The sequence below is a fragment of the Rattus rattus genome, chromosome 1 (assembly GCF_011064425.1).
Source record: "Rattus rattus isolate New Zealand chromosome 1, Rrattus_CSIRO_v1, whole genome shotgun sequence".
Classification (NCBI taxonomy): domain Eukaryota; kingdom Metazoa; phylum Chordata; class Mammalia; order Rodentia; family Muridae; genus Rattus; species Rattus rattus.
The window spans coordinates 212,585,945-212,655,879 of record NC_046154.1 but is presented as its reverse complement, the minus strand read 5'-3'; the positions used below and the strand labels follow the sequence as shown (position 1 = coordinate 212,655,879).

At 38.9% G+C, this 69,935-nt stretch overlaps 1 protein-coding gene across 1 annotated transcript; it reads left to right on the top strand.

Annotated features, from left to right (window-relative positions):
- The first annotated feature begins 9,575 nt into the window (after positions 1-9,575).
- On the top strand, positions 9,576-46,751 carry LOC116910883 (regulating synaptic membrane exocytosis protein 2-like). The gene is made up of 4 exons (XM_032914658.1): positions 9,576-9,882; positions 10,293-10,379; positions 24,916-25,126; positions 46,460-46,751. The coding sequence occupies exons 1-4, from the start codon at positions 9,764-9,766 to the stop codon at positions 46,535-46,537; spliced, it is 495 nt and encodes a 164-aa protein (XP_032770549.1). The 5' UTR covers positions 9,576-9,763; the 3' UTR covers positions 46,538-46,751.
- The last annotated feature ends 23,184 nt before the right edge of the window (positions 46,752-69,935 follow it).

The following is a 69,935-nucleotide window of genomic DNA, read 5'->3' as shown; positions in this document are numbered from 1 at the left end:
AGCTGGGAGTCTTCACTCTCTTCTATACCTATTATCCTTAGGTTTGATCTTCTCATTGAGTCCTGGATTTCCTGTATGTTTTGGACCAGTAGCTTTTTAGGAATCATTTTATTGTTATGTTCCTTTGGTCCCTGGTGTAGTCTCAGGTTCTTGGCTACCTAGCAACACCAGGTATGGGTTCTAGTTCATGAAATGGGCCTTAAATAAAGTCAGACTTGGTTGGTTACTCCCACAGTTTTGTGGCACTATTCTACCAGCATATGTTGTTGGGAAGGTCACCATTGTAGATCTAAGGATTTGAAGTTGGGCTGGCACTCATCTTTCTCCTTTGGTAGCATGCAGAGTACCTTTCAGTACCATGAACACTAGTTTATAGGAGGGAAGGCTGTAAGTAGGCACCAGTTCTACTTCTCTGTGTTCAGTGAGTTGTGTAAGCGTTAACTTCAGCGATGGGTCCTTACCGCTAGTTTGTGGAAAGCATTTGCAATAGCATAGGCTGTTTGGGAATTTCCATGGGGCCTCTTGGGCCAACAGTTCAACAATTTGTAACCCATTTTCTGGATCTGGAAGCTTCATTTGGCGATGAGAGATGTCCAGGTGGGACTCAGTCCCCCCCATTATTTAGTGATTTCCTTTAGACCGCCTTCATATTATAGGATGTGTTTACTGTATCAGGTTTCCATTCCCTCAATTGGCTCTCAGTTTTAGCTGTCCCTCTCTGTGTTTCCTCCCACCCCTCCTCCCTCCTCAGTCCAGTTTGCTCCTGCCCTGTCCATCATAGCTATCTATTCTATTGATCATTCCCTCTACTGCCTCACTCTAAACCTAACCTCTGTGGTTATACAGATTGTATCTTGCTTATTAATGACTAATATCTACATATAGGGGAATACATACTATAATTGTCATTCTGTGTCTGGATTACCTCACTCAGGATAATTTTTTTCCTGTTAATTTATTTATTAACTTAACATGCTGATTGCTTCCTCCCCTTTCACATCCCTACCCCCAATCTCCTATTCCCTTCCCTCTGACAGAGTGGAAGCCCTCCTGTGTATCCCTCTACCCTGGCACATCAAGTCTCTGTGGGGCTAGGTGCATCCTCTCCATCGAGGCCAGATAAAACAGCCCAGTTAGGGAAACATATTCCACAGACAAGCAACAGCTTTAGGGATAGCCCCCATTCCAGTTCTTGGGGGACCCACATAAAGACTGAATTGCATATCTGCTACATATATGCAGAGAGGCCTACGTCCAGACAGTGAATGCATTTTGGTTTGCGGTTCAGTTTCTGAGAGCCACCAAGGGTCTAGGTTAGTTGACTCTGCTGTTCTTCCTGTGGAGTTCTTGTCCCCTTTGGGGCCCTCCATCCTTCCCCTATTCTTCTTTAAGAGTTCCGAGCTCTGCCCAGTGTTTGGTTGTGGGTCTCTGCATTTGTCTGAGTCATTGGCTGGGGATGAAGGCTTCAGATGTCAGTGATGTGAGGCTCCAGTCTGCAAGCATAGCAGGGTATCAGTAGTAGTGTCAGAGATTGGGGATTGCCCATGGATGGGTCTTAAGTTGGGCCAGTTATTGTTTGTCTATTCCCTCAGTTTCTTTGTTCCTGTATTTCTTTTAGACAACAAATTTGGGGTCAAAGTTTTGTGGGTGGGTTGGTGTCCTTTTCCATCCACTGGGGGTTCTGCTTAGTTATAGGAGGTGGCCTCTTCAGATTCCATGTCCTCACTGCTATTCATCTAGGTACGTAACCCACATTGACTCCTGGGAGCCTTGCCCATCCAGGTCTCTGGCACTTCCTTGAGATTCCCCCATCCCTGGCAGCTGCAGATTTCTATTCATTCTCCTGGCCCTCTGGCCCTCTCTCCTGTCTCTCCCCATGCCTGATCCTTATCACTCTATCCCTCCCCTGTTTTCCTCCCCATCCTCTCTCCCATCCAGTTCCCTCTCTCCTATTTTCTATGACTACTAGATTATTCCCCACTTTAGGTGAGATCCAAGCATCCTTGCTTGGGCTTTTCTTTTTGTTTAGCTTCTTTGAGTCTGTGGAGGGTTTTGTGGTTATCCTGTACTTTCTGGATTATATCTAGTTATGAGTACAAACCATGCCTATCCTTTTGGTTCTAGGTTGCCTCACTCAGGATGATATTTTCTAGTTTCATAGTGTTCCATTGTTGTCAATGAACCACATTTTGTGTATCCACTCTTTGGTTGAGGGACATCTGGATTGCTTCCAGATTTTGATTAGTATAAATAAACTGTGAACATAGTGGAATACATTTCTTTGTGGTATGGTGGAGCATCTTTTGGGTATATGCCTAGAAGCTGTAAATTTTCTGAGAGACCAACAGATTGATTTTCAGAGTGGTTATACAAGTTTGCGATTCCACCAGCAATGAAAGAGTGTTTCCCTTTCTCCTCATCCTCACCAGCATGTGCTGTTGCTTGAGGATGATGAACATTTTTTTAAGTGCTCCTCGACCATTCAAAATTCCTCTGTTAAGAATTCTCTCTGCATTCCATTTTTCAATTGGGTTATTTGGTTTGTCAGTGTTTAACTTCTTGAGTTTTTTTTAATATATATTTTGGATATTAGCCCTCTGTTGGGTGGAGAGTAAAAATCTTTTCCCAATCTGTAGACTGCCATTTTGACACATTGACAGTGGAGAAAGGAACACTCCTCCATTGTTGGTGGGATTGAAAGCTGGTATAACCACTCTAGAAATCAGTCTGGCAGCTCCTCAGAAAATTGGACATAGCACTACCTGAGGACCTAGCTATACCACTCCTGGGGCATATACCCAAAAGATGCTCCAACAAGGACACATACTATGTTCATAGCAGCCTTATTTATAATAGCCAGAAGCTGGAAAGACCCCAGATGCCCTTCAATAGAGGAATGGATACAGAAAATGTGGTACATCTATACAATGGAGTACTTCTCAGCTATTAAAAACAACTTCATGAAATTTATAGGCAGATGGATGGAACTAGAAACTATCATCCTGGGTGAGGTAACCCAATCACAAAAAACACACATGGTATGCACTCATTGATAAGTGCATATTGGGCAAAAATCTCGGAATACCCATGCTACAACTCACAGTTCAAATGAAGCTCAAGAAGAAGGAGACCCAAAGTGTGGATGCTTCAGTCCTTTTTAGAAGGGGGAGCAAAATACTCACAGGAGGTAGAGGGTAAGAGGGACTTGGGAGAAAGAAAGGAGGAGGAGGAAGGGAAAAAGGGGGGCAGGAGCAGGAATGGGAAGAGAGATGGATGATATACAGAGGGTCAGGAAATTGAACAGAGGTGTATAGCAAATGGGGATGGGAACTGGGAGTAGCCACCAGCAAGTCCTAGATGCCAGGAAAGCAAGAGACTCCCAGGACCCAATGGGGATAGCATTAGCTGAAATATCCAACAAAGGTGGTCAGGGAGAACCTATAGAGACCATATCCAGAGGTTAGGCAAGGCCCCCAGTTGGGGGATGGGGCTACCCATTCATCTCCACATTTTTAACCCAGAATTGCTCCTGTCTAAAGGGAATATGGGTACAAAATGTGGAGCAGGACTGAAGGAAAGGCCATCCAGAGACTGCCCCACATGGGGATCCATCCCATATACAGACACCAAACCCAGTTACTATTGCTGATGCCAAGAAGTGCTTGCCTGATATAGCTGTCTCCTGAGAGACTCTGCTAGAGCTTGACCAATACAGATGCTGATGCTTGCAGCCAACCACTGGATTGAGAAATGGAGTCCCTGATGAGGAGTTAAAGAAAGGACTGAAGGAGCTGAAGGGGTTTGCAGCCTCATAGGAACAACAATACCAACCAACTAGACGATCCCCCCGCCCCCAGAGCTCCCAGGGACTCAACCACCAACCAAAAAGCACACATGGAGGGACTCATGGCTCTAGCTGCATATGTAGCAGAGGATGGCCTTATCTGGCATCAATGGGAGCAGAGGCCCTTGGTCCTGTGAAGGCTCAATGCCCCAGTGTAGGGGAATGTAAGGGCGGTAAGGTGGGAGTGGGTGGGTGGGTAGGGTACCCTCATAGAGGCAGAAGGAAGGGGGGATAGTATAGGGAGTTTCTGGAGGGGAAACTGGGAAAGGGGATAATATTTGAATTGTAAATAAATAAAATATCCAATTTAAAAAAAAGTGTGCCTTTCTGAACTTCATATTCCCTAAGACTTTTAACACCTGAGCCAGTAGTAAAATACCTCAACCTAGCTTTACTGACAATTACATTTTTTCCAAATGTTTTCTAAGGGTGGTAGTCGTTGCCTGCAATCTTCATCTCTTCAGTTCTTCTCTAGGATGTTGATAGAATCATAATCTGCTCCAGCAGCAATGCCTGAACATGATAAGCATTATTATTATTATGAGTTTCAGTGCTTTCACCCAGGGAAGGACTGGAAGCCCTCGAGTTTCACACAGTTCTTAGAATAAGAGGGCAGCAAGCAGAGAGAACTCAGAAGTCCTCAGGACACAGTTCTCAGGACCATGCCACACTGTGGCCCACCCACGTGGTTGTGGTAACCAGTGGGCTGCATTCCATTGAGTTAAAGCCATTTGTAGTTACTCTTGCATGGCTTTCAGCAACAGAGTAGGTTCCAGGACAGACAGGACTACAGAGAAACCCTGTCTTGAAAAATAAACAAACCATTGCCACCACCAACAACAAAAAGAATAGAGATGAAGTACAAAATAACAGATAATACTAGTATGTGTTTCACTTAGTCATATTTCATAGAATTTCATTGTAGTTATATGCATTTGTGCAAATTATGGCTGCGTATAAAATGTAATGCTTACTATGGGCCAAGTTTAAAAGAATAATACTACTATATACAGCAGAGTTATCTAACCTTTGGCTTCTGTAGCTCAATTTAGAAAGAAGAATCATCTTGGAGCTGGAACAATGGCTCAGAAGTTAAGAGCATGAGCTGCTTTTCTGCGTATGAGATTAAAAAACTCATACACATAAAATAAAATGCAAATAAAAATTTTGGCAAAAATAAAGATTAAATAATTGTTTTCGGCCACTCAGGAAATACACAAATGTTTACGAAAGCTGATGGACAAAATGTCTGTGTATATTTTTCATAATATTTTCTAGCACAGAAAAGCAAGAGTTCTCACAAAATAAGCCTAATTATATAGTGCTCTATTCAGAGTCTATGAAATAAAGTGGCTAGGTGTGGTAGCGCATGCCTATAATCCCAGCATTCTGGAGGGAGAGGTTTGTGGATCTGTGTGAGTTTGAGGTCAGCCTGGTCTACATAGTGTGTTTCAGGATGGCCATGGCTATGTAAAAATACCTTGTCTCAAAGAGCAAAAACAAACAAACAAACAAACAAACAAACAAATAAACAAAAATTTAAGACAATGTTTAATGTAGCCCAGGCTCCCCTGGAACTCACTCTGTAGGGACTCACTATGCAGGGACTCATTATGCAGGAAGACTTCTCATCCCCCTGCTGCTACCTCCCGAGTGCTGGGTTAAAAATCCTCACTATCATACTTGGTTTATATAGTGCACATCAAACCTTGAGTTGTACTTCTGTTAGAACCGAACTATGCTCCAAGTTCAGAGTGACTGTATGTGTAGGTGTGTGTGCAGGGCTGGACTCATCCTTGGGTCCTAAAGTGCATCAAACTTAATTTTTGAAGCAGAATTACTCATTGTAGACCTGGGTCTTGATGTCTTGACTAGGCTGTCTACCCAGTGAGTCCTGGGAATCCTCTTGTTTCTGCCTCTCAAGTGTTGGGAGTATAAGTAAGTATGCTTCAATGCCTGACCTTTTGGTCATGGTTACAGTGAACACTACACCAGCTGAGTGGTCTTTTCATCCCATCTGGAGAGTTGTTTAAAATCAAGTAGGTCCCAAGTTTAGCCACTAATAAATATAATGATCACATTTAAGTAATAAAGCACTGACTGATTTTGTCTTACCTATAAAAGAAAAAAAATACAAGGACAACATAAAACTAGTGGTGTTACATTTGCACCAGAATCTGGACCAGCCCTCAACGAGCTCTTAAGTTGCTCATCCTATATTTTGGTTCTAATTTTACTTTTTGTGTGCTTTGTTCTTGCAAATAGTTGTTCACAAATGTAGGTTCACAAATGTAGGAGACAACAGCAAGAATTGTGATTGTGGAGCCAGGGATATTTGTTTCTGGGAGATAGATCTTATAAATGTCAAGTAAAGAGATATGAATAGCATCTTATCAAGTTAAATATCTGACTGAAGCTCCATTTATTGCTTGAAAACTGACAGGTGTCATAATTATGTCAAGTAAAGATGGAATAGAAATATTTTCCTGAAAAACTTAAAATCTGTTTCAAATTATTGAATCAGATTGACAATCAAGGCTACATAATTTAACTGTTCACAGGATTATGTTTAGCAAACATGTCAAAATGCATGAAGCTATCTTCCTTAATTTGAGTTTACTATAATTTCAGTTTCATAATACTGTTAAGATTGTTTTGATAAGTTGATTTTTCACCTGAAAGATGCATGTTTAATTTCTTTAAATGAGTACTTGAATCCATGAAAAATACTATATCTCTTAAACCAGTTTTCACTGGCAAATTGTGGCATAAATTTTGTTTTTGATACCACAAACAAGTTGACAACATTTGTAATTCATAAAATCTTTTCGACATTTGGCCTGAATTAGCCATCCTACATCAGAAACATTAATGTTGTCCTGATAGTCAGCATCAGTACTTTTTTAGGAATTGCTAATATTGATTCTGATTTAATTCCTTTGTCACTGTGAAACTTTCTTGATGATGACTCGTATGGTGCTTTTGCATGTAAATTTTTGATATAATATGCAATATCATTAAATATTAACTTTGGGAAACAAATGAACAGTAGATGCTGGTTTCCCCCCTTTTGTCTTTCCTTTCCTTTCCTTTCCTCTCCTTTCCTTTCCTTTCCTTTCCTTCCTCCCTCCCTTCAATTGTCAACTTGAAGTAAGCTATGGTCATCTGGAAAGGAGGACTCTCAGTTGAAGAACTGCCTCCATCAGATTTGCCCTGAGGGGGCATCTGCATGATTAATGACGGACTGTGTGTGGTGCTACTACTGAGCAGGTGGGCCTGGATCGTCTAAGAGAGCAGGCTGAGCAAGCCAGTAAACAGCTTCCCCCACACCCTCTGCTTTAGTTCTGCCTCCAGTTCTTGTTTTGCCTTGAGTTCTTGCCCTGACTTCCCTTCCTGGTGGACTGGGTACCATGAAATAACCCCTTTCCTCCCAAGTTATTTTTGTTCATGGTGCTTTTCACAGCACTAGACAACAACTGTACTAGATATGTTGACAGTGGACAAAAAAAATCACATTAACATATTTTCTCTTCTTTCACATGTTTCTTGATTTAGTTCTCTCTCTCTCTCTCTCTCTCTGTCTCTCTCTCTGTTTCTGTCTCTGTCTCTGTCTCTTATTTAGGAAAAGTGAGAATGTTGCTTTTATAGAGTATGCTTCCACAGCAACAGGAATCCTTGAGATGGATGTGCTCCACAGTCCTCTTCTTTTCCTATCTTTTTGTCTAATTTATTTTACGCGAGTCCGGTTGGTGACTTGTCTTCACTTGCATTATGTTCCTCTGGCATTTATTTTATTTTATTTTTTATTTTTGGAGGGGAGGTGACTGTCCTAGACAATGTAATGACTTTAGGGTAGACCCAGTGTCCCATTGGAGGAGAAGACACCTGTTTCCTTTGTTTTCATTTACCAGTACTAAGTTTTAGAGATAGCCATCTATCTTGAAGAGGAAAAGTGTGATTTTATAGTTCTGTAGTGATAAGGGTATCAGTATTTGAGGGGGTTGACATCAGAAAAGAATAAGTCAAAAAAGAATGACAAGGAGGGAGAAATAGAGACAACCATAACAGCTTTTCCACCAGGATAGAAGCTAAAACACACTGTACAATTAAAGTACAAAGTGTAAAATATAAAAGAGCAGTGAGATGAAGTTGAAGGTATTTAATATTTTTTTTGTAATTGGGATGTTGTGGTTTGTCCCTTCCCTTGCATTGCCTTTTGTATTTTTCTCTACTGATATGACTGGGGTCTGCTTATCTTAGTAAATTCAAATAAGTTAATATGTTTTTCGCAGGCAGAACTATTTTCTGTGTTGGAGGTCAACTTTTAGCCAACATTCCCTAGTCTGAGACCTTGTCTGTGGTGTTTCGGGATTACATGTGGGCTTTTCTACATGGGGTTCCTTGAGGGAGCATGGCAGGCTTGCCTGCCTGTGCTTCCTCTGTGGCTGGGAGCTGTCTTCCTGAAGTGCCTCTCAGAAGACTGCCACAGTCCCTGCAGTATGGTTTCCGCAATTCCCTGTGTGTGCCCGGCCAGTGAATGGTGCCGTGTGCTGCCTGTCCCAGCACTTGTCTCCTGGGTGCCCATTTAGAACCTCAGCTTCAGAATTCTGGTCCAGTGTTCTGCTGCTCTTTTCTACACTCTGCTAAGCTCTGACTGACTGACGCCACAGGACCTGGTTAAATCTCTGCCAGTCAGCTGGGTCTGTTTCTGCTCCTGACACTGCCCTGATATTAGGAGCAGACGGAAGCTCAGAGTGAGAAAGAGAACATGCCTATGCCAGTGGGCTTTCCCTCCGTATTCATCTGTGCCTCTGCCTGCTGCATGGCATTGGCCACACTCAGTGCAGCCTTTCACTTGGATCAGATCTCTCTGGGACATTCTCACAGACACCTCCTGAGATCTGTTTCACCAATCTCACAGTGTTGCTGAATCCAGCTAAGTTGACACGATGAACCATTGCATACCATAAAACTAACATAAAATCCGACTTACAGAGAAGATTCAGCTTACATTACTGATGCAATTTTATAATGAAAAATCCTAGGTTGTTGTGCAAATTTTATTTACCAAGTTTTAGTCTTTCGAGAAAATAAATGCATTTCTCAAGAGAGTTCTTAGCCATTTATAGAAAGTCTAGTCTTACTAATCACACCCCGTGTGAGATTCTTCTCAGTCTTTTAACTGTTCAATGCTGTTAGATTTTCATACCTACTGCTGTATGTTGATCCAATCTCATCCTCATTTTCTGAAACTTGTGAAAAGAACATACAGATGTAGCTCTGTGGAGTGAATAGTTTGACTTAGTAAGGGATAATGCATAATATGAATCCAAGGGTGTATAGCCTGTGCTAAGTTCCTAGTGTACTGTGACTGCCTACCGTGTGTATATCCTGTGCTAAACCCCTAGTGTACTGTGATTGCCTACCGTGTGTATAGCCTGTGCTAAGTCCCTAGTGTACTGTGACTGCCTACCGTGTGTACATCCTGTGCTAAATCCCTAGTGAACTGTGACTGCCTACCGTATGTATAGCCTGTGCTAAATCCCTGGTGTACTGTGACTGCCTACCGTGTGTATAGCCTGTGCTAAATCCCTAGTGTACTGTGACTGCCTACCATATGTACATCCTGTGCTAAATCCCTAGTGTACTGTGACTGCCTACCGTGTGTATAGCCTGTGCTAAATCCCTAGTGAACTGTGACTGCCTACCGTGTGTACATCCTGTGCTAAATCCCTAGTGTACTGTGACTGCCTACTGCGTGTATAGCCTGTGCTAAATCCCTAAGCCCTACAAGCAAAACAGAACAGAAAAACCCAAATGAGCCAACTCTTTTCTTCCCCTTTTGTATAAAATTGACTGAAATGCTCAATTCTTTATGATGTAACACTAAATTTTTTCTTTGTAATAATCCGAATTTTCATGTCCTTTATATATAACTACAAATGTATAGATAGAAACTGCTGCTTTAGTACAGTGCACTCAGTTGTGCAAACTTATTTTTTTAGGATCAAAGAAGAGCACAAACCACAACCGACACAGTAAGTAAACGTATTCTGGTGCAGTACACTTGACTCCTGTTCTTCTGCCGTGTTCTGCTCTCTGCACCTCTGATGGTATTAGCTTACACTAATACTGGATAGGCTGCAGCTAGTGTGTCTTCTGCTTTCTGACTTTCTAGCTTGTAAGAGAGCTGCCTGCAGCTTCTTACTTCATCCACATAGTGACTGGATGTAGGTTTTTGCTGCCTGCTTGTGGACTAGTTGAGTGTTCAATTAATTTCCCTACTTTCTGATTGCCTGGTGATAATTGGAGCTCACATTTCCATTGGCTGTAGCTTTTGTGCCTGTGGTTTTTTCTTTTTAATTTATTATTACTTTGGGTAAAAAAAATGAATCTACATTGTTATTCTTTTGTTTTTTTCAGTCACATTATTTGCTTATTTAAACAGGTGGTTTCCCTTTAGTGGGATCACTGAACTGGTAAATAACGTTCTTCAGCCCCAGCAAAAACAACACAATGAAAAGGAGCCCCCGACGTAAGTAAGCAGTCTGCATAGACTAACGGTATCTAATGCAATAGGACACTGGAGAGTGCGAGTTAAAATTCTGCCCTGGAATGCAGGGCCTCAGTGAGGGAACTGTGAGGCGAAAGTTCAGTAGTTCTGCCGTTCGTCCATGGGAATCTAGACAGAAAACAAGGATAACTTAGAGGTCATGGAAAAGAACAGGCAATCCTCCTCACTTACATGAATATGTAAGCCATATTTGCCCAGAGACATATTTCCCCAATAATGTATATTCTACAGTATCTCCAAACAAAAGTGCTAGAGGATAGTAAGAAGTATTAACTCCTAAATTTGTTGTGCGGTCAAATAGTTTTTGGATAAGTTGTTTTAAGAAAGATTAAGCAGATTTAGTGTGGCAATTCTGAGAACCTAACTAGGATTAGATCTTAACACTGTTTACTAAACTTATTTGACTATCAAATTATGCTTCACAACACATTTTTACATTATAAAACTTGATTGGGGAATAAAGTAATGTATTCTCACAATGACCTGAAACACTAAAAACTTCTAGATTCCTTTTCTTTTAGTCGTGTAAAGAGATTTTTAAAGAAGTTGTTCACAGATTATGCTTATTCTTAATTGCATAAATGAAAGTGAAATAAGTCACTTGAGCTTACAACCTATTGACCCAAACTGATTACAGGATCTGAGCTATAGGCAGTGGGGTCTGAAAATGTCTTACCATGCCATGGATGAGAGGAAACATGTACATAATGAGCAACGGTAACATCGACTATAGTTAGTTCACATTTGATTTTTATTGATTTCTGATGGAAATTTGCCATGCGAATAGCTATTGCAATAAGAATAATAATAGTATATATTTCAGTACTTTCCTACAAAAATGCTGTAATGGCTTGGATTAAGACCAAAGGTTAGGGATAATAATGTTATGAAAGTTCACACCAGGAAGTATATTCAGAAATGACATTTGCTGTCTACAGTGATTTTAGGAAACCAGTCCTCTTTTGTGTTGGTTAGAAACTGTTTACCTTATTTTTTCTTTTGTTTTTGTCAACAGTCATTGAATTTTTTTTTCTCTAAAGATTACATATATTAGGGGATTCTCATATTTATATTTAGGGGATCACATATTTTAAAGATTCTACTGAAAGTGATTTTCAATAGCCCATAAAAAGGAACTGTCCTTTTAGCTATCAAACATGCATCCAAGGAGCAATATTTGGGAGCTTTTATCAAAGGGCAAATTGTTAATCAACCACCCTTCTCCTGCCTCTCTGCCCCCTCCCTTCTCTCCCCTCCCTTCTCTCTTCCTCTTTCTCTTCCTCCTGCCTCCTTCTTCCCCCTTTCTTCTCTTTATTGCCCCCACCCAATTTCTTTTTCTTTCAGAAGACTGAATGTTTTGACTTCAGGTCACAGAGTCAGTCACTACCTGCCTGTATTGCTGACGAATAGACAGGGTGTCACAGTGCCTGCCCCTTGTGCTTGCTTACTCAGTGTGTAATGGACCTGAATCTAGGATTAGAGATGAACATTTAAAACAACAGAGCAGCCTCTTATTAATTCAGACGAGGAGATAAGGTCCTTCAGAGTATTGATCGTGTATTTTGAAGGGAATGCCAGTGAAAATTGAAGACTTAGAAAATAGCATTAATTTTGGCTGGATGTGGTGGTGCTCATCTTTAATTCCAGCAGTGAGTAGGGTGTCTGTGAGTTTGAGGCCAGCCTGGTCTACAGAGCAAGTTCCAGGAAGCCAGAGCTACATAATAGAGACATCCTCTCTCAAAAAAAAAAAAGTTTTAATTTTACATTTCCCTTGTTATTTTTTGGAAAGACTGATGACAGTATTGAGAAAAGATCTTTCATTTTAGTCTGTGAACTTAATGATGCTTGATTGGTCATGGTTGAACGTTGATATAGTTATGAAATGATGTAGGCAGTTACTGCACATAGATATATACAGGTCCAACGTAGTTTTCATTCTGAATAATCTAAATTTGACTGCATCGGTTGTATACTTTAGAGCCATCTGAAATTCTTTGGGGCTTAATGTAGGAGTAAATAAATAAGAACCACAACAAATATATTGTTTATTCAGAAAATGCTATTTCTGTCATGGTACATTCCAATAATCCCGGCCACTCAGGAGATTGCAGTTGGATGTTGAAACATGGGTCATAACAAGATCTTCTCTTAATAAAAATAAAGGTATGAAAGGGTTAATTGCTTTTTTATGCAAAGAATACGTTCAGTGAGAGATGCATCAACTGGGTGTTCGGCTCATTGACTCGTTATATATAGGGACTGTATCTGGCAATGAGCAGCACGTTCACGAAGCTGACCACTACCAGCCATGTCTTACCTCATGCTCCTTCTTCAGGAACGCTGCCTCCCATCCTTGAAGTGGGATAGCTTGTATCCTGACCTCTATAGACACACTGTTTTCTACATAGCATCATTATTTTTGTCTATTTTTATTTATGTTACACAAATCCACCATATGATGTAGAGTCTACTGTGTGTGTCTTATTTTTCACAAGATATTTGTGAGATACAGAGTTTGATTTCAAGTAGCTGTGTCTCATTTATCTCTTAATGTACAATACTTTGGTATCTTAGTAGGTTTTATTTTATCTATTTTAGTCTGAAATATTTTATCTTATTTCTAGTCTTTTGACTACTATTAATAGTGCTGTTTTATGCATTCTGAAGACATTATTTTCCTGGTTACTCTGGAGGATCATTTTATAGTTACTCCTAAAAGTAAATACTTTATCAAATTAAAGATACTTTCAACATTGAAATTGCTTACTGTGTCAGGGTGTTTATCTCCATTTCCTGAATGATTTATTTGATAATGCTGCATGTGCCATTTGCTGAGCATGCCTTAATCCTTGAGGCTTTAGTGACTCTGCATCTGACTTGGACGTGGGGAAAGGGATTGTAAGTACAGAGGGGCTACAGAGGAATGAGGGACTTTATTGTGTCATGTCCCTTCACTCTGTGAACTGATTGCAGCTTTATAGTTTGTCACTGCTCCAGAGGCAGTGGGGTCTGGGAGAATGGAGCCAAGAGTGAGGTAGACTAAGGTCTCAGAAGGTCTCATAAAACTTTCTTCAGAGCATCAGACAGTTTAACCCTCTCCGAGGGTTAAGGGGAATCACATGAGTAAAGTTTACAATCACAAGGACAAGCTGCATGTGGCAATAACCCGTTTTTCCATGGTGGCATATAGACAAGTAGCAGTAGCCAGTTGTAGGGAAGAGTGTGAAGTAAACGCACACCTACCTGCTACACCAGGAAAGCACATCCCACAAACAACTCTGTGCTTTGAGGAAAATTAGGTCACAAGACTCTTATTTTCTCACAAGCACTCAGAATTCTTCTTAAATGACTCTACTCTTGGACCATGTTAACAATAGTTAACTATGTCAACCAAGATTAAGTGTAATTAAGTCATAGAAATCTCTAGGAATGTAAGTAGTATCATCAGAGCTTTATTTCTTTTTTAAACACATGGTGTTTTATCTAGGTGATGGGGCATCAAGCCATTTTGTTCCCCAAATGGGATCTGAACAAGGACAACACTAGTGGACATCCCGCAGTGGGTGGGAAATGCTCACGAGGCCTCGACCCTACACACAGCACTGCAGGCAACTGAGGAAAGCTGGGGAGGGTGAGGTGCTTTTCTTAAGGGAGGAGTCCAGTGCCAGATGGTCAGCCCTGAAAACATGCATACAAGTAATGTATGGGCTAAAGACACTACATTTAGGACTAAATATGTATACACATAAGTATATATGTGGGCAATAACAGTTAGTGAAAAAAAGGCCATGAATTTGAAAGCAGGTAACAGTGTATGGGAGGATTTGGAGGGGGGAAAGGAAAAGAGAGAAATGTACTTATATTATTTAAAAAATAAAACAAAATGACATAACCAAAACCAAGTGTGTGCACATAAGCACAATGCACATGCAAACGTACATGCACACACAGAAAACCAAAACCAAAAAACCCTATGGAATCAATCCACTTTGCTATTGTCATCTACTCCTTAGCACAGGACCAGCACTGAAGTTTTGTTGATTTACCCAGTGTCATTCCATTGAAATAATTTTCTCTTTTCCTCTCCCAGCAGCTATTAACTGCAACTAGCTTCTTGGCTAGCGATGGGACTTTATGCCCACTTCCTTTCTCTGTGCTGGCATTTTTTCCTGGCGTGAACTATGCAGTCCTTGTACATGCTGTTACAGTCTTTGGATTCATATATGCGTCAGCCCAGCTATGTCTGTAAACAGTTTTTTATGTTGTCCATTACCCCTGGGTCTTGCAGCCTTAGGTCTGCTATTCTTCATAGATCTTTGAGCCTGGAGGGGAGGGATGTGATAAAGATATCCCATTTAGGGCTGATTGTTCCAAAGCTTTTCATTCTCTGCATATTGCCTATCTGTAGGTTTCTATGTTAATTGCCGTTTTAACAAGAAGCTTCTCTGATGAGGGTCGAGTGATGTACCCAATGGGTAAGCAACAGTCATTAGGGGTTGTTTTATTGTTGTGTCTATTTAAGAGAATAATAATTGTAGGTTTTTCCCTGGGGCCCTTGACCCGTCTGGTCTCAGGTTGGTTGTTGGCCACTTTAGCAGTTGGAGTATGAGCTCTGTGTCATGGAGTGGGTCTGAAGTCAGTAAGAAGGGAAATGGTCACTCCCACAACATTTGTTTTGCTACTGCATCCATCAGAGACCCTGTCTTACATACAGGTTCTATTTCGGCTCACAGGGTTCATAGCTGGGTCAGAATGATGATTACTTTTCTCCTCTTATAGCCTATGAGTATCTTCTAGCACCAGCTTCAGTGGTGTGAAGCTTCCACTTGATTACCAACTCAGTTTCTTTACGTTTAATGACATAAGCAGTAGCATCTTTACCAGTAGGGTCTCAGCATCAGGTCATGGGGTAGCCAGTATTACTGCAGTAGTCTCTACTGCTTGGAAGGAGAGTCTGGACCTCTTTGGCCAACAACTCTAAAAGATTTAACCCATTCCTGATAGCTGGGCAGTATCTGGTATAAAGTTGGGTATTCTCTGGTAACTCCGTTTAGATTCCACTTATACATGTCTGTATTTTAGGAAGCTGAATGGAGTGTTAGTCTTTGATGGTGAGGTATTTCTTGGAGAAAGCAAGAAGATGGATTGGAGGCAGCAGAAAGATGGATTCTGTTTTCAAATCCAGGGGAACTGACATTATTAACATTGAGAGTTATTACTGAACAATATTCATTATTTTGTTGTGGTTTTTAGAATTTTGTCAAAACTTTCTGGGATTATTTCTTGTGTCCTCTCCTCTTGGGTGTAGTAAATCTTTATTTTAGGCTGAAGTGTTCCATTTAGTTTTTTTTTTAGAGCTGGATCTGTAGACATTAATTGTTTAAATTTGATCTTATGATGAAATGTGTTTTCTCCTATTATAATTGATAATTTTTTTTTTGTTTTTGTTTTGTTTTTTTTTTTTCCCAAATAGGGTTTTTCTGTGTAAACAGCCTTGGTTGTCCTGAACAACCAAGTTTGTAGACCAGGATGGCTTTGAACTCACTGAGATCTACTTGCTTCTGCCTCCCTAGTGCTGGGATTAAAGGCAAGCACTAGCATGCCCACTTGGCATGATTGATAGTTTTGTTGGTGTCTAAGTTACTATTCTATTGCTGTGAAGAGACACCATGGCCAAAGTAACTCTTACAAAAGAGCATTTAATTAGGGTGTTTACACTTTCAGAGATTTAGTCCGTTATCATCATGCCGGGAAGCAGCATGGCAGGCACAGTGCTGGAGAAGTTGGGATCTACAACCTGGATCATTGGGGTGGTGGTGCATGGGTGGGTACAGGGGCGGGGAGGGGGGAAGGAAGGAAGGGAGTGTGAGTTAGTGAGTCTGTGAGTTAGTGTGTGTGTGTGTGTGCTGGACTGGGAATGGGCTTTTGAAATCTCAACTCCCCCCACCCACCCAGGGGGGTCACACTTCCTCCAAAAAGGCCACACTTCCTAGTCATTTGAAATCATGCCAATTCCTGGTGACTAAATATTCAAATATTTGAGTCAATGGGGGGCATTCTTATTTAAGCCACCACAACTGGGTGTAGTGGTCTGGGCTGGTATCTGTTGTTTTTCAGTTTATAGAACATCAGTCTAGGCTCCTCTGGCTTTCAGAGTTAACATGGAAAAGTCAGGTGTTATTATTATAGGCCTGCTTTTATATGTGACTTGATCTTTTTTTTGTAGTTTTTAATATCCTTTTTGTTTTTTCTGTACAAGTAATGTTTTTGATTATTTTGTGACAGTAGGAATTTCTTTTCTGGTCTTGCCTATTTTGATATTTCACATACTTCTTGAATCCCAATAGGCATATAGGTTTTAGATTTAGGAAATTTTCTTTTATTAGTTTAAAATATTTTCTGTGCCTTTGGCTTGGGTTTCTTCATTATCCTGAATACCTATTATTTATAGGTTTATTTGGTTGGTTTTTTCAGTGTCCTAGATTTCCTGGATATTTTATGTCTGGATTTTTTTTTTTAGATTTTTAGCAGTTGAGTGATTGTTCAATTTTGTCTACCTTGTCTTTAAGACCTGGCATTCTCTCTTCTAATTAATTTAATATATTGGTAAAACTTTCCTCTGAGCTTTTTTGGTGATTTCCTGAGTCTTTTAGTTTTAGTTTTATTTCAGTTTGGCTTTTTGTGTGTGAGTGCTAATTCTATTTCTTTGTTAGATTCTATTTTCATATCATGAATTCTTTTCATTGTCATTGTTTTCAGCCACATGCTCTCAAGATCTTCATCAGTCGATTGTTTGTATCTTTTCCTTAAGGTCCTTGAACATACTCATAATTGGTATTTTGAGGGCTTTGTCTTGTGCTTCAGTTAAATTGTTTTTCTCAGCAAATTTTACCATAGAAGTAGTGGCTTTTGGATGAAGCATATTATCTTGGTTGTTTATGCTTGTGTTTTTGGGATGGGATCTAGATATCTGGAGTTATAATGTTTTTGGTGTTTGTTGGTATAGATATCTGGTCTTTCCTATGCTTCTGAGGTGTTGGACATTTATTTGTTCTTAGCCCCAACCTGTCAGCTTGTGTGCACTGGCTTGCATGGTACTGGGTTTTGGTCTTGGCGCCTCTTTGGGTTTCAGGGACTTTGTTCCCTAATTGGTGTAGTAGATGGGGTGTCTGATGTTGTAACTGGGACTCTGGGTTCAGACTTGAGTTCGTCCCATTATAGGTGCAGTGTGAGGATTGGGTGGTAGGCCAGCAGACAGCATAAGTGGACTGACCTGGGAAATCTCTAAGTAAGGTTTTGTTTTGCTCCATATGTCACAGGTCTTGGGACTCAGTAGTTGGTGTCTGCTGATGGCGTTGAAATGGTAGGATGGGGGAACTAGCTTTGGGGACTCCTGCCAGCAGTTCTTAATTTAACTCTGGGCTTATACTACAATCAGTCCCAGGATGATGCAGTGAAAAGTGTGCGTGATAGATAGGTGAGCAAGCTGGGGAAGGAGAATTACTCTGGGGAGTCTCTTAAATAGAGGTTAGAGTTGGGCTTCATATAGTTGCTGTCTTGGGACCAGTCTAGTCATTAAAAAAAATCCAAACATTCAGAAATATATATATTTGGCTATATTGCTAGCCTTAAACCAATGAAATACCTGATTTATTTGAGATCATTTTGTTAAATATTTTCACAGTGACTTACTGATTTCTCTAACATGTCAAAAATGAAGGTAGCTATTGATTATAATAATAATGATAATAGTTATAACAGTAATAATGCTAATAGTTCTTAGCATTGAATTAGAAACAGTCTCTTCTAAATTGCCTTTTTAGTTTCTGCTTTTTTTTTTTTTTTGGTTTGTTTCAGATGTATATATTATTTCAAATGCAAATTCTTTCCACCTCCTGAATTTTCTGCTTCTATGCTGCTTTGCAGATGAAAAACTCCAGGTTGAAATTTATTCCTTAGTTGTTGCCTACCATATCTCCTTTTTAAGAACAAGATGTTTAAAATCCCCAAAATGTTCCTTTTCTGTGAAGTCCTGCTATTACTATTCACAATTAATGCCTGTCTTCTAGAATTAGTTTTTCTTACACTTTCTTTCACAGGTGTTTAATTGACTTACACTTGGTTTACTTGATATGTCCAGTGTTTATACATGTATCTCTCTTTTTATTTTAACTGATGTCACCCATGCTGTGACAAAACACCATGCCTAAGGCAACTCACAAAAGAAAGTATTTACTTGGGCTTACAGAGGGTTAGACCCATGATGGCCACAGAGCCATGGTGATGGTGAGAGCTTGACCCACAATCAGGAGGTAGAGGGTGGATTGAAGAGGGCAGGAAGCCTGAAGCCTCAAATCACACCTTGGGATACAGCTCCTCTAAAGGGTCACATCTAATCCTTCCTAAACAGGCTCATCAACTGGGGAACAAGTATGCAAACATGAACCAGTGGGGGAACACCACCAGTATACTGTGTGCTTGGAATATATAGATTTTCCCCACCTCCTCAAGTCACTCTATAATACAGAGTAGGTGTTCTAATTTGAGTCTGTATAAATTGAGTTTATTTTTTTTGAACTACACTATACTGCTTGAAGACAACTGTTACATTTATTGTTTCTATAGCATAACATCAGACAGAAACAACCTACCTAAGAGAGGAAACATTTATTTTGGTTCATGATTTCTAAAGGTTTAGTTCTTGGTTTCTTGGTTGCATTCATCAGTTGAGCAGAATGTGGCAGTGGGATCATATGGTAGAGGTTACGTACCTCAAGATAGACAGACAGATTGTACAGAGATTTGGGGAAGAGGGAGAAAGAGGTGAGAAGGGAGTCGGGGCTAGGAAGAAGATGCTCTCATTAACCTTTAGGACAGTGCTTCTCAACCTTCCTAAAGCTGTGATCGCTTTTTTTTTTAAATTATTGGTTATTTTATGTATTTATATTTCAAATGCTATCCCCCTTCCTGGTTTCCCCTCTGCAAATCCCCTATCCCACCCCCTGCCCCTGCCTCTATGAGGGTGCTCTCCCACCCACCCATCCACTCCTGCCTCAACACTCTAGCATTCCCCTACACTGGGGAAATGAGTCTTCACAAGGCCTTCCCTCCCATTGATGCCAGATAAGACCATCCTCTGCTACATATGTGGTTTGAACCATGGGTGCCTCCATGTGTACTCTTTGATTGGTGGTTTAATACAGTTCCTAATGTTGTGGTGATCCCCAATGATAAAATTACTTTTTTGTTACTTCATAACTGTAATTTTGCTACTCTTATGGGTTATAATGTAAATATCTTGCAGGATATCAGATATGTGACCCTAAAAGGGGTTGCAACCCATAGGTTGAGAACTACTGCTTTAGGATCTACCCCTAATGACCAGAATCCTTCAGCTGCCCTACTTCCCAACATTTTTATAACCTCCGCAAATATTTCCTCAGCTAAGTATCATGCATTCAGTGCAAGATCCTTTGGGGGCAACATTTCTTGTCCCAATCATTACAAAAATACATCATCTAAACACTACCTCAAAAATAACTCAAAGTTTAGATACCTGTATCTATAAAGATTATATGATGGATGTGTGAAAAGGGAGAAAGTAAATTTAACAGCAGTCTAGAAATATGAAAAGATATGACTTCACGATGAAAAGCGTTTGAAGTTTAATGATCAAACCGTCCACTGGTGACCTTTAAAGTAGTAGTGTAAATGACTAGTTTGTGGAGAGCTTAAAATTACACCAAATGTTTAAAATAACAAAGATGAAACCATGAGGCTGGGGATGAGATTTTGATGGACTAGCAGTAAACACGAATTTAAAAGTCCTGTTCATTCACAGAGACGAACACATTTGCTTTGGAAGATACTAACTTTAATGAGTTTTTAGTGCAGAAATTGATATAGAACATACACCATAGTTTGTATTTATGTTACTGTGTATGTCTTAAATATTAGTATATAAAGTAGTTCTAATTAGAATATCATATCTTTGTTGTATTTATACCAGAGATTTTCTAAATATGGATTGTGCGTAAAGTTTAAGTGGAATACATCTAAGATGATTTATTTTCACATCATTTATGGCTGCCTTCATGTCCCATGATGAGTTGTGCAACCGACAAATGGCAACGCCTAAAATATTATGCAGCCCTTTACAGACAAGTGTATTGACTTTTGGTCTACCTTACCAGATAGTCATGTATTCAACTTTATGTATTTGAGATGGGTTGGACCTTTTATGTACTTCAAGTTTGGTTTTGACAATGTTGTTCTGGAGTAGGAGTAGACACAGCTTCCAATGAAATACAATATTGTGTCCATCTATGTAAGAATGGAACTTAATATATGATAGGCTGATATCACAGATTTTTGGAAGAGAAGTTAACTACTTAATAAATGATGATGGGGAAATAGAATATCTATATAAAGAACATTGAGATTAAATCTCTGCACCACATCATATACAGAAATAAACTTCAGATCGATTAAAAACTTAGCTATGAGTGGTAAAATTATAAGGCTATTCAGAAGAGACTGGAGAATTTTTGTGTGTAACATAGCTAAGTGCATACACGTATATGTGTGTACATATTTGTGCATACACAAACATACATACACACCAGTCAAATCACATAATGAATGAAGAAATTGATATATTGACAACTTTGGAGTACAAAATTAGCAATTACACCACAGACTTGGAGAAGATTTTTCTGTGTTTAAGTTTATAAAGGATTATATGTAAGCACTCCTTCAAAACAGGAAGATACATATAAAAAGTCAAATCTAAAGTATTTGATAAAAGATACAAAAAAGCAATTCATATGAGTGGCAGCCTGTTTGAATGAACTTCATCAGAAGCTAGAAAAATGTGGTGTTTTTTGGGTTTCATAGTGAGACTTCAGTGTTCTTGCTGCTGTATGTGCCTTGGGCATGATTTCAGGTTTGAGAATGTTTTCTTTTGTTAGTCATGATAGCACACACCTGCAGTCCTCTCTTTGTTGTGTCTAAGCAGGAGGATCTTGAGTTCTAAACCAACCTGGGCTACACAGATACTGGGGTAGATAGATAGGCAGGTAGGTAGGTATGTAATGGATAGATGGATGATAGACAGACAGACAGATAGATGATAGATGATGCATAGAGAGGCTTAGGACTAGAGAGCAATATGGATCTAAGGCAGGGAGAGTATGCAATGGAATGCATATGACACGTGGAAAGGATTAAAAGTAAGACAGGATAACTTCAGAAGGTTACTCAAGAAATAGTGTGAAACCTGGGCTTAAAGACGTGTACTTGTCCCTACAGTTGTATGTCACTTAACAGTGGGGACATATTATGAGAAATGTATTATTCGATGACTTCATCATTCTGCAGATAACATACAGTATAATAGCATAAACTTAAACCATATAGTCTGCTGTATACACCTAGGCTAGAGCTATATTCAAATTCCATGAAGCTACAAATGTTACATGTGCAGCTTGTAACTGTGGTTGAAGGATCACCATTTGGCACATGACTGTAGATTCCAGACTTGGGGGACATTATAAGTATTTTCTTATTTATAGCAATGGACAATGAATAAGTTAATTTTTACATATTAGTGAAAATTTCAAAATATTTCATATTGTTTTGTGTTTCATATTGTGGAATGTTGTGCATGAATGCTCTTGAAATGAATGTGTATTGTACTATTTTGGTATGGAAATATTACTTTTGATCTAAAGTTCCCATTTGATCTAAAGTTCACTTCAAGACCTTTATTTTATATTGATTTTCTGTTTATATGCTCTATATATTGTTGGCAGCAAGCTAATAGAGCCAATTCCTCATATTTACTCTCTCATTAGCAATCTCCTACTATTTGCCTTATTTGCTGCTTTAGTGTTGTGTGTAGACATACTTAGAGTCCACATACATTATAATGAATTTATTAGAACATTCTTTGTATCTTTTTACAGTTTTAAACACAGTTTATTAGATATAAGGTATGTCTGATATCTTTGCTTTGTGGATTTCCACCTTCATGGAGTATTTTCTCAGTCCTGCTTTCACTCCCTCTATCCTTCCTTTCCTTAGTGGCGAAGTGAGTCTTATAGGCAGCTTACAGTTGAGTCCTTTTTTCTTTCCTTTTAAGGGAATCTTTCATTTCTTTCTGTAAGACAACATAGTCTAGATAACCAATTGTCCATGAAGGATGTGCACCTTTTCTATATATCCTTTATCTTAATAATTAAAAACTTAATTAAAATATAATTATATTATTCCCATTTCCTCTCTTCCATTCCTCCGGTGTTCCAAGCCCCAGTTTCTTCAGAATGTGATTGTTCCCAAATCCGTGTCGTCTCTGAATCTGTTATGTCTCTTGCCACAGATTATTTAGTCTTTTGTTTTTAGATTTTGCTTTATGCTGTGTCTTGAGTGGCACACTTTTGAGGTGGACATCCCCTTTCCATCAGGCTGTTGGTGTTGAGAGTTGAAACATGAAGCAAATCAAGACTTCAGATAGGTTTGAATTTTGTTGTTGCCACCCCTGTCTTCAGTGCAACACAGTCATCCAGTTCTTTAAAGAATGTGAACTGTTTTGCATGCACTTATAATGATGCTAGAGAACTAGAGGTTGCTTCCATGTTCTGGCTGTCCTTACACACTCTCTCGTATGAGGATTGCATGTAGTACCCCCAACACACTTGAGTTTTTACAAGCACTTGACTAGTGATGCTTATTGCTTAGTGATTGCCCTGTAGGGAAGCAGGTCTTCTCTGTACGTTTTTCACCTTCCAGGCTTGACAGCTACCAGACCTTGAGCGTGGGTCACCTCATGAGTTCTCTTTCCTATCCATGCTTTGATTTCCAGTTCTGTATCCAGTTTGGAGGCAGGAGCTTCCTCCTACATCTTAATGACGAAAGATGTTTTATTCGTGTTTGGGTAGGTCCGTGGAACCAAGGTTCTTTTCTGCATTGTGGATAAAGGTTTTTTTCCTCTCAAATCTTGTCTTTAGCTTCGATGGCTCTTTGTCTTTATCTTAAGTGACAGAGGCTACTTTCTTCCTCATGGCTTAAATAAAGCTTTTATTATTTTATCTAAGAAAATCATGTCTGTACCTCAGTGGCCACAGTTTACCCAGCAATATGCACTTCCCTAGAGTAGGAATTCATTTCTCCTGACTCAAGTTTTCAAGTCTCCCAGAGCACTTGGGAAGGAAGCTTCCAGAGCACTTGGGAAGGAAGGTCTGTGGGCAAAGCCTGGTGATTAGCAGCCTTCTTTGAGTCTGGGTCTTTGGTTGTTTGAAGCTGTCATGTTAGCCGAATCTTACAATTGCACAGTTTGTTAGTATCTCTCTGGAGATGTAGCTTCTTAGACAGAATGCTTACTTAGAATGTGTGAAACCTCATTTTCAGTCCCCAGAACCGTATAAAGTGGACGTGGTTGTGTGAGTATTAACAGTTACACTAGTGTCTTTGGATTTAGATTGTTTGCCTGACAATTTGCTTTCTGATGGGCTCAAAATAAGTTATAATTTTGTAGATTTTCATTCTTTTGTCACTGTTAGAATTGGAGTGGCATCATTTTTAGTTTTTTAAATCTTAAGTTAATCATGGTTATTAAACACTTAAATTTGTCTTTATAAATATAATAAAACAATTTTTAATAATAGTAAATGAAACATCTTTCTAGATGTCTTTTCTTTTGACCTAGTTTTCTTTTAAATTCATTTTATTTTTATTTATGTGTGTGTGTGTGTGTGTGTGTGTATGCGTGCGTGTGCATGCGAGTATGAACACATGTGTGTATACGCATGCATGTGAGTATGAACAAGTGTGTGTTTGTGTCCAGTATATCAGAAGAGGGTTGCAGAACTCCTGTGGTTGGAGTTACAGGTCATTCTGAGCCACTTGGCGTGGGGGCTGGGAGCCAAACTCTTTTCCTTTCAATTAAGCAAGTGCTCTTAATTGTTGAGACAGTTCCCTAGGCTCTAGACTTTTAGTTTGAAAGTGTACTTGGCGTTACTTTATTTGCATAATTTTTTTGTTAGGTGATAATATTTCACAGTATTTTCTTTTTGCAGCTAAGTTGTGTTCAGACTGTTGAACACAACTCTCTCTGTGAGATTATCTCTCTGTAAGCTTCTTTAGTTCAGTACAGTTGTAACTGTATCTCACTGGTTTTAAGATACTAGGTTATGGCTTTTTTGTGAATATAAAATTGGCTTCTTGTATTTCTGAAGCTAAACTGTTGAAAATCAATGGTTTTTGTTATGTTCCACAAACACAACCAGTTGATTTTACAGTTAATATGTATATCAAAGATAGAACTAAGTTTAACATTTATGACGTAATATACCATGTAAGCAAGATATTCTATAGTTTTCAGATTAAATTTTATACTTTTTATTCTCATTTTGGGTATTTTGATTATAAAATTATGTCCACAGATTGTGATTTTGATCACTAGGAAACCAGTTTTTAAAACCCTTTTCCTTCCCTGCAGAAAGCTGCATCAACAATTTGAAATGTATAAGGAGCAAGTCAAGAAAATGGGAGAGGAATCGCAACAGCAGCAAGAGCAGAAGGGCGACGCCCCAACCTGCGGCATCTGCCACAAGACAAAATTTGCAGATGGATGCGGCCATAACTGTTCATATTGCCAAACCAAGTTCTGTGCTCGTTGTGGAGGTCGAGTGTCGTTACGCTCAAACAAGGTACAGTACTGGAGTGCTCCTTATGCCATAGTTAACCTTAAAATCAGCAGACAACTGAAATTGCTTCTGAGCTTAACCAAAGAACAAACACCCGTGCTTTCATGTTAGACAAAGGTTTGCATCTTTTTCTGAGTGTGAAAGGTAATCTTAACTGTCCATATCAGCTTATGATACAGTTAGACTCAGGGCCTTCGACTTTGAATTTCCCTGAGAACGCTAGATGAATTGTTCTGTCCTCTGTATGGATAATGAACACTTCGATCCAGAGACTGAGAATGAGTCTTACAGCAACGCAAATGAAGCCGAGCTCTGACAGAGTTCCTCTCTTTCTAGGATGCGTTCACAGACTTTGTACTTCCTTGGGTGCTTGAAACAGGCTCATTTTAGTTCTGAGATTTGTTTTTTGATTTTGTAGCTTTGGAAGCTTTACTTTTGTTTTTGTTTTCATACTTATGAAATAACATTCTTTTTAATTTACATTTCAAATGTTATCCCCTTTCCTGGTTTCCCGTTCATAAACCCCCTATTCCTCTTATCCCTGAGTCTAACTATATCATACTTCTCCCTCTTCTTCTGTGAGGGTGTTCTCCCACCCATCCAACCACCCCCTTCCCGCCTCCCTGCTCTGATTTTCCCCTACACTGGGGGGTCCAGCCTTGGCAGGACCCACGTGCTTCCCCTCCCATTGGTGGCCAACAAGGCCATCCTCTGCTCCATATGCAGATGGAGACATGGGTCTGTCCATGTGTACTCTTTGGGTAGTGGTTTAGTCCCTGGGAGCTCTGGTTGGTAGGTATTGTTGTTCTTATGGGACTGCAAGCCCCTTCAGCTCCTTCAATCCTTTCTCTAATTCCTCCAATAGAGACCCTTTTCTTAGTTCAATGGTTGACTGCCAGCATTCGCTTCTGTATTTGTCATGCTCTGGCAGAGCCTTTCAGGTTCCTGGAGATGTCTATATCAGGCTCCTGTCAGCATGCACTTCTTGGCATCAGCAATATTGTCTGGGTTTGGTGGCTGTATGTGTATGGCTGTATCCCCAGGTGGGGCAGGCTGTGAATGACCATTCCTTCAGTCTCTGCTCCAAACTTTGTCTCCTTACTTTCTCCCTTCTAAGGACTGATGCATCACACTTTGGTTGTTCTTCTTCTCGAGCTTCATGTGCTCTGTGGATTGTATCTTGGGTAATCCGAGCTTTTGAGCTAATATCCATGGACTAGTGAGTGCATACCATGTGTGTTTTTTTGTGATTGGGTTACCTCACTCAGGATGATATTTTCTAGTTCCATCCATTTGCCTATGAATTTCACGAAGCCATTGTTTTTGATATCTGAGTAGTACTCCATTGTGTATATGTACCACAATTTCTGTATCCATTCCTCTGTTGAAGGGCATCTGGGGTCTTTCCAGCTTCTGGCTATTATAAATAAGGCTGCTATGAACATAGTGGAGGATGTGTCCTTGAAATATGTTGAAGCATCATTTGGGTATATGCCTCAGGAGTGGTATAGCTGGGTCCTCAGGTAGTACTATGTCCAATTTTCTGAGGAAGCTCCAGACTTTTTTCCAGAGTGGTTGTACCAGCTTGCAATCCCACCAACAATGGAGGAGTGTTCCTCTTTCTCCGAATCCTTGCCAGCATTTGTTGTCACCTGAGGTTTTGATCTTAGCCATTCTGACTGGTGTGAGGTGGAATCTCAGGGTTGTTTGATTTGCATTTCCCTGATGAATAAGGATGTTGAACAATTCTTTGGGTGCTTCTTGCCCATTCGATATTCTTCAGTTGAGAATTCTTTGTTTATCTCTGTATCCTATTTTTAATAGGGTTATTTGATTCTCTGGAGTCTAAATTCTTTTTTTTCCCTCCATCTTTGTTAACTTGGGTATTTCTTATTTACATTTCAATTGTTATTCCCTTTCCCAGTTTCTGGGCCAACATCCCCCAACCCTTCCCCCTCCCGTCCTATATGGGCTTCCCCTCCCCATCCTCCCCCCAGCAATCACGTTCACTGGGGGTTCAGTCTTGGCAGGACCAAGGGCTTCCCCTTCCACTGGTGCTCTTACTAGGCTATTCATTGCTACCTATGAGATTGGAGCCCAGAGTCAGTCCATGTATAGTCTTTGGGTAGTGTCTTAGTCCCTGGAAGCTCTGGTTGATTGGCATTGTTGTTCATATGGAGTCTCAAGCCCCTTCAAGCTCTTTCAGTCCTTTCTAAGATTCCTTCAACGGGGGTCCTGTTGTCAGTTCAGTGGTTTAATGATGGCATTCGCCTATGTATTTGCTGTATTATGGCTGTGTCTCTCAGGAGAGATCTACATCCGGTTCCTGTTAGCCTGCACTTCTTTGCTTCATCCATCTTACCTACTTTGGTGGCTGTATATGTATGGACCACATGTGGGGCAGGCTCTGAATGGGTGTTCCTTCTGCCTCTGTTCTAAACTTTGCCTCCCTATTCCCTGCCAAGGGTATTCTTGTTCCCCTTTTAAAGAAGTAGTGAAGCATTTGCATTTTGGTCATCCTTCTTGAGTTTCATGTGTTCTGTGCATCTAGGGTAATTCAAGCATTTGGGCTAATAGCCACTTATCAATGAGTGCATACCATATGTGTTTTTCTGTGATTGGGTTATCTCACTCAGGATGATATTTTCCAGTTCCCTCCATTTGCCTATGAATTTCATAAAGTTATTGTTTTTGATAGCTGAGTAGTATTCCATTGTGTAAATGTACCACATTTTCTGTATCCATTCCTCTGTTGAAGGGCATCTGGGTTCTTTCCAGCTTCTGGCTATTATAAATAAGGCTTCTATGAACATAGTGGAACATGGGTCATTGTTATATGTTGGGGCATCTTTTGGGTATATGCCCAAGAGAGGTATAGCTGGGTCCTCAGGTAGTTCAATGTTCAATTTTCTGAGGAACCTCCAGACTGATTTCCAGAATGGTTGTACCAGTCTGCAGTCCTACCAACAATGGAGGAGTGTTCCTCTTTCTCCACATCCCTGCCAACATCTGCTGTCACCTGAGTTTTTGATCTTAGCCATTCTGACTGGTGTGAGGTGGAATCTCGGGGTTGTTTTGATTTGCGTTTCCCTTATGACTAAAGATGTTGAACATTTCTTTAGATGTTTCTCAGCCATTCGGCATTCCTCAGCTGTGAATTCTTTGTTTAGCTCTGAACCCCATTTTTAAATAGGGTTATTTGTCTCCCTGTAGTCTAACTTCTTGAGTTCTTTGTATATTTTGGATATAAGGCCTCTATCTGTTGTAGGATTGGTAAAGATCTTTTCCCAATCTGTTGGTTGCCGTTTTGTCCTAACCACAGTGTCCTTTGCCTTACATAAGCTTTGCAGTTTTATGAGATCCCATTTGTCGATTCTTGATCTTAGAGCATAAACCATTGGTGTTTTGTTCAGGAAATTTTCTCCAGTGCCCATGTGTTCCAGATGCTTCCCCACTTTTTCTTCTATTAGTTTGAGTGTATCTGGCTTGATGTGGAGGTCCTTGATCGACTTGGACTTAAGCTTTGTACAGGGTGATAAGCATGGATCGATCTGCATTCTTCTACATGTTGACCTCCAGTTGAACCAGCACCATTTGCTGAAAAAGCTATCTTTTTTCCATTGGATGGTTTTGGCTCCTTTGTCAAAAATCAAGTGACCATAGGTGTGTGGGTTCAATTCTGGGTCTTTAATTTTATTCCACTGGTCTATCTGTCTGTCTCTGTACTAATACCATGCAGTTTTTATCACTATTGCTCTGTAAACTGCTTGAGTTCAGGGATAGTGATTCCCCTGGAAGTCTTTTTATTGTTGAGGATAGTTTTAGCTATCCTGGGTTTTTTGTTATTCCAGATGAATTTGCAAATTGTTCTGTCTAACTCTCTGAAGAATTGGATTGGTATTTTGATGGGGATTGCATTGAATCTGTAGATTGTTGTTGGTAAAATGGCCATCTTTACTATGTTAATCCTGCCAATCCATGAGCGTGGGAGATATTTCCTTCTTCTGAGTTCTTCTTCAATTTCTTTCTTCAGAGGCTTCATGTTCTTATCATACAGATCTTTCATTTGCTTGGTTAAAGTCACACTGAGGTATTTTATTTTATTTGGGACTATTATGAAGGGTGTCATTTCCCTAATTTCTTTCTCGGCTTGTTTCTCTTTTGTGTAGAGGAAGGCTACTGATTTAGTTGAGTTAATTTTATACCCAGCCACTTTGCTGAAGGTGTTCATCAGGTTTAGTAGTTCTCTGGTGGAATTTTTGGGATCACTTAAGTATATAATCATATAGTCTGCAAATAGTGATATTTTGACTTCTTTCCAATCTGTATCCCTTTGATCTTTTGTTGTCTGATTGCTCTGGCTAGGACTTCAAGAACTATATTTGAACAAGTAGGGAGAGAGTGGGCAGCCTTGTATTTCCATTTTTTAAGTCCTGCATGGTTTTGTTCAATTCCTTCACCTGTTTGGTTGTATTTTCCTGTAATTCTTTAAGGGATTTTCGTGGTTCCTCTTTGAGGGTTTCTAATTGTTTACCTGTGTTGTCCTGTAGTTCTCTATCATCATCATGTGATGTGATTTCAAATCTGAATCTTACTTTTCCAGTGTGTTTCGATATCCAGTATTTGCTTTGGTGGGAGACCTGAGCTCTGATGATGCCAAGTAGTCTCGGTTTCTGTTGCTTAGGTGTCTGTGCTTGCCTCTCGCCCTCAGGTTGTCTCTGGTGTTATCTTGCTGTCTCTGACAGTGGCTTGTCCTTCCAGTAGGCCTGTGTGTCAGCACTCATGTAGACCTGTTTTCTTTCAGCTGGATCTGGGAACGGAGAGCTGCTCCTGGGATTGTGTGTCCTTAAGCCTCCAGGCGGGTCGCCTGAAGCAGAAGAGTTGGTCTCACCTCTGCTCTTAGGTGTGTCAGCGCTCTTGTTGACTGGCTTTTAGCTTGGGGTGCAGACAGAAACCAGAAGTGTCCTATGTCAGACTCCTCCCACCTTTGTGTGTCCAGAGGCCACCAGACTGGTCACATGTAGCAGAAGAGTTGGTTTTATCTCTGCTCTCAGGTTTGTTGGCACTCCTGGCAAGGCTTTCAGCTGTGGGACCAGTTCAGTTCAGTTCCAGGCGCCGGCAGAAACTGGAAGGTTCCTGCCCCCGACTGCTCCTAGGTTCCTGTGCCCATAGAGCACAGAAGGTACTAGATGGTTTCCTCTTGGGCCAGAAATGTGAGCAGAAGTGATGGAATCCCCTGAGCCTTCAGGATTGTCTGCACTTCTGAGAGTCCAGCTTTCTTCCCCATGGGATTTGGGTACAGAGAGCTCGAGTTTTTTTATTGTTGAGGACAGTTTTCAGTATCCTGGTTGTTTTTTTTTTTTGTTATTCCAAATGAATTTGTAAATTGCTCTTTCTAACTCTATGAAGAATTGAGTTGGAGAGACCTGCGAAGCTCCGCCACCGGCTGACGCGCTGGAGAAAAGTTGTCCCTCGACCTTCTCTTACTGGGTGTTTTGTCCTCGGGTCCTCAGGCTGAGTTGAAGCCAGGGCTGGAGGTCACCGCGCCCAGATGCGCAAGGGCAGCTGCCCGGGCCCTGGGGGCCCCCTGGAGTTGGGTGTTGAGCCCGGAGGAGCCGGCCCAGTTGTCTGTTGTGCCCTGTGCACTGCCGGCTCGGTTGTTTCCCTCCACCTCGGACCGCCGCACAAACTTTCTGACTGTCGAGGAGACACCGTGTGGCTGGAGGATCCGCGGCCGCACGCAGAAATTTTTTTTTGAAAAGTTTTGTCCATTGAAGAGTCACTTTTGGAGAAACGGCGGCGCAGATCTTCCTGGTTGCTGCCGCTGCGGAGAGCTTGTGGGCAGCACCCCGCGAGCGAACTTGAGCCTAGGGACCACAGGTAAGACCAACTTTTCTGCTGCAAGAGACCTGCCTGGTGAACTCAAGACACGGGCCCACAGGAACAGCTGAAGACCTGTAGAGAGGAAAAACTACACGCCCGAAAGCAGAACACTCTGTCCCCATAACAGGCTGAAAGAAAACAGGAAAACAGGTCTACAGCACTCCTGACACACAGGCTTATAGGACAGTCTAGCCACTGTCAGAAATAGCAGAACAAAGTAACACTAGAGATAATCTGATGGTGAGAGGCAAGCGCAGGAACCCAAGCAACAGAAACCAAGACTACATGGCATCATCGGAGCCCAATTCTCCCACCAAAACAAACATGGAATGTCCAAACACACCAGAAAAGCAAGATCTAGTTTCAAAATCATATTTGATCATGATGCTGGAGGACTTCAAGAAAGACGTGAAGAACTCCCTTAGAGAAACACAGGAAAACATTAATAAACAAGTAGAAGCCTACAGAGAGGAATCGCAAAAATGCCTGAAAGAATTCCAGGAAAACATAAATAAACAAGTAGAAGCCCATAGAGAGGAGACACAAAAATCCCTGAAAGAATATCAGGAAATCAGGAAAACACAATCAAACAGTTGAAGGAATTAAAAATGGAAATAGAAGCAATCAAGAAAGAACACATGGAAACAACCCTGGATATTGAAAACCAAAAGAAGAGACAAGGAGCTGTAGATACAAGCTTCACCAACAGAATACAAGAGATGGAAGAGAGAATCTCAGGAGCAGAAGATTCCATAGAAATCATTGACTCAACTGTCAAAGATAATGTAAAGCGGAAAAAGCTACTGGTCCAAAACATACAGGAAATCCAGGACTCAATGAGAAGATCAAACCTAAGGATAATAGGTATAGAAAGTGAAGACTCCAGCTCAAAGGACCAGTAAATATCTTCAACAAAATCATGAAGAAAACTTCCCTAACCTCAACCCATGCTATACAAAAGCCTACAGATTGGACCAGAAAAGAAACAATCACATAAAGTCAAACACCAAGCAGACAAAATAAAAGAAAAAGAATATTAAAAGCAGTAAGGAAAAAAAGTCAAGTAACATATAAAGGCAGACCTAAAACAGAATAGAAACTATGAAGGCCAGAAGATCCTGGACGATGTCATACAGAACCCTAAGAGAACACAATGCCAGAACTGTATCCCAAAACTCTCAATTAACATAGATAAGATATTCCATGACAAAACCAAATTTACACAATATCTTTCTACAAATCCAGCACTACAAAGGATAATAAATGGTAAAGCCCAACATAAGGAAAAGCTATACCCTAGAAAGCAAAAAAACTAATTGTCTTGGCAACAAAACAAAGAGAAGAAAAGCACACAAACATAATCTCACATCCAAATATGAATATAACAGGAAGCAACAATCACTATTTCTTAATATCTCTCAACATCAATGGACTCAACTCCCCAATAAAAAGACATAGATTAACAAACTGGATATGCAATGAGGACCCTGCATTCTGCTGCCTACAGGAAACACACCTCAGAGACAAAGACAGACACTACCTCAGAGTGAAAGGCTGGAAAACAACTTTCCAAGCAAATGATCTGAAGAAGCAAGCTGGAGTAGCCATTCTAATATCAAATAAAATCAATTTTCAACTAAAAGTCATCAAAAAAGATAAGGAAGGACACTTCATATTCATCAAAAGGAAAAATCACCAAGATGAACTCTCAATCCTAAATATCTATACCCCAAATACAAGGCACCTACATCAAAAAGAAACCTTACTAAATCAAAAAACACATTGCACCTCACACAATAATAGTAGGAATTTCAACACCCCACTCTCATCAATGGACAGATCATGGAAACAGAAATTAAACAAACAGCCTAAAGTCAAGCCAAATGGACTTAACAGATATTTAGAACATTCTATCCTAAAAGCAAAAGGATATACCTTCTTCTAAGGTTCTCCAAAATTGACCATATAATTGGTCAAAAAAGGCCTCAACATATAGAAATAAAGTGCTATCAGACCACCGGCCTAAAACCTTCAATAACAATAAGGGAAGAATGCCCACATACGTGGAAATTGAACAATGCTCTACTCAATGATAACCTGGTCAAGGAAGAAATAAAGAAAAGAAATTAAAGACTCTTTAGAATTTAATGAAAATGTACAACATACCCAAACTTATGGGACACAATGAAAGCTGTGCTAGGACCCTAAGAGAAAAAGAAATAGGAAAAATCAGCAGCTTGACAGCACACCTAAAAGCTCTAGAACAAAAAAAGCAATTACTGTATCAAACTCAGAGCTGAAAAATCCTAGAAACAAAAAGGACCATAGAAAGATGGAACCAAAAGAAAATCAACAAGATAAACAAGAGGACACAGAGGTGTGTATTCAAAATCAGAAATGAAAAGGGAGACATAAACAGATTCAGAGGAAATTCAAAAAATCAAATCTTACTATAAAGCCTATATTCAACAAAACTTGAAAATCTTCAGGAAATGGACAATTTCCTAGACAGATACCAGGTACCGAAGTTAAATCAGGAACTGATAAACCAGTTAAACAACCCCATAACTCCTAAGGAAATAGAAGCAGTCATTAAAGGTCTCCCAACCAAAAAGAGCCCAGGTCCAGACGGGTTTAGTGCAGAATTCTATCAAACCTTCATAGAAGACCTCATACCAATATTATCCAAACTATTCCACAAAATTGAAACAGATGGATCACTACCCAATTCCTTCTATGAAGCCACAATTACTCTTATACCCAAACCACACAAAGACCCAACAAAGAAAGAGAACTTCAGACCAATTTCCCTTATGAATATCGACACAAAAATACTCAATAAAATTCTGGCAAACCGAATCCAAGAGCACATCAAAACAATCATCCACCATGATTAAGTAGGCTTCATCCCAGGCATGCAGGGATGGTTTAATATAAGGAAAACCATCAACGTGATCCATTATATAGACAAAACTGAAAAGAACAAAATCCAGATCATTTCATTAGATGCTGAAAGCATTTGACAAAATTCAACACCCTTCATGATAAAAGTCCTGGGAATAGAAATTCAAGGCCCATACCTAAATCATAGTAAAAGCCATATACAGCAAACCAGTGGCTAACATTAAACTAAATGGAAGAAACTTGAAGCAATCCCACTAAAATCAGGGACTAGATAAGGCTGCCCACTCTCTCCCTACTTATTCAATATAATTCTTGAAGTTCTAGCCAGAGCAATCAGACAAGAAAAGGAGGTCAAGGGGATACAGATTGGAAAAGAAGAAGTCAAAATATCACTATTTGCAGATGATATGATAGTATATTTAAGTGATCCCAAAAGTTCCACCAGAGAACTACTAAAGCTGATAAACAACTTCAGCAAAGGGGCTGGGTATAAAATTAACTCAAATAAATCAGTAGCCTTCCTCTACAAAAAAGAGAAACAAGACGAGAAAGAAATTAGGGAAACGACACCCTTCATAATAGACCCAAATAATATAAAGTACCTTGGTGTGACTTTAACCAAGCAAGTAAAAGATCTATACAATAAGAACTTCAAGACTCTGAAGAAAGGAATTGAAGAAGACCCCAGAAGATGGAAAGATCTCCCATGCTCATGGATTGGCAGGATTAATATAGTAAAAATGGCCATTTTACCAAAAGCGATCTACAGATTCAATGCAATCCCCATCAAAATACCAATCCAATTCTTCAAAGAGTTAGACAGAACAATTTGCAAATTCATCTGGAATAACAAAAAACCCAGGATAGCTAAAACTATCCTCAACAATAAAAGGACTTCAGGGGGAATCACTATCCCTGAACTCAAGCAGTATTACAGAGCAATAGTGATAAAAACTGCATGGTATTGGTACAGAGACAGACAGATAGACCAATGGAATAGAATTGAAGACCCAGAAATGAATCCACACACCTATGGTCACTTGATTTTTGACAAAGGAGCCAAATCCATCCAATGGAAAAAAGATAGCATTTTCAGCAAATGGTGCTGGTTCAACTGGAGGTCAACATGTAGAAGAATGCAGATCGATCCATGCTTATCACCCTATACAAAGCTTAAGTCCAAGTGGATCAAGGACCTCCACATCAAACCAGATACACTCAAACTAATAGAAGAAAAACTGGGGCAGCATCTGAAACACATGGGCACTGGAAAAAATTTCCTGAACAAAACACCAATGGCTTATTCTCTAAGATCAAGAATCGATAAATGGGATCTCATAAAACTGCAAACCTTCTGTAAGGCAAAGGACACTGTGGTTAGGACAAATCGGCAACCAACAGATTGGGAAAAGATCTTTACCAATCCTACAACAGATAGAGGCCTTATATCCAAAATATACAAAGAACTCAAGAAATTAGATCGCAGGGAGACAAATAACCCTATTAAAAAATGGGGTTCAGTGCTAAACAAAGAATTCACAGCTGAGGAATGCCGAATGGCTGAGAAACACCTAAAGAAATGTTCAACATCTTTAGTCATAAGGGAAATGCAAATCAAAACTACCCTGAAATTTCACCTCACACCAGTCAGAATGGCCAAGATCAAAAACTCAGGTGACAGCAGATGCTGGAGAGGATGTGGAGAAAGAGAACACTCCTCCATTGTTGGTGGGATTGCAGACTGGTACAACCATTCTGGAAATCAGTCTGGAGGTTCCTCAGAAAATTGGACATTGAACTGCCTGAGGATCCAGCTATACCTCTCTTGGGCATATACCCAAAAGATGCCCCCAACATATAAAAAAGACACGTGCTCCACTATGTTCATCGCAGCCTTATTTATAATAGCCAGAAGCTGGAAAGAACCCAGATGCCCTTCAACAGAGGAATGGATACAGAAAATGTGGTACATCTACATAATGGAATATTACTCAGCTATCAAAAACAATGACTTTATGAAATTCGTAGGCAAATGGTTGGAACTGGAAAATATCATCCTGAGTCAGCTAACCCAATCACAGAAAGACATACATGGTATGCACTCATTGATAAGTGGCTATTAGCCCAAATGCTTGAATTACCCTAGATGCCTAGAACAAATGAAACTCAAGACGGATGATCAAAATGTGAATGCTTCACTCCTTCTTTAAAAGGGGAACAAGAATACCCTTGGCAGGGAAGAGAGAGGCAAAGATTAAAACAGAGACTGAAGGTACACCAATTCAGAACCTGCCCCACATATGGCCCATACATATACAGCCACCCAATTAGACAAGATGGATGAAGCAAAGAAGTGCAGGCCTACAGGAGCTGGATGTAGATCGCTCCTGAGAGACACAGCCAGAATACAGCAAATACAGATGTGAATGCCAGCAGCAAACCACTGAACTGAGAATAGGACCCCCGATGAAGGAATCAGAGAAAGAACTGGAAGAGCTTGAAGGGGCTCGAGACCCCATATGTACAGCAATGCCAACCAACCAGAGCTTCCAGGACTAAGCCACTACCCAAAGACTATACATGGACTGACCCTGGACTCTGACCTCATAGGTAGCAATGAATATCCTAGTAAGAGCACCAGTGGAAGGGGAAGCCCTGGGTCCTGCTAAGACTGAACCCCCAGTGAACTAGACTGTTGTGGGGAGGGCGGCAATGGGGGGAGGGTCGGGAGGGGAACACCCATAAGGAAGGGGAGTGGGGAGGGGGATGTTTGCCTGGAAACCGGGAAAGGGAATAACACTCGAAATGTATATAAGAAATACTCAAGTTAATAAAAAAAAAAAAAGAAAGAAAGAAAAAAAAAAAGAATTGAGTTGGAATTTTGATGGGGATTGCATTGAATCTGTAGATTGCTTTTGGCAGGTGGCCATTTTTACTATATTAATCCTGCCAATCCATTAGAATGGGAGGTCTTTCCATCTTCTGAGTTCTTAATTTCTTTCTTCAGAGACTTGAAATTCTTGTCATACAGATCTTTGACTTTCTTGATTAGAGTCAGACGGAGGTATTTTATGTTATTTGTGACTATTGTGAAGGGTGTTCTTTCCCTAACTTCTTTGTCAGCCTTTTTATCCTTGATTAGAGGAAGGCTACTTCTTTATTTGAGTTAATTTTATATCCAGCCAGTTTGCTGAAGTTGTTTTTCCGGTATAGGAGTTCTCTGCTAGAACTTTTGGGGTCACCTTAAATATACTATCATATCATCTGCGAATAGCAATATTTTGACTTCTTTTCCCATTTTTATCCCTTTGAAGTCCTTTTGTTGTCTGCTTTGTCTAGGACTTTGCGTACTATATTGAATGGGTAAGGAGAGAGTGAGCAGCCTTGTCTAGTCCCTGATTACAGTGGGATTGCTTCAGGTTTCTCTCCATGTAATTTGATGTTGGCTACTGGTTTGGTGTATATTGCTTTTAATATGTTTATGTCTGGGCCTTGAAATCCTCATCTTTCCAAGACTTTTAACATGAAGGGGTATTGAATTTTGTCAAATGGTTTCTGGGCATCTAATGAGATGATCATGTGTTTTTTTTTTTCTTTGAGTTTATTATGAAATAACATTCAGTATGGAACTAAAAGATCTCATTTCGGGGTTGGGGATTTAGCTCAGTGGTAGAGCGCTTGCCTACAGCGCAAGGCACTGATTCGGGTCCCCAGCTCCAAAAAAAAAAAAAAAAAAAAGAAAGATCTCATTTCATATTTATACTAAACTTCTCCTCCTTATTCACTTTAGTGACTATGTGATACTCATAGAATACATTGTTAAACTAGTGAAACCAGTGTTACAAATGCTCTTTTCACTATGTTCTTTTGAATTTATTTCCTAATTAATATCTTATCACCACACTAATTACTTAGATAGTTCTTACATACAGAGCTCAATCTTTATGTACATTATCTGGGAATAATTGTGGAAATTAGTTCTCCTATGTGACTTCTTGTCTTCATTTTCCTGTTTCTCTCAATGTTTTGTTTGCCCAGAACTAATCCATTATTGGTTTACTTGATGAATGTTTGTGTGTGCATGTATGTGTATGTGTGCATGTATGTGTGTATGTATGTATATGTAAATGTATGTGCATATATATGTATGTGTGTATATATTTATGAATATATATGAATATATGTAGTTATATTATTGAAAAAAATTTTGTCCCAGGGTTTCTACCTGCCTTAATGATTTATGTTCCCAGATGAAAGACATGCATACAGACAGTCTTTTTACTTTAGTGTGTCTTAAGCAGCACAGTAGTTGGAGGGCAACTGCCTACCCTCTGTGTTGTTAGAATATACCTCCTATCCGTAACCCAAGTTATTAATTACTATGTTTCATCTGGGCTGCTCTTAGCTGAAATTAGACAACCTTCTGGGCCATGCTCTCTTGGCTCTTAGCCTATGGTGGCCCTCCTTTCTTTTTTCCTGCACGTCTTCTCGTCTTCTCCTCTCCATCCACATGGTCTCAGCTACTGGCTTCTGTTGTCTTTATTCACCAGTCAGAATCAACTTGGGAGTGGGTTCCAGAGGCTATATGCCTACAGTAGATTTTCGAGGCCAGCACTTAGCATTACAATAAACAGTAAAAGACAAACACTCAACAGGGGTGTGTGTGTGTGTGAGTGTGCACGCGCGCGCGCGTGTGTCTATTTATATATGAATTGATACATTGGCATAATTTTAAATTGAGGTGATGTGAGCAGACATCCTTAGTCTTAAGAGTGATGTATTCAGTTACCCAATATTAGGTATAATGTTACTTATAATTTTTCATAGGTACCATCTATTACAAATTTGCTAAGAATTATTTTTTTAAAGATCTTAGTCATTGAACTTTCCCAAATGCCTTTTGCCATCTACTGAGATTAATTTTTATTTTTTCCTTTTAAAAATATGGTCATGTATATTCAAACAACTTTGTAATATTAGAATAAACTCCATTTGGTCATCATAGATAATTCATTTTATACAATACTGTGTCTGGTTTGTAGTTCTCTTTCCTTGACTTTGGAATTAGTATCACCTGCTGTCATGGAAAGGGTTAGGAAGTAATTTATCCTCTCTAGTGCCATGGGAGAATTTGCACAGGGCTGGTTTATCTCACTTGTTGGTGCCACTCCGTGACGTGAGGCCATTATTATTTTAGTTATTAAAATATTCATTAGATTTTATTTTTAAGGTTATCTGGGCATGCAGTCTTTATTCAATGGGAAGGTTTTAAAATATACCTTAAAATTTTTAGTTGATTCAAAGTTTTTTGTATTTATGAATAAGTTCTCTTAATTATATCTCTCAAGGAATCTGTCCAGTTTCACATTAAATTATAAAATTTATTGATGTAAAAATTTTCATAGTATTCCATTATTTTAAAATATGCATAGAATCAGGACTATTGTTATATAATTTCTTTTTTGTTGTTATATCATTTCTGATTTTGCTAATTCAAATCTTTCTTTTCTGTTGAATTTGGCTATATATTTGATAGTTTTTTTCTTTTTCTTTTTTTTTTGGAGCTGGGGACCGAACCCAGGGCCTTCACTGAGCTAAATCCCCAACCCCTATTTGATAGTTTTATGGATCTAAGGAACTAACTTCTTATTTGAATTTTCTCCATTGCTAAATTATGTTTTGATTCTCATTACTTCTGCTTCATTTGGTTGAATTTTGTAGTTTCTTATGGGGAAAGCAAGGTTTTAATACCCCTTTCTTCTCTGACGTAGGAATCAAATGCTCCTAATTTCTTGGAAGGAATATTTTAGTCTCTCAAATTCCAATGTAAATATTTTTTATTTTCCTTAAATTAATAATTCCTTACAGAATCTTCTCAGCAGCCTCCCAGTCTCCTCTGAGCCATCTTCCGGCTCTACCGACGCTTCCTCTTACTGTCTGGGGACTCTCGAATAGTATAGCTCCGAGATTATTACACAGCTCATCTCACAGTATCTTAGACCTGCATTGTCCTTTGTTGCCTTATTTTAATCACTTAAAAAATACAATATTTAAAATTTATTATTTGAGATTGTATACATGTTTATACACATTTTGACCATTTTTACTCCCTCTCCCCTCCAGCTCTCCTGAATCTCCTTGTGTTGCCCATATGCTGGGATCCTTCAGTAGAGCATGGTACACTGAAGGGGCCATACCCTTCAAAAACACTTTTCCTTCTCCACCAGCCATCAATGGGCAGGAGCTCCTTAGCACGAGGCAGGAGCCGCTGGCTCCTTCCTCACTTCATGCTGGACTGTTCACTAGACTGACACTGCAGATCTTTTACAAACCACCACAGCTGCTATGCGTTTGTGAGTGTCTTGTCATGTTGGGAAGATACTTTCACTCCAGCACTCCCAGCCTTTGGCTCTTATCATATTAGCACCTTTCCCCACTCAGAGTTCTCTGAGCCTGGGAAAGCGAAACAGGACCGCAGACACAGTCCAGTGATAGAGTGCTTGCCTATGTACACAATCTCTAATCCCAGAACTTCAAACCAAATAGCAGATTATTCCATGCTTTTCTGCTTTTCAGGCAGGAGGGAAGATCTCACCCTTGGTACTCAACTTAGACCCAAACCAGAAGTATCTGATAACATCTGAACATAGCTTAGTTGGTTGAAAATACAAATCTTAGTTTCTAATGTATGATAGATAACCTTGCAGTGAATAAAAATCCTAATCAATTAATTACAGTAAAATATTGAAATATTCCTTGAAAATGTTACATTATGCACAACTTTAAATCTCTCTATATTTTAGTTAACCTGCATGAGAAGGTTTATTGAACAAGGAAGATGCCAGAGGCAGTATGTGTCCCATTCTTCTCCCTCCCTCCCTCCTGCCTCCCTCCCTCCTTCCTCCCTCCCCTCCCTCCCCCACTTGCATCCCTCCTCCTCTTCCTTATTCTTACCCCTTAATCTGAGGTTGATGTCAGGAAAGTAAAAGACAATAAAAAACAGTTTAGATTTTAATTCGTGGAAGACAGCCCTGTTTCTTTTTTAATATTTCTAAATTTTCATTCAAGTAGGGGAGCTGTTATAGTCTTAATTTATGTTGAAAGGCATTCATTGAATAGAATGGGTGAAATCATCCAAGTTCTAAGATAAAAAACTACAAGATTCAACCTATGCTTTTAAATTTGATCTTGTAAACGCTCAGCTGCTTTTCATGTTAGAGGTTTTTGCTCTCAACAGTTGCTGAATGCACATTTTGACTTATGCTGGCCCCAAAGAATTGAGCTCAGTGAAATATTGTCAGACTATCCTTATAGAAAATACAAATATTTTATACATCTATATTTAGTTATAAAGCTATTAAAATTCTTTTTGTAATCTTCCAGGAGAATACAATAAAATAACCGTTTGTTGTAACTTTCTGGCCCTTTCATATGGCGCCATCCTTAGCAATTCATTACATCTGCTGAGGTACAGTGAGGACATGGAAAGAACCAAAACCACTAGTTGTATGGACACTCTAATACAAGATACCATACAGGTGCTAGTCATGTGCACACTAGTACAAGATGTGATACGGAGTACTGCTTTGTTAATTTTTTCCTTAGATGGCATTTTCTTAACAAGTAAAAATTGCATGAGTTTAATCAAATGAAAAGATAAGGAAACATTTTTTGTACCAATTTAATTGTGAAAGACATTGAATTGCAGAGATATTAAAGGTAATTTAAAATAAGGATTAGTTTAAGCTTCAAAATATGGAAGATTGTTTCTTTTATCTTTTGGGAGGAAAAAGTGATTGCCATGTGTATAATTAATTTCCATCTGTTTGATTATTCTGTGAGAATTTTCAGGCTTACATTGATTAGCTTTAAATAGAAGAACTTAAAATGGCACACTTCATCTTATAGTTCTTTTTTATAATCTCTAAAATAAAAGAAGTAATATAAATAGCTTCTAAGATTTCTTCTGGGTTTAATATCTTATAACATCAAGATTTGTGCTATTAAACAATTCTTGAAATACCTGATAAATGTATTACTACTAGATGAAGTAAAGCAGTATTTCTATTGCTTGAGTAATTTAAAAACTAATCAAGAAGTGCCATTAATTTTCATTATTGCATATAGTATATATTGTGAGTTAAGCTTTCTTTTTATCATTTTCTCACATATTATAATATGAAAGTATTGAAAATACTATTATTTTAGAAACCTATGGTTTACCAAAATTTGAGGAATGGACAAAGCAAATTTATATAATTAAATAAATCTTTGACAAGATTCTATTGCATCATTCATGGTTTGTAGAATTAAATTTTGGAAAGAAGTTGAATTTCCAAGTATCCCACAATGACAATTATTTAATTAAAAATGAGTAGGATGGTGTTTGAAAGTTAGATTTGTCTGATGGCTTGACAACAGGTACTGATTTGTCACATAGAGTGCATGATTGACATTTTTCTTATATTGAGTGAACTAAGTATGTAGTACCAAGATCTGACAAACATGTATTTAATCACATCCATTGATAATACCCCTGAAAATTTATTATAAACACTTAAACTTTATTGTTAACTTGAGGGTGTATAAGACTCTAAGACTCTAAATAAGCCAGTAATTATTGGGTTTATTTTGGAGACGAGAAAAATGACTGAATGCACAGTAGGACAAGTTCTGGTCACATGCGCATTTGAGAACTGCATCTGCTAGCTACTTGCTCTCAAACTCTTGGCGAACTTGAGCTCCTCAATTATTTCTGTATCGATCAGTAGCTAGGGTGAGTTTCAAGTTAGGAAATACTATTTAGAATATATGGGGAGATTAACATTATCTGTAGAAATTCTAATCATAACAGAGACATATGATAGTTTAAGATACTCCTATTAAATCATTTAAAATTTCAAATATTAGCCCCAAACAATTAACAATGAAATCATATATTAAACATATTACCAATGCTTACTATTAAGCTGTTTTAAAATAAAATAATTAACATCCATAAAAGAAGTAAGACATTTCAGTCTTTTGAAATATTTTTATAATTCTTTTATAAGTGTCTTAGATTTTCCTTTTTCCTAATTTGATTTCCTATATCATTTTTATTTTTGGACTAATGCTCAGAGTTCCTCCTGAAATTTTTAACTTTTAAAATAGTATTAATACAAGTTGTCATCTAAACCAGAAAGCCAGGTCTCAGATTTCTTTAACTCTTTCCCCACAAGTTTTAAAAATTTAATATTTTTGTTTCTAAATGTAAACTACTGGCGATGTCTCTATAGAATATCATTTAATTCTAGTCTTCTAACTGGTCTGTCTGCTCTAGTCTTGGCTTCTCAAACACATTTTGCAGTAGCGACTCCTTATCTCTTGAGTGACTTAAGTCACTATACCGTGAAGAGTGTCATGGTCTGTCTCCTGGATAACTTTAGGAAAACTTCACTTTGTTCTCCATGTCCCAAACAAACCACACCGTGAGCACTTGTCTATGTCTGCTATGTGTTAGCTCATCATACTACGACTGTCAGAAATACTCTTCCCTCTCGGCCTCACTCTAAAACCCTTACCTAGAACAGTTGTTTTGGTCACCATAAGCATTATCTCCACTGTGATCCTTAGGAAATTCTGTGTGAATTAACTACTTACTCTTGTGTTATTACACTGGATTATACAGATCTCTAATCTAGTATTCTTGAATTTTATTGCTAATTGATTGCATCTCTTAAATTCACTTTGTCTACTCAGTATGTTTCTGTGTACTTGGTATGCAGTAGATCAGTGTGTTAACTGTTGAATGAATGAATGGAAGAAAAATATTGATGTATATATCATAGGCATGGTATTTTGGGATCCATATCATCATCATGTTTTAAACATTTAATTTTACTTTTTTTTTCACTTTTTTATTAGATTTATTTCTTTACTTATATTTCAAATGTTATTCCCTTTCCTGATTTCCTGTCCATAAGCCCCATCCCCTCCCCCTCCCCCATACGGGTATTCCCCCCATCCATCCTCCTTATTGGCCCCCCCAATATTCCCCTGCATTGGGGGTCCAACCTTGACAGGACCAAGGGCTTCTCCTTCCATTGGTGCCCAACAAGGCTATTCTCTGCTACATATGCAGTTGGAATCCTGTGTCAGTCCATGTATAGTCTTTTGGTAGTGGTTTAGTCCCTGGAAGCTCTGGTTGGTTGACATTGTTGTTCTTATGGGGTTGCAAGCTCCTTCAGCTCTTTCAATTCTTCCTCTAATTCCTCCCAAGGGGGTCCTGTTCTCAGTTCAGTGGTTTGCTGCTAGCATTGACCTCTGTATTGGACATGCTCTGGAATTTTACTTTTTTAATAATAATTTTTCTTTATCCTAGAGAATTTTATACATTTATACAGTGAATCTTAACCATATGTCTACCCTATCCTCCCTGCCTTCCCTCAAGTGTCTCACAACTAGACCTTCTCAAAAATCAAAAGGTATGGGGCAGAGGAATAGACTAGTGGGGGTGGGGACACATTAAATAAAAGAATCTTACTCCCGAGCAGCTCTCTCTCAATGTCTCTTCAGTGAGGGTGGGGCATAGAGACTCCCTCCTGCCTGATGAGAATCCCAGCTGGGTCTGTTGTGTAGTTCTTGTGTAAGTAGACAGATGACTGTGTGTTACAGTGCTCTTCCTCATCCTTCAGCTTTTGCTTTCTGCCTTCTCCCCCACAGTGTTGGTGATTATTGATAAAGATGTCCTGTTAAGAGTTGGACACTCAGTGTCTTACTCTCAGCACACTGACTAGTTTTGTGTATTTCTATTGACTGCTAATCATTGCCAAAAAGATTCTTTGACAAAGGTTGAGAAAAGCCCAAGTCTTCACGTGTAAACAGATATTTAGAAGGCAGTTTGATGACATGGGCATTTATCAAAATAGGAACAACAGGTCCTGTCCTAGTGGCCCTCCTTGACTGTCTTCAAAGACATAGGCATTTGAGCCGTGTTACACTACGGGGCATGACACTTCTTATGGAGCAGTGTCAAATCCAACCAAGAGCTGTTAATTAGCCCATAAAAATTGTGCCCCTCTTACAGCAGTGGGGCCACTTAACCTAGTAAGTTGGTTTTATAGTATGCAGGGTGCAGCGCTGGGTTGGGCCATTCATATATTTTCTTCCCTAGAAACTGCATAGCAACTTCTGGCACCAGGAGTGCTAGCCTACAGGGAAGATGTTTCTTGGCTAGTTTAAGATTGGTTTCTCTATGCTCTATAGGCATACCGTGTCATGTCTTCAGCAAAAGTCTTAACATGTAGGTTCGGTGGGTAACCAAGGCCAGTAGCAGTCGTCTACTTTGTTCTGGAAACCTTTGGAGCTTCTTTGAAGCATAACTTGTAGAGAAATATACCATAACTTGAATTATGATTTTCATTCAATAAACCAAATCTTCTGGAAGTGGCATGATCCACCTATGTGGAATAATTCTGTTTGAACTCTTAAATAAAGACACAGTTATATTTTATACTTAGCTTCCTAATTATATTCATAAAGCTTAAAAAAAGCATCCTTAGTTTTGTTTAACCCAGAGATGGCTCAGTAGTTACTGCCTGTTCTTCTAGAAGTTCTGAGTTTAGTTCCCAACAACTGCATTAACCCTGCTTAATCACTTAAACTCCAGTACTCCCCCAATTTTTAAAATGCTTTATATAGTCTACTAACCCTCCAAATATATTTTTGAATTATGAGATTGTAGGTATCCATATAGCCTTCCACATAGTCTTTCTTTGGGTTAGCTCCCTCTCCCCTATTTTCTCCATATCCTGGTACCTCTACCTGCTTAAGCCTTCCACCCTGGACTCCACCTATCTACTTTCATTTTAGCTATCCGTCACTATTTCCTATCCTTTAATGTATCTCCTTCCTCAACATGCCTTTTTGATTATTTACCTTTTAGTGACTTGACTATATGTATCTTCTTTGTTTTGTTTCTACATTTACAATATTGGGACTAAGACCCACAATTGCCAAATATAATATTTTATCATGAGTTTTTAATTTTTATTTTAATTTATACAAAATTTAGAAAAAATCTAAGTTAATACATTATTTATGAAGCAGATATGCGTAATTCATGTAATACTTCATTTTGTCTACTTTTGGTAGTTGATGAATTGACCAATGCTGTATTTTATCATTTTTATATGTAAATATTTCTAAATATTTTTCAAAATTTTTTCCTTGAGTTCAAGATTTAGTTAAGGTTGAATTGTGAAAGGCATTTTCTCTTTTCTGATATTTGGTTATTTAATTGCTTTTATGGAAATTATTTTGTTTATATCAATATATTATGACATTTGGCATGCTTTTATTTGAATTTAATGAAATAAATGGGAAAATTTCCCTCCTAATATAAAGTTGAAATTTTAGAATTGAGTCAAAGTGTAAACATTTTCTGACTTCTATTTCACTAATGAACTCTTAAGATCTGCTCTCAGTTAATAATGGAATTAATCATTCCTTTTTTTTGTTTTGTCTTTTCTGTCTTTTTAAACTTGCTTTCGTGGATATTCACACCAGGAGGACAAAGTGGTTAGAGTCTTTTTCTTTCTGTCTAATATACTTTTTCTTATTACTATTGCCAATTTAATTTTATAGTTGAATTTAATTTTATCCTTCTATGTATTTTGTTGGTTATTGCATGACAGTTGCTAAACAGTATAGCATATTTAAGCATGCTGATTTTACTGAAAAAACAACTTGCATTTCATTGAATTAGAGATGAAAATATCAATTCTTTATAGATCCCTGAGTTTTTACAAATTAATACTTTGTTATTGTGTCTCTGGTGGAAAACATTTGCCACCTACTGATGTTGCATTCATCCATCCATCCAAGACCCTGGGAAGGCGGGGGCTGGCCTTGGCACTTATGACCTCACAGCATTGTGTATTATGGTCAGTGCCTTACATGTTTTCCTAAACTCACTCTCATATTGGTCAGCTTTTATAAAGTTTCCAACTCAATGCCTAGTCTATGACTATAACAACAAACTAAAATTGAAAGTGGGCTCACTGAAACATTTCTCTTGTGTTTATCATAAATATTTAATATATTTCTGTTTATCTCAACAGTTTGAGGAGTTAGTGACATTTTTCATGAATGTCTGATTTGCATTTAGATTTGCTCTAGAGACTGGTGAGTCTGCATATAAAGAACAGTATTTCTATTCTGATAACTTTTGATGAGTCAAACTCAGCCTTGAGCTGTTTCAAATTTTTGAGTTTCAAGTGGCCCACATTCAAAGTAGTTAAAGTCTTCTAAGCAGTACCATGTTTTAAACCAGCGGGAACCACTTCCTTTGATAGTCTTCAGCTACTTAGTTGGCAACAATTTATCTTGTGGCAAATATTGAACATGGATTTGGAATGAAATCTCAGAGTAGAAGAAAGGACAATATAATTATTTCCCTTTCTTTTAAAAATTCTGTAGAAATCCTAATAACCTTAGGGGCCGTGTTGAAGAATAACAGGTCAATTACCTCACAAGCTGTGAGTCATTTTTGTTTGGTGGTGATTCTTAGAGAACCCAGAAGCTTTCTACCACCCGTTTCCTACCACAGTTACCCACAGATAGACAACCCATGTAGTTAATCACCTTTAGAGTCTCTATGGCAACTTTTGTGTTTGGCGTTAATATAGCATACATAATGGTCTAACTACTATCTGTTTTTTTTTTTCTTTATAACATGGCTCCTATCCTGGAAATTGGAAATTTAATGGTGGAAATCTAGTTTTCATGTTCTGATCAGTAACATTCTCACTGTCTAAAATCAGCTTAAATAAACATGGCTTCTAGCGACAGTTCATTCATTCTTTACCATTGTGTCATTAGTCATAGCTTAGGACTTATTTTTCAACATTATAAACGTGCAGAAAAAGATCACCCAGTAACTTGTGTCCGTGGTAGCTCCCCGCTGTTTATTTCTCAGGTAGAAGAAGGGTTTTGTAAGAGTTAATTTTACCCATGAATATTTCAGTGATTTTGGAGTGGAAGTTGGGTTGCTAATGGCAGAGCTCATGTTCGTATTTTAGAAGCCCTTTCTACCTGAAGATTGGCTTAATTAGAATAAAATAGCTTTTTTCTTTCTTTCTTTAATTTTAAAAGTAACCCAAAGATGTCTTGGGTCCACTATGAGCTTCCAGTTTCAGATGAGGCAGCATTTTCTGGGATAATTAGCCAGGTCCTCCCCCAAGTCTCCCAGTTATCTCTGGGAGCCAGCAGAAGGAATTTTCACTAAGTGGGATAACTTATTTTCAGTGAATGGCTCCCACTATCACTGGCTGTGAAAGCTGTCGCAAAGGTACCATTTACTTGGGTATTTAAGAGTTACTATATTAATACAAAGTACTGAGATGTCCTTTGAAATGCTTGGGGGTAAACACGAAACGGACATTAAATTTGGGATAAGAATGATTACCCCTTCCTTTAAGTTCTGTCTGAAACATTAAACTTCTGTAAAGATTTTGATTTATTGGTTTAGGTCCTGTTAACCTTGTCCTCTTATAGTCATTATTTTAATGCAGGAAGAAAATGACTTAGCTGCATATCTTGCTGTATTTAAAGTTTTAGAGCAACCCTCACTTCACAGCAGTATACACGAATTCACATCATATATGTGTTATAGCATTTTTGAAAAGTATAAATTATATCAGCTATTGTATTTCTTGATGACATAATGTAACCATTGAAATTAATTACAAGTGATGTGTCATATTTGCTTCGTAAATTCCACGAAGTCATTGTTTTACATTTAACTATATACTTATCAGTCTATAGTTAGCTAAGAGGTGAATAATAGATAAAACGTATTAGTTTGTATGGATTTGGAACATGCAAATAAAGCTGGACAGACCATTTTGTGACTCTTTACACAGAAGGTTGTATTCACACGTAGCTGTTAAACACTTGAGGAAGGTTTTATTGATATTATTGATGAGTAAATTCAATTTTAATGAATTTAAATTTAACAACCACTTGAATTGTTAAATCTAATTGTTAAAGCAACTAACCTTGATAGCAAATACTATTTCTTCTAACCCACAGGAATACACCAAGCTATACTCATATTAGCAGTGGACATACAAGCTTTTCAGTTCCCACAAAGCATATACATCAGCACTAGTCCCACAAGGGTGATAATGAGCAAAGGTTTTCCTTGTCAAGGATAGAGTCAGGGATACAGATGACAGTGATGAAAGGCTTCTTGAGTGACTGAATTGGGGTAGCTAGACAGGTGACCAGGGAACAATGTCATTCTTCTATAGGCTTTGCTGTGGACTATGGACAGTTGACACCATACATTCCCATTCCTCTGGTTCTGAATTTGTTACTGAAGTCACCTTTTCCTTGTTGCTCATTGAATCGTTTGAGTACATAGGTCAGTGGCTCACAGTGACTCACTCCCCACTACACAGGATGCATCTTTGTTTGCTTTCGAAGACTCTTAGTTCGGAGTTTGTTTTTATAATTAGTGATGAGGCTTTAGAATTGCCTTCTTTAGGGAAGAGGCAAATATATTACATGTAAGATATGTGAAAGGTTGAGTAGTTGAAAATGTGCACCCTACTTTTTGGGGTCCCCAACAGATATTTTCAATTTCATTTTCTCTTGCAGTCTATATTTAAAAAGTATAAAAACCTACAAAACTATCTTAGCTGTCCTTGAAACTGGAAATGGTGTATGATGCAGTTCTAGTACATGACACAGAAGAAAATTTCTAAAAGTTTCTGGCAAGTCATGATATTTAGCACAAAAGTCAACACTGTCTCTTTAATGCAAATGTGATATGCTGACATGATTTGTCATTTGTTACCATGAAGAAAGGACCCAAAGTTTTAGAGTCATTAGGATGTAGTTGAAGGAATGTTCTTTAGGGTCAGAACCAGTGAGTTTGTTGGACTGGGTTTCATGACTGGAGGGGTCATAGGTCAAAAATGGCTTTTAGTATGCTGGAAAGGCTGCTCAGTTCTAGAACCTCGAAACCTCAGAACTGTTGGGGTGGGCAATGATGCACTTCTAGTCTGAGACTTGAAGCTCCTTGGATGTTGGAAGTCCATGTTGTAAGACTAAGGAGTCTTGATGGAGTCTAATGTCCAAAGAAGCAAAAGCAGCAGCAATGAACAGTCGGCTCAGAGAGTGGAGTGTGCGTGAGTCGGCGGCTTTTCTTCTTTTATGTCTGTGCACCTGTGGTCCAGACTGTTGGGTGTTAAGATCACTGTCAGGGCAGCCCTTTCCTCCAAGTTGCTTTCTTATGTCGTCCTCCTGAGAAATACTGTCAGAGATTCATCTAGAGGTGCGTGTCACTAATTCTGTAGGAGTTTTTCCATGCAGCAAGTTGAAATTTACAAGTTATCATCATAGCCACTGACCCAAGGCTGTTAGAAAACTTTTTACAACTAGAGAAAATACTAGATTTTTCTGCTACCAGCAATCAAATTTTTTGTTTCTTTTAAAATTAGATGTCACTGATTATGATGATGATGATGATATATATATATATATATTTGTAAAATATATATATATATATTTATAAAATATATATATGCATGCATGATGTGTACATGTTGGGGCACATGCCTGTCTTGGCACATGTATAGAAGTCAAAGAGCAGAGGACAACTTTGTGAAGCTTGGTCCTCTCCTCTCACCTTCTTTTTTAGTACTTTTATTTTTTTATAATTTAGTTGGTAACCCCCTCTGGTCCTCTGCCCTCCCACAGCTCCTCATCCCATTCCTCTTCCCTGTCTCCAAGAGGGTGTCCCCATCCCTGCACCCTCATTCCCTGGGGGCCTCAGGTCTCTCCAGGATTAGGCCCTTCTCTCTCTGAGGCCAGACCGGGGAGTCCTCTGGGGTGTGTGTGTGTGTGTGTGTGTGTGTGTGTGTGTGTGTGTGTGTGTGTGTGTGTGTGTGTGTGTGTGTTGCTGTTTCTAGTGTCAGCACTCTCTATGTATCACTGAGACTTGCAAAGTCTTAAGAGAGATATGCATGTAGTGTCATTGAATGTGCTTGTATGTCATGAGTCATTCTGCTTTCAGAATTCCGTTTTTGCCTTTTGAGAATTGATTATAATGTGTTTCAGTGGGAATCTCTTTGCTTAAAACTCTGGACATCTTTATTAAAACATAACTCAAATGAAACTCTCCCGTTATAAATATACGATCCAGTAGTTTTGGTATATTCACTAATTGCATAGCCATCACTGTTATCAACTGTGGAACATTTTCATCACCCAAGAGAAAACTCCATTATGTCACAACCCCAATTTGGTACTTCTCTTCCTGCTCTTTACATCCAGTCTCTGATTTTTAAACTGGCATTATTTATTTATTTTTTTGGTTTGCGAAACTTCCTTAATTTGTTGATGTAGCAAACAAATTTCAACTCTGCTATGCAAATGACAGAAGGAATCTGCTCAACAACTAACTTTAGAGTTCAATTTCATACAGGCAACATGCCATATGTGAAAAATTACTAACTGAACTACAGGTACTGAGTTTACTGTAATTTATAATTTATTTTATTTGCCAGTCTCTGATTTAAGCAGTCACCTCCTGTATTCTGTTACTATGTGTTTTTCTATTCAGGCATTTGCCATCTCGGTCCAAATTAATATATAATCTGTATCCAATATTCTTTCTTCTCCCTGGGAACTACCATCCTACTCTCCTATTAAATTAGTTTTTTGAGATTTCACATATGAGCAAGAGCATGTGCTATTTATCTTCCTTTTCATGGCTTATTTTGTGTAACATAATGCACCCCATGCTCATTCATGTTGCCAGATGTGACAAGATTTTGTTTTTTTCTTATATATGGATTCCATTGCCTATTCTTGTTATAGATTTACACATTTATATCTTATTATACATCCATTTATTTGTTGATCGATACCTAAGTTGATTCTATCTTTTGATTGCCCTGAATAGTGCTGCAATAATTTCAGGAGTTCTGACATTTCCTCATTGTTCTTTTTTTTTTTAAATTATGTATATGAGTACACTGTATATCAGACACACCAGAAGAGGGCATCTGATCCCATTACACATGGTTGTAAGACACCATGTGGTTGCTGGGAATTGAACTCAGGACCTCTGGAAGAGCAGTCACTGCTTTTATAACCACTGAGCCATCTCTCCAGCCCCTCTCCTCATTGTTCTTATTTTATTTCCTTTGGAAACATACTCAGTTGTGTGTTGCTGGATTGTACATTCAGTTGTGTGTTGCTGGATTGTACAATCAGTTGTGTGTTGCTGCATTGTACACTCAGTTGTGTGTTGCTGGATTGTACATTCAGTTGTGTGTTGCTGCATTGTATCATAGGTATCAAAGTACTTTTGAGGAAGTACCGTGTTGTTTGTCATTAAGTTTGTACTAATTTATGTCCCCATCAACAGTGTTTAAGTGCCATCTCTACATTCTTCTGAAAGCTTATCATTCACAACCTAGAAACAGCGTCAGGCATTTAAAAGGACTTAGCTAGATTAGCTACTTCAGTCTTAGTGATTGCTTCTTCTTTTTTTTTTTTTTTTTTTTTTTTTAGGCAGTATCTCAATATTTTGTGAAATTATTTAATCTTAGGAGAACCTAAAAAAATATGTGAATAGTCAATGAAACATTGTCACAATTATTTCTTTATCGTGCTCTCCACACTTGTCGGTATTTATTCTAAGGTGTGTCCTTCTCCATGTCCCAGGGATTGCTGTCCTTCAGTCTGACAGAATGGTGGGTGGCTTTTCTCCTCAGTATTGATTCATATAAACCCTAAGATAAGCTGTTAAGGACAATTGTATGTCTTGAGGCCTCTCACTTTTGTGTGTGTGTGTGCGTGTGTGTGTGTGTGTGTGCGTGTGTGTGTATGTGTTATATATTGAATGCTTTCACTAGATAGCACTGTGCATAAGCAAGAAGCTCATAAAGAAGCTCTGAACTGGAGCCCTGTGAGATAAATATAACTTCAATAGGAATTAAGTTTCAGCACTTTATTAAAACAGATTCTCTTGGTTCCCACCATGTGGCCCACCAGAGTATAATCAACCTGAGATGTGGCCAAATTGGATCTCTAAGAATAGCTCTTCCTTAGCTCTAGCCACCCACAATATCTGACCTGCCTCAGTGCCTAGGTAGAGATTCCTCAGGGACTGTTTCTGCAGAGAGGATGTGCTGGCTTAACTGTTTTTTCCAAAGTATATTTTTATATATTCATCATAATAGATTTCATGGAACTGTTTGTGTGCTTTTAATAAGTGCTAGCCCATCTTTCCTAACTTCCTATATTCTTTTCTACTTTAATTTCTTTTTTTTGAGACAAGGTTTCTCGTTGAACCAGGATCTTACCATTTCAACCAGACAGTACACCCCAGCCTGCCTCTGCCTCACCAGTGCTGAGATTTGGGGAGCATGCTGTCATACATGATATTTTGCATGGGTTCTGGGAATCTTAACTCAGGCTTTATGCAAGCACTTTACTAAGCCATCTCTCCAGTCTCTAATTTTCAAGTTATTTTTAATTGCATCTTTGATTAAGAAGATGCCATTGTCTTTAGTGCTTGTGTTTCTTTCCACACTTTGCTTATTCCATTTAGAGTCTCCTTCATTTTTTCCATAAACAAAGTCACATGAGTTTTTCTAGAGTGAGTGAGATATTTCTTTCAGAGAATACCTAAAAGATGTTATCAACACTTCTTCTGAATTTTGTATGTTTTTGCTACTATCTTAATTATATTGTTCTGAGATTTACTCTCTTACCTGTAGTTTACATATAGGTTGGCTGAAGTTTTATTTTATTTACTACAAACATTTAATAAGTACTAAAATATTAGAAGTACATATTTGATGTTCAAATTATTTAACCATTACTAAGTTTGGTCATCAGCTCACTAGAAGCTAGCTGACCAATCTGGACGTGGACCCTACTTTTGTAATTGTCTATGTGTTTACTCAATGCTTGTAGACAGTGTTGCTGATGAGCAGGCAAGAGGTTTCTCCTTTTCTTATTACATAGTAGTTCTGGGTGAATATTTGTTCTCTTGAATGAGTGAAATATATTTTCATTCTTAATATAGTTTTGAAATTATTAGTTGCAAATAAGCTGAGCGGGATAATTTTCTCAGGCTGGGATTGAAGTAGGCAACTTTTATTGTCTTTCCTGTTCTCAAGTGTGCTCTCTGTGGACTTCCTCAGTCTTGCTGCAGATTGTTGGCAGGAGCCCCTCTTCCCAGTCCACTTTATCTGCAGACGCCACCTCTTGATGTGGATCCACGATTCACCTCGGTCTTTCCTGCTGCTCTTGAGTCTTTCCTTCTAGTCCATTTTCACTCCTGTGTGACCTGCCCTCCGTCTGCAGAACCTCTCTACTAGGGTTTCCACAGCCACCACACTTCTATTTATTTTACTTTATCAATTTCATGTTATTATTTTGAATTTTTTATGACTGTTACATTCTTTATGAGTTGAAAGAAAAAGTGGTTTAACTTTTTTACCATATTAAATTATTTTAATATCAAAGTATACATTTTTCCAATTCTATATCTTATGTAACTTTGAAAACATGATTGGTTTCTGCCTGCACCCGGAACTGAACTGAACTCTGAAACATATGATTGGTTTCTGCAGCTCCCTGTACCCAAATCCCATGGGGGAGAGAGCTGGACCCTCAGAAGTGGGTACAATCCTGAGAACTCAGAGGAGACTAATACTTTCTGCCCACATTCCTGACCCAGGAAGAAATCGCCTAGTGCCATCTGTGCCCCCTGGGCATAGGGACCTAGGAGCAGGACCCTTCAGGTTTCAGCCTGCACCGAGAGCTGAAAGCCAGTCGCCAGGAGTACCTACACACCTGAGAGCAGATATAAGACCAACTATTCTGCTCCAAGAGACCTGCCTGGTGGACTCAGAACACACAAAGGCAGAAGTCCTCTGGGACAGGACACTTCGGTTTCTGGCTGTGCGTGGAACTGAACTGAATCTATCCAACAGCTCCCTATACCCAAATCCCATGGGGGAGAGACCTGAACTCCCAGAAGTGTGGACAGTGCTGAGACCTCAGGACAGACCACCACTTCTGCCCACTTCTGCCCATTTCTACCCACATTCCCAGCCCAAGAGGAAACCATGCCTCTGGATACAGAAATATAGGAGCAATTAGGAGCAGGAAATGGCTGGTTTCTGCCTGCGCCCAGAACTGAACTGAATCAGTACCACAGCTCCCTGCGCCCAAATCCCGTGGGGCAGAGAGCTGGACAGACCCTCAGTAGTTCGGCCACTCTGGAGAACTCAGAGGAGGCAAATACTTTCTGCCCACATTCCTGATCCCAAGAGGAAATTGTTTACTGCCATCTGTGCCCTCTGGGCACAGGGACCTAGGAGCAGTCAGGGGCAGGACCCTTTGGTTTTTTGCCTTAGCCTAGAGTTGAAAGCCAGTTACCAGGAGCTCCAACACACCTGAGGGCAGAGTTCTCTGTTCCCAGATCTGGCTGAAAAAACAAAACAAAACAAAACAACAACAACAAAAAAAACAAAACCCTCAGGTCTACAGGAGTGCTGACACACAGACCTACAGGAGAGCCAAGCCATTTTCAGAGACAAGCTAACACCAGAGACAACCAGATGGTGAGAAGCAAGCCCAGGAACCTAAGCAATAGAAGCAAAAGACTACTTGGCATCATCAGAGCCCAGTTCTCCCAACAAAGCAAATACTGGATATTCAAACATATTGGAAAATCAATATTTGGATTTAAAAATCACATTTTGTGATGGTGATGGAAGACTTTAAGAAGGACATAAATAACTCCCTTAAAGAAATACAGGGCAACACAGGTAAATAAGTAGAAGCCCTTAAAGAGGAAACACAATCCCTTAAAGAATTACAGGAAAACACAAACAATCAGGTGAAGGAATTGAACAAAACTATCCAAGATTTTAAAATGGAAATAGAAACAATAAAGAAATCTCAAAGGGAGACAACCCTGGAGATAGAAAACCTAGGGCAGAGGTCAGGAGTCATAGATGCAAACATCACCAACAGAATACAAGAGATAGAAGAGAGAATCTCAGGGGCAGAAGATACCATAGAAAATATCGACACAACCATCAAAGATAATGTAAAACGCAAAAAGCTCCCAACCCAAAACATCCAGGAAATCCAGGACACAATGAGAAGATCAAGCCTAAGGATAATAGGTATGGAAGAAAGTGAAGACTCCCAACTTAAAGGGCCAGTAAATATCTTCAACAAAATTATAGAAGAAAACGTCCCTTACCTAAAGAAAGAGATATCCATAAACATACAAGAAGCCTACCGAACTCCAAATAGGTTGGACCAGAGAAAAATTCCTCCCATCACATAATAGTCAAAACACCTAATGCACACACAGACAAAAAAAAAAAAAAAAAGAATTTTAAAAGCAGTAAGGGAAAAAGGTCAAGTAACATATAAAGGTAGAACTATCAGAATTACACCAGACTTCCCACCAGAGACTATAAAAGCCAGAAGATCCTGGGCAGATGTCATACAGACCCTAAGAGAACACAAATGCTATCCCATGCTACTATATCCAGCAAAACACAAAATTAACATAGATGGAGAAACCAAGATATTCCATGACAAGACCAAACTTACACAATATCTTTCTACAAATCCAGCCCTACAAAGGATAATAGATGGAAAACTCCAACACAAGGAGGAAAACTACACCCTAGAAAAAGTAATCTCCTTGCAATGACACCAAAAGAAGAGAAACACAGAAACATAATTCTACCTCTAACAACAAAAATAAAAGGAAGCAACAATCACTATTCCTTAATATCTCTTAGCATCAATGGACTCAATTCCCTAATAAAGAGACATAGACTAACAGACTGGATACGGAAAGAGGGCCCACCATTTTGCTACATACAGGAAACACACCTTAGAGACAAAGATAGCCACTATCTGAGAGTAAAAGGCTGGAAAACAACTTTCCAAGCAAATGGTCCTTAGAAATAAGCTGGAGTAGCCATTCTAATATTGAATAAAATTGACTTTCAACCAAAAGTTATCAAAAACGATACGGAAGTACACTTCATATTCATCAAAGGAAAAATCCAGCAAGATGAACTCTCAATCGTAAATATCTATGCTCCAAATACAAGGGATCCTACATTCATAAAAGAAACCTCACTAAAGCTCAAAGCACACATTGCACCACACACAATAATCGTAGGAGATTTCAACACCCCACTCATCAATGGACAGATCATGGAAACAAATTAAACAGAGACATAGAGAAACTAACAAGTTATGAACCAATTACACTTAAGAGGTATTTATAGAATATTTCGTACTGAAAAAAAGAATATACCTTCCTCTCAGCACCTCATGGTACGTTCTCCAAAATTGACCATGCAATCGGTCACAAAACAGGCCTCAACAGATACAAGATTGAAATAGTCCCATGCATCCTATCAGATCACCACAGACTAAGGCTGGTCTTCAATAACAACAAAAAAGCCCACATATACATGGAGGTTGAACAATGCTCTACTCAATGATAACTTGGACTAGGAAGAAATAAAGAAAGAAATTAAAGACTTTTTAGAATTTGATGAAAATGAAGACACAATATACACAAACTTATGGGACACAATGAAAGCTGTGCTAAGAGGAAAACTTATAGCTCTGAGTGCCTCCAAAAAGAAGCAGGAGAGAGCATGATATCAGCAGCTTGACAGCACACCTAAAAGCTCTAGAACAAAAAGAAGCAAATACATCCAGGAGGAGTAGAAGGCAGGAAATAATCAAACTCAGGGCTGAAATCAACCAAGTAGAAACAAAAAGAACTATATAAAGAATGAACAAAATCAGGAGATGGTTCTTTGAGAAAATCAACAAGATAGATAAACCTTTAGTCAGACTAACCAGAGGGCACAGAGAGTGTGTCCAAATAAACAAAATCAGAAATGAAAAGGGAGACATAACAACAGAATCTGAGGAAATTCAAAAATTAATCATATCCTTCTATAAGAGCCTATATTTAACAAAACTGGAACATCTGGAGGAAATGGACAAATACCAGGTACCAAAGTTAAATCAGGATCAGATAAACCATCTAAACAACCCCATAACTACTAAAGAAATAGAAGCAGTTATTAGAAGTCTCCCAACCAAAAAGAGCCCAGGACCAGATGTGTTTAGTGCAGAATTCTATCAGACATGCATAGAAGAATTCATACCAATACTGTTTAAATTATTCCACAAAATAGAAACAGGTGGAACACTACCCAATTTTCCTATGAAGCCACAATTATGCTTCTATCTAAACCACACAAAGACCCAACAAAGAAAGAGAACTTCAGAACAATTTCCCTTATGGATATCGACGCAGAAATACTCAATAAAATTCTTGCAAACTGAATCCAAGAACACATTAAAACAATCATTTATCATGATCCAATAGGCTTCATCCCAGGGGTGTAGGGATGGTTCAGTATATGGAAATCCATCAATGTAATCCACTCTATAAACAAACTGAAAGATAAAAGCCACATTATCATTTCAAAACATTTGACAAAATTCAACACCCCTTCATGATAAAAGTCTTGGAAAGATCAGGAATTCAAAGCCCATACCTAAGTGTAGAACAAGCAATATACAGCAAACCAGTAGCTAACATTAAATTAAATGGAAAGAAACTTGAAGCAATCCCACTAAAATCAGGAACTAGACAAGGCTGCCCACTCTCTACTTATTCAATATAGTACTCACAGTCCTAGCCAGAGCAATCAGACAATGAAAGGAAGTCACAGGGATACAAATTGGAAAGGAAGAAGTCAAAGTATCACTATTTGCAGATGATATGATAGTATATTTAAGTGACCCCAAAAGTTCCACCAGAGAACTACTAAGCCTAATAAACAACTTCAGCAAAGTGGCTGGGTACAAAATTAACTCAAATAAATGAGTAGCTTTCCTCTACTCAGAGGATAAACAGGCTGAGAAAGAAATTAGGGAAATGACACCCTTCACAATAGTCCCAAATAACATAAAATACCTCTGTCAGACTCTAACCAAGCAAGTGAAAAATCTACATGACAAGAACTTCAAGTCTCTGAAGAAAGAAATTGAAGAAGATATCAGAAGATGGAAAGACGTCGCATGCTCATGGATTGGGAGGATTAATATTGTAAAAATGTACATTTTGCCAAAAGCAATCTACAGATTCAATGTAATCCCCATCAAAATTCCAACTCAATTTATCATAGAGTTAGAAAGAGCAATTTGCAGATTCATTTGGAATAACAAAAAACTCAGGATAGCTAAAACTATACTCAACAATAAAAGAAAGATTCTATGGGAATCACCATCCCTGAACTTAAGCAGTATTACAGAGCAATAGTGATAAAAACTGTATGGTATTGGTACAGAGACAGGCAGATAGACCAGTGGAATAGAATTGAAGACCCAGAAATGAACCCACACACCTATGGTCACTTGATCTTTGACAAAGGAGCTAAAACCATCCAATGGAAAAAAGATAGCTTTTTCAGCAAATGGTGCTGGTTCAACTGGAGGTCAGCATGTAGGAGAACGCAGATCGATCCATGCTTATCACCCTGTACAAAGCTTAAGTCCAAATGGATCAAGGACCTCCATATCAGACCAGATATGTTCAAACTAATAGAAGAAAAAGTGGGGAAGCATCTCGAATATATGGGCACTGGGGAAAATTTCCTGAACAAAACACCAATGGCTTATGCTCTAAGTTCAAGAATCGACAAATGGGATCTTATAAATCTGCAAAGCTTCTGTAAGGCAAAGGACATTGTCATTAGGACAACACGGCAACCAACAGATTGGGAAAAGATCTTTACCAATCCTACATCTGATAGAGGGCTAATATCCAAAATGTACAAAGAACTCAAGAAGTTTAACTCCAAAGAGCCAAATAACCCTATTAAAAATGGGGTCTGGAGCTAAACAAAGATTTCTCAGCTGAGGAATATCTAATCGCCTAAAAGCACCTAACGAAATGTTCAACATCCTTAGCCACCAAGGAAATGCAAATCAAAACACTTCACACCTGAGATTCCACTTCACACCAGTCAGAATGGCTAAGATCAAAAAGTCCGGCGACAGCAGATGTTGGCGAGGATGTGGAGAAAGAGGAACACTCCTCCATTGTTCGTGGGATTGCAGACTGGTACAACCATTCTGGAAATCAGTCTGGAGGTTCCTCAGAAAATTGGACATTGAACTACCTGAGGACCCAGTTATACCTCTCTTGGGCATATACCCAAAAGATGCCCCAACATATAACAAAGACACATGTTCCACTATGTTCATAGCAGCCTTATTTATAATAGCCAGAAGCTGGAAAGAACCCAGTTGTCCTTCAACAGAGGAATGAATACAGAAAATCTGGTACATCTACACAATGGAGTACTACTCAGGTATCAAAAACAATGACTTCATGAAGTTCATAGGCAAATGGATAGAACTAGAAAATATCATCCTGAGTGAGCTAACTCAATCACAGAAAAACACCCTTGGTATGCACTGACTGGTAAGTTGATATTAGGCCAAAAGCTTGAATTACCCAAGGTACAATCCACAGACCACATGAAGCTGAAGAAGAAAGATGACCAGGGTGCAGATGCTTCAATCCTTCTTAAAAGGGGAATAAAAATATTTATGGTAGGTGATATTGAGGCTAAGTTTTGTGCAGAGAGTGAAGGAATGGCCATTAGAGCCTGCCCCACATGTTGGCCATATATATACAGCCACCAAAACTAGATAAGATTGATGAAGCTAAGAAGTGCATGCTGACAGGAACTGGATATAGATGTCTCCTGAGAGCCACAGCCAGAGCATTTTAAATACAGAGGTGTATGCTAGCAGCAAACCATTGAACTGAGAATGGGATCCCCGTTGGAGGTATTAGAGAAAGGATTGAAAGAGCTGAACGGGCTTGCAACCCCACAAAAACAAGAATGCCAAGAACTAGAGCTCCCAGGGACTAAACCACTACCCAAAGACTATACATAGATTGACCCATGGCTCCAGCTGCATATGTAGCCAAAGATGGCCTTGTTGGGTACCAAAGGAAGGAGAAGCCCTTTGTCCTGCCAAGTTTGGACCCTCAGTGTAAGGGAATGTCAGGGGGCGGTACGGGAAGGGTGTGTGGATGGGGAGAGAAACACCCTCATTGAAGAAGGGGAGAGAGAGGGGATAGGGGGCTTATGGATAGGAAACCGGGAAAGGGAATAACATTTGAAATGTAAATAAAGGGATATCCAATAAAAAATTTTTATTTGTAAAAAAAATGATTGATCTGAGTGTACTTTTGAAAAAAGATCTAAGCAGAATTATGTAACATATTTCTCTTGTCATTATCAAAAATATGGATTTTTATTATTAACATTCTTAAGCATTGCAACGGTTACTTTTACAACCTTTGTATTCATCCCAACACATACCCTCTTTTTTGTACCTGAGTGCTAAGTGATAAACATCTATGCTTGAGAACTTCACATGAATCTTTGTAACTGAAAATTCTATTATTTAAAATATATCAAGTTTAAATTCTAAACTACAAACCCAAAGCTGTGAATTTGTAGAAAGTGTTTTTATCAAATATGTCTGTAATGCTTCTTTAGGTGATTATAGAACAGTGTTTGAAGATCTCCTCTCCAGCACCTCAGATGTCTACATTTTATGTCAAAAGTAAACATTTGGCATGATTTATGTCAGAAATTACCTAATGACTAGTTTTCGATTGATTGTATCAAACTGAGTATAGGAGCTTGAAAAAGAAATTGTGCACTCTTCTTGGCGTATTAGATCACCCGAGTAAGAGTATCCAAGGGTGGTCCTCAACAAATGCTTTGTAGGAGTTACTGAGCTAATTCTAATCTCTAGGTGGGTTGAGATATCAGTTTTCACTATCAGCCCTGCTTTCATTTCAGTGTTACCACATTCAGAAGCCAGAATGTCACAGATCCTAGATTTACAAATATATAAAATGAATAAAGAATAAAATTAAGCAATAATAACTCATACTGATGCCATTAAAAAGAAACTATTCATAATACATACTCTGCCCTGGCTTAGATTGAATAAATATCTCATTTTGTGTCTTAATTTAGTATGTATTGGGAATTGTAACTTTATTTTTTTCAAATCCTATTTTAAATGATGGTTTTTATATGTATCATGCTTGAAAAGACAGATATTTAGAAGACAGTTGGACACAGTGTCAGTTTTGCAGAATGGTAGTAGTGGATTCTCCTCTAGGGTTGTGATCTCTCCAGCCCTGGGTCCTTTGCTAGGTTTCCAGTACTAGGCATGACTTCCCTCCAGTTACATGGGGACTTTATGCCAATCAGATGTCTGTTAGCTCCAATATGTTAATTCCACTATTGCCTTGTTGGGCTTACCTTGCCAGGCCAGTCACTGTAGTTCATAGTATTTACAGCTGAGCAGGATGTTGTTAAGTGATTTCATCTGGCACCCTACATAGCATCTTTTGACTCTATGGTGGTTAGTCATCAGGAAGGAAGCTTTTGGGTCTGTATAACTTGATTTCTCTAAGTTCTGTGGCCAAAGTGTATCTTCAGCAGTGGAATAATTAAGTAGAAAAAAATAATAGAAGAGTTTACACACAAGCTACGTTGGTCAACCAAGAGACAGTAGCCTGAATTGCCTCTGAGCCACCTAGCAGCACAGAGGTAGATACCTTTCATGGGCCTTTTTGTTTAATAGTCTATGACTTCTGGTGAGAGCATTAGTCTCACGTCCTTCATGGTACTTCTTCGACATATAGCATGTTTTGCTAGTAATTTCCTAGATATCCCAAGAGAGGATACTTGTATATATATTTAAAAAACATTTTTTATAGATAGTCACAAAATATGCATATTATTTGAAACGAGACAGTGATGAGAGGGTTTAAAGACTATTTTTACTGGGTTGAGTAAAACTATAATAACAATTAACACACAATTTATTTTATTTTTTTTATCTTTAATAAATTGAGTATTTCTATTTACATTTCGATTGTTATTCCCCTTCCCAGTTTCTGGGCCAACATACCCCTAACACCTCCCCCTCCCGTTCTATATGGGTTTCCCCTTCCCATCCTGCCCCCATGACCACCCTCCCCCCAACAATCATGTTCACTTGGGGTTCAGTCTTGGCAGGACCAAGGGCTTCCCCTGCCACTGGTGCTCTTACTAGGATATTCATTGCTACCTATGAGGTTGGAACCCAGGGTCAGTCCATGTGTAGTCTTTGGGTAGTGGCTTAGTCCCTGGAAGCTCTGGTTGCTTGGCATTGTTGTTCATATGGGGTCTCGAGCCCCTTCAAGCTCTTCAAGTCCTTTCTCTGATTCCCTCAACGGGGGTCCCGTTCTCAGTTCAGTGGTTTGCTGCTGGCATTGACCTATGTATTTGCTGTATTCTGGCTGTGTCTCTCAGGAGAGATCTACATCGAGTTCCTGTCAGACTGCATTTCTTTGCTTCATCCATCTTACCTAGTTTGGTGGCTGTATATGTATGGGCCCCATGTGGGGCAGGCTCTGAATGGGTGTTCCTTTTGCCTCTGTTCTAAACTTTGCCTCCCTATTCCCTGCCAAGGGTATTCTTGTTCCCCTTTTAAAGAAGGAGTGAAGCATTCACATTTTGATCATCCTTCTTGAGTTTCATGTGTTCTGTGCATCTAGGGTAATTCAAGCATTTGGGCTAATAGCCACTTATCAATGAGTGCATACCATGTGTGTTTTTCTGTGATTGGGTTACCGCACTCAGGATGATATTTTCCAGTTCCCTCCATTTGCCTACGAACTTAAAGTCATTGTTTTTGATAGCTGAATAATACTCCATTATGTAGATGTACCACATTTTCTGTATCCATTCCTCTGTTGAAGGGCATCTGGGTTCTTTCCAGCTTCTGGCTATTATAAATAAGGCTGCTATGAACATAGTGGATGGAGCATGTGTCTTTTTTATATGTGGGGGAATCTTTTGGGTATGTGCCCAAGAGAGGTATAACTGGGTCCTCAGGTAGTTCAATGTCCAATTTTCTGAGGAACCTCCAGACTGATTTCCAGAATGGTTGTACCAGTCTGAAATCCCACCAACAATGGAGGAGTGTTCCTCTTTCTCCACATCCTCGCTAGCATTTGCTGTCACCTGAGTTTTTGATCTTAGCCATTCTCACTGGTGTGAGGTGAAATCTCAGGGTAGTTTTGATTTGCATTTCCCCTATGACTAAGGATGTTGAACATTTCTTTAGGTGTTTCTCAGCCATTTGGCATTCCTCAGCTGTGAATTCTTTGTTTAGCTCTGAACCCCATTTTTTAATAGGGTTATTTGTCTCCCTGCGATCTAATTTCTTGAGTTCTTTGTATATTTTGGATATAAGGCCTCTATCTGTTGTAGGATTGGTAAAGATCTTTTCCCAATCTGTTGGTTGCCGTTTTGTACTCACCACAGTGTCCTTTGCCTTACATAAGCTTTGCAGTTTTATGAGATCCCATTTGTGGATTCTTGATCTTAGAGCATAAGCCATTGGTGTCTTGTTCAGGAAATTTTCTCCAGTGCCCATGTGTTCCAGATGCTTCCCCAGTTTTTCTTCTATTAGTTTGAGTGTATCTGGTTTGATGTGGAGGTCCTTGATCCACTTGGACTTAAGCTTTGTACAGGGTGATAAGCATGAATCGATCTGCATTCTTCTACATGCTGACCTGCAGTTGAACCAGCACCATTTGCTGAAAAAGCTATCTTTTTTCCATTGGATGGTTATGGCTCCTTTGTCAAAAATCAAGTCACCATAGGTGTTTGGGTTCATTTCTGGGTCTTCAATTCTATTCCACTGGTCTATCTGTCTGTCTCTGTACCAACACCATACAGTTTTTATCACTATTGCTCTGTAATACTGCTTGAGTTCTGGGATAGTGATTCCCCCTGAAGTCCTTTTATTGTTGAAGATAGTTTTAGCTATCTTGGTTTTTTTTTTCTTATTCCAGATGAATTTGCAAATTGTTCTGTCTAACTCTCTGAAGAATTGGATTGGTATTTTGATGGGATTGCATTGAATCTGTAGATCGCTTTTGGTAAAATGGCCATTTTTACTATATTAATCCTGCCAATCCATGAGCATGGGAGATCTTTCCATCTTCTGATATCTTCTTCAATTTCTTTCTTCAGAGGCTTAAAGTTCTTATTGTAGAGATCTTTCCCTTGCTTGGTTAAAGTCACACCGAGGTACTTTATATTATTTGGGTCTATTATGAAGGGTGTCGTTTCCCTAATTTCTTTCTCGGCTTGTTTCTCTTTTGTGTAGAGGAAGGCTACTGATTTATTTGAGTTAATTTTATACTCAGCCACTTTGCTGAAGTTGTCTATCAGCTTTAGTAGTTCTCTGGTGGAACTTTTGGGATCACTTAAATATACTATCATATCATCTGCAAATAGTGATATTTTGACTTCTTCTTTTCCTATCTGTATCCCCTTGACCTCCTTTTGTTGTCTGATTGCTCTGGCTAGAACTTCAAGAACTATATTGAATAAGTAGGGAGAGAGTGGGCAGCCTTGTCTAGTCCCTGATTTTAGTGGGATTGCTTCAAGTTTCTCTCCATTTAGTTTAATGTTAGCGACTGGTTTGCTGTATGTGGCTTTTACTATGTTTAGGTATGGGCCTTGAATTCCTATTCTTTCCAGGACTTTTATCATGAAGGGGTGTTGAATTTTGTCAAATGCTTTCTCAGCATCTAATGAAATGATCATGTGGTTTTGTTCTTTCAGTTTGTTTATACAATGGATCACGTTGATGGTTTTCCGTATATTAAACCATCCCTGCATGCCTGGGATGAAGCCTACTTGATCATGGTGGATGATTGTTTTGATGTGCTCTTGGATTCGGTTTGCCAGAATTTTATTGAGTATTTTTGCGTCGATATTCATAAGGGAAATTGGTCTGAAGTTCTCTTTCTTTGTTGGGTCTTTGTGTGGTTTAGGTATAAAGTAATTGTGGCTTCATAGAAGGAATTGGTAGTGCTCCATCTGCTTCAATTTTGTGGAATAGTTTGGATAGTATTGTTATGAGGTCTTCTATGAAGGTCTGATAGAATTCTGCACTAAACCCGTCTGGATCTGGGCTTTTTTCTTGTTGGGAGACCTTTAATGACTTCTTCTATTTCGTAGGAGTTATGGGGTTGTTTAAATGGTTTATCTGTTCCTGATTTAAGTTCGGTACCTGGTATCTGTCTGGGAAATTGTCCATTTCCTGTAGATTTTCCAGTTTTGTTGACTATAGGCTTTTGTAGTAGGATTTATTGATTTTTTGAATTTCCTCTGATTCTGTAGTTATGTCTCCCTTTTCATTTCTGATTTTGTTTTTTTTCTTTTTATTTATTTATTTTTTATTTATTTATTTATTTATTTATTTATTTTTTATTATTATTAACTTGAGTATTTCTTATATACATTTCGAGTGTTATTCCCTTTCCCGGTTTCCGGGCAAACATCCCCCCCCCCCCCTTCCTTATGGGTGTTCCCCCCCAACCCCCCCCCATTGCTGCCCTCTCCCCAACAGTCTAGTTCACTGGGGGTTCAGTCTTAGCAGGACCCAGGGCTTCCCCTTCCACTGGTGCTCTTACTAGGATATTCATTGCTACCTATGAGGTCAGAGTCCAGGGTCAGTCCATGTATAGTCTTTAGGTAGTGGCTTAGTCCCTGGAAGCTCTGGTTGGTTGGCATTGCTGTACATATGGGGTCTCGAGCCCCTTCAAGCTCTTCCAGTTCTTTCTCTGATTCCTTCAACAGGGGTCCTGTTCTCAGTTCAGTGGTTTCCTGCTGGCATACGCCTCTGTATTTGCTGTATTCTGTCTGTGTCTCTCAGGAGCGATCTGCATTCACATTTTGATCATCCGTCTTGAGTTTCATTTGTTCTAGGCATCTAGGGTAATTCAAGCATTTGGGCTAATAGCCACTTATCAATGAGTGCATGCGATGTATGTCTTTCTGTGATTGGGTTAGCTGACTCAGGATGATATTTTCCAGTTCCAACCATTTGCCTACGAATTTCATAAAGTCATTGTTTTTGATAGCTGAGTAATATTCCATTGTGTAGATGTACCACATTTTCTGTATCCATTCCTCTGTTGAAGGGCATCTGGGTTCTTTCCAGCTTCTGGCTATTATGAATAAGGCTGCGATGAACATAGTGGAGCACGTGTCTTTTTTATATGTTGGGGCATCTTTTGGGTATATGCCCAGGAGAGGTATAGCTGGATCCTCAGGCAGTTCAATGTCCAATTTTCTGAGGAACCTCCAGACTGATTTCCAGAATGGTTGTACCAGTCTGCAATCCCACCAACAATGGAGGAGTGTTCCCTTTCTCCACATCCTCGCCAGCATTTGCTGTCACCTGAGTTTTTGATCTTAGCCATTCTCACTGGTGTGAGGTGAAATCTCAGGGTTGTTTTGATTTGCATTTCCCTTATGACTAACGATGTTGAACATTTCTTTAGGTGTTTCTCGGCCATTCGGCATTCCTCAGCTGTGAATTCTTTGTTTAGCTCTGAACCCCATTTTTTTTTCATGTTGCTCTTTTTTTTTTTTTTTTTTTATTATTAACTTGAGTATTTCTTATATACATTTCGAGTGTTATTCCCTTTCCGGTTTCCGGCAAACATCCCCTCCCCCCTTCCCCTTCCTTATGGGTGTTCCCCTCACAACCCTCCCCCCATTGCTGCCCTCTCCCCAACAGTCTAGTTCACTGGGGTGAACCCCATTTTTTAATAGGGTTATTTGTCTCCATGCTGTCTTAACTTTTGAGTTCTTTGTATATTTTGGATATAAGCCCTCTATCTGTTGTAGGATTGGTAAAGATCTTTTCCCAATCTGTTGGTTGCCGTTTTGTCCTAACCACAGTGTCCTTTGCCTTACAGAAGCTTTGTAGTTTTATGAGATCCCATTTGTCGATTCTTGATCTTAGAGCATAAGCCATTGGTGTTTTGTTCAGGAAATTTTTTCCAGTGCCCATGTGTTCCAAATGCTTCCCTAGTTTTTCTTCTATTAGTTTGAGTGTATCTGGTTTGATGTGGAGGTCCTTGATCCACTTGGACTTAAGCTTTGTACAGGGTGATAAGCATGGATCGATCTGCATTCTTCTACATGTTGACCTCCAGTTGAACCAGCACCATTTGCTGAAAATGCTATCTTTTTTCCATTGGATGGTTTTGGCTCCTTTGTCAAAAATCAAGTGCCCATAGGTGTGTGGGTTCATTTCTGGGTCTTCAATTCTGTTCCATTGGTCTATCTGTCTGTCTCTGTACCAATACCATGCAGTTTTTATCACTATTGCTCTGTAATACTGCTTGAGTTCTGGGATAGTGATTCCCCTGAAGTCCTTTTTATTGTTGAGGATAGTTTTAGCTATCCTGGGTTTTTTGTTATTCCAGATGAATTTGCAAATTGTTCTGTCTAACTCTTTGAAGAATTGGATTGGTATTTTGATGGGGATTGCATTGAATCTGTAGATCGCTTTTTGGCAGAATGGCCATTTTACTATATTAATCCTGCCAATCCATGAGCATGGGAGATCTTTCCATCTTCTGAGATCTTCTTCAATTTCTTTCTTCAGAGTCTTAAAGTTCTTATTGTAGAATCTTTCCTTGCTTGGTTAAAGTCACACGAGGTACTTTATATTATTTGGGTCTATTATGAAGGGTGTCATTTCCCTAATTTCTTTCTCGGCTTGTTTCTCTTTTGTGTAGAGGAAGGCTACTGATTTATTTGAGTTAATTTTATACTCAGCCACTTTGCTGAAGTTGTTTATCAGCTTTAGTAGTTCTCTGGTGGAACTTTTGGGATCACTTAAATATACTATCATATCATCTGCAAATAGTGATGTTTTGACTTCTTCTTTTCCTATCTGTATCCCCTTGACCTCCTTTTGTTGTCTGATTGCTCTGGCTAGAACTTCAAGAACTATATTGAATAAGTAGGGAGAGAGTGGGCAGCCTTGTCTAGTCCCTGATTTTAGTGGGATTGCTTCAAGTTTCTCTCCATTTAGTTTAATGTTAGCGACTGGTTTGCTGTATATGGCTTTTACTATGTTTAGGTATGGGCCTTGAATTCCTATTCTTTCCAGGACTTTTATCATGAAGGGGTGTTGAATTTTGTCAAATGCTTTCTCAGCATCTAATGAAATGATCATGTGGTTTTGTTCTTTCAGTTTGTTTATACAATGGATCACGTTGATGGTTTTCCATATATTAAACCATCCCTGCATGCCTGGGATGAAGCCTACTTGATCATGGTGGATGATTGTTTTGATGTGCTCTTGGATTCGGTTTGCCAGAATTTTATTGAGTATTTTTGCGTCGATATTCATAAGGGAAATTGGTCTGAAGTTCTCTTTCTTTGTTGGGTCTTTGTGTGGTTTAGGTATAAGAGTAATTGTGGCTTCATAGAAGGAATTCGGTAGTGCTCCATCTGCTTCAATTTTGTGGAATAGTTTGGATAGTATTGTTATGAGGTCTTCTATGAAGGTCTGATAGAATTCTGCACTAAACCCGTCTGGATCTGGGCTTTTTTCTTGTTGGGAGACCTTTAATGACTTCTTCTATTTCGTAGGAGTTATGGGGTTGTTTAAATGGTTTATCTGTTCCTGATTTAAGTTCGGTACCTGGTATCTGTCTAGGAAATTGTCCATTTCCTGAAGATTTTCCAGTTTTGTTGACTATAGGCTTTTGTAGTAGGATTTATTGATTTTTTGAATTTCCTCTGATTCTGTAGTTATGTCTCCCTTTTCATTTCTGATTTTGTTAATTTGGACAGACTCTCTGTGTCCTCTCGTTAGTCCTGCTAAGAGTTTATCTATCTTGTTGATTTTCTCAATGAAGCAACTTTTGGTTCTGTTGTTTCTTTCTATGGTCCTTTTTATTTCTACTTGGTTGATTGCAGCTCAGAGTTTGATTGTTTCCTGCCTTCTATTCCTCCTGGGTGTATTTGCT

Bases quoted from the DNA above. Each gene is read 5' to 3' on its own strand.
- LOC116910883 (XM_032914658.1), top strand. From the start codon at position 9,764: ATGTCCTTTATATATAACTACAAATGTATAGATAGAAACTGCTGCTTT. The intron at 9,883-10,292 runs GTAAGTAAACGT...TTATTTAAACAG, and splicing joins CACAAACCACAACCGACACA to GTGGTTTCCCTTTAGTGGGA. The intron at 25,127-46,459 runs GTACAGTACTGG...TATTCACACCAG, and splicing joins TGTCGTTACGCTCAAACAAG to GAGGACAAAGTGGTTAGAGT.